General features: G+C 43.2%; 3 protein-coding genes across 3 annotated transcripts in view; 1 reads left to right on the plus strand and 2 right to left on the minus strand.

Moving 5' to 3' along the window:
* Nucleotides 1-10,130: 10,130 nt before the first annotated feature.
* Nucleotides 10,131-36,267, minus strand: ankmy1 (ankyrin repeat and MYND domain containing 1; the record flags this gene model as incomplete). The annotated part of the gene is made up of 20 exons (XM_083766860.1): nt 10,131-10,255; nt 11,028-11,117; nt 12,360-12,623; nt 13,428-13,579; nt 15,140-15,303; nt 16,458-16,571; nt 18,245-18,376; nt 20,065-20,172; nt 20,747-20,908; nt 21,008-21,148; nt 21,378-21,549; nt 21,808-21,965; nt 23,346-24,153; nt 24,328-24,443; nt 30,985-31,116; nt 31,900-32,122; nt 32,897-33,129; nt 34,206-34,406; nt 34,943-35,092; nt 36,049-36,267. 20 exons carry the CDS (start codon nt 36,265-36,267, stop codon nt 10,131-10,133), a joined length of 3,864 nt encoding a protein of 1,287 aa, XP_083622986.1.
* A 6,180-nt stretch (nt 36,268-42,447) lies between these two features.
* stxbp3 (syntaxin binding protein 3) lies at nt 42,448-65,994 on the minus strand. Its single transcript, XM_083768098.1, has 20 exons — nt 65,899-65,994; nt 63,519-63,568; nt 63,139-63,220; nt 62,546-62,622; nt 62,051-62,123; nt 59,812-59,912; nt 57,643-57,788; nt 56,053-56,140; nt 54,999-55,123; nt 54,172-54,270; nt 53,629-53,686; nt 53,326-53,391; nt 51,762-51,842; nt 50,658-50,793; nt 48,654-48,769; nt 47,598-47,699; nt 44,666-44,751; nt 43,062-43,207; nt 42,546-42,650; nt 42,448-42,489 (listed from the first exon to the last, which is right to left on the minus strand). The coding sequence occupies exons 1-19, from the start codon at nt 65,942-65,944 to the stop codon at nt 42,547-42,549; spliced, it is 1,782 nt and encodes a 593-aa protein (XP_083624224.1). The 5' UTR covers nt 65,945-65,994; the 3' UTR covers nt 42,448-42,489; nt 42,546.
* A 2,845-nt stretch (nt 65,995-68,839) lies between these two features.
* Nucleotides 68,840-72,089, plus strand: part of LOC310860095 (fibronectin type III domain-containing protein 7-like) — a gene marked incomplete at both ends in the record, with an annotated part of 9,920 nt that continues 6,670 nt past the window's right edge. The window contains 4 exons of the mRNA XM_083766861.1: nt 68,840-69,044; nt 70,546-70,803; nt 71,579-71,848; nt 72,026-72,089. The exon at nt 72,026-72,089 is cut by the window's right edge and continues 194 nt beyond it. Of these exons, the coding sequence (XP_083622987.1) occupies nt 68,840-69,044; nt 70,546-70,803; nt 71,579-71,848; nt 72,026-72,089 (797 nt within the window). The remainder of the gene's footprint in view (nt 69,045-70,545; nt 70,804-71,578; nt 71,849-72,025) is intronic.

The raw sequence follows: 72,089 nt of genomic DNA on the forward strand, positions 1-72,089 counted from the left end.
CACTATAGCGCGCCGCTCAATGACCTCTGAGACCATGGACCAATGAACCATGTAAATACAACACATTGAGCAGGGCACTGCAGGGAGTTGAACCCCATTCCGGTAAACCAGAAGTACGACACCAGTGCCTTAGTTTTTGTGTTGTCATTTACAGGTCCTTTCGTTGAAATGTAAATTTTACATTTCAACAGTAAAGTAATAAAGAAGAGAAACGCAAAAGCACAAAAATAACATTTTCGAATTATCGGTATTTGCTTTCTCTTGCCGACCTCCCACATTTCATTCGATGATTAACAAAAAACAGTGTTGAATCTGTAAGGATCCATTTGGTTACACGTGCGTGCGTGTGTGTGTGTGTGTGTGTGTGTGTGTGTGTGTGTGTGTGTGCACGCTTCGATAAACAGTGTTGGACCTGTAAGGGTCCATTTGGTTACATGTGTTAACAACTCAGACTTACAGACATGGACCAAATGGTCCATTTGGTTACACTAGACCTGTACGTGCCCGTCGGTCACCATATATACTCTCAGAGTTACAGACCTGTAAGTGTCCATTTGGTTACATGTGTTACACTCTCAGAGTTACATTTGGTTAGCGTGTGCATGCGCATGTGCGTCTGTGCGTGTGTAGGTGCATGTGTGGGTACGCTTCAATGGCCACTGTTGGACCCCATGGGGATCAGGGACCTCAGGGAGCCACCCATAATTCACAACGGTCACAGCAAACTCTGTTGCATCACAACTGGTGGCCAACAGTCGTAACCAACACCACCGCCGACCCACAGGAGAATACCATCGCACAGTGGTATCAGACCAATCACAATCAGCCAGCCCTCAAACCAAACCCTTCGACCTAGAAGAACTCAAAACTGCAATGGGAAGGTTGAAACCCGGAAAAGCAGCAGGGATTGATGACATACTGGCAGAAATTATACAGCACCTGGGACCTAAAGCAAAGATCTGGCTTGTGGGGATGCTGAATACATGCATGGCACAGAAAACCATCCCTTCTGTCTGGAGAAAGGCCAAAGTGGTTGCAATCCCCAAACCTGGCAAAGACCCATCATCCCCAAAGAGCTACCGACCCATTTCCCTCTGCATCACCTACAAGAGAGGCTGCTACTCCAACGCCTCATGCCACTCAGACACCAAGCTGACTAAAGGCCAAGCTGGTTTCCGTTCCGGCCGCTCCTGTGCTGGACAGAGCTCAACCTCACCCAACACATTGAGGATGGGTTTGAGGGAAAACAAATAACTGGAGCAGCTACTGGAGGGCGAAGCAAGCACGCAGGCAGCTTGTGCCTGCCTTCCTGCGGAAGCTGCATAGTTGAGTTTGTGTGCGTCCTTTTTCTGTCTCTTAGGACGGAGATCGTTGGAAGGCTCAACAAAAGCCGATGCCCCTAGAGATCCATCCCAAAGCTTCCCTCAGGGAGCCCAGCCAACCAGCAAGCCCGCCCAGCAAGCCCGGCATTTTCATTGATAGAAAATGACTGTTCTTAACCCATTCTGGGCGAGAACCCCTTTTGGTGTCTTACAACTGTGGTGGAAATTTAGAATGTCATAGGTGGAAAACAATTATACAATTAAAGAAACACATGATGTGGTTACTGTCTCATCATCTCAAGTGACCAGCAGCTGCCACCATGTCTAATTAGGCCACTGTAGCTATGCACCTACCCATTCATGAAGAAAGTCGAACCCTCACCTGTCAGTTGTCATGTTGTAGCTAGTGCCATTTGTTACCTTTCCTCCCGATCCAAGAAAGGACATGTTTATGATCACCTGTTACTGACTGTCACTGCTATTCTTGTGAGGGTGTGTGTGAGGGATAATAAAGGAGGAAGGTTTGGGAGAGGGGAGGGGAGAGAGAATGGAGGGAAGAGGAAATTGAGGAGAGAGGAGTGATGATGGAAGTATGTTGCTATGCTGTAAATTGACCGGAAATACAACAAATAAATCAGGCCGAGAACCCATATTTGGGTTCTGTACAGTATTAAAAAACATTGATGCTGCTATATAAATATTTGAAGTTTTTCAGAAAGCTTAGGTCAGGCTTTAGAAGGCGTTTTTAGAATCGGCCTTAGGCCTAAATGGTTTAATGATATTAAAAACAATGAACACAGTGACCACAGCCCCTTCTTTCTATACTGCAAATTGTTTTTCCTTTTTCTAACCCTGTATATTATCTGTACCAATTATACAAACGGTTAATACAACAATCAATGAATCAGGTACAACTGTTGAGCAGGTGTCAGAATGAGCAATTCTGAATTACATTCTGCAAGATGAAAAATAATTAGAATATATTTATTTCATCATAACCACAGCAATGTTATATTCTCCCAAAATAGCCGATCTACAGCTTATGGAAAGTGGTTTCCAAAGTGGGTTATGGGGACCCCCAGGGGTCCTTGAGAGTTCCAGGGGGTCCCCGGCTAAATGATAGTTTGTACACTCTGAGTTAATTAACATTGATGTTACAATATAAATTGGGGATCCCAGAGACAGAAATGCCATCAAATGGGAGTCCATGGACTAATGCATGTCACACTGGCGGTCCGTGACACTGCTAGATTCGTAAAAATCTATGGGGTCCCTGGCATAGCGAGCTAATTAGTGTCAATGTGGGGGTCCTTGACATGAAAAGGTTTGGGGACCACAGGCCTGTAGTGAGCTTGCAGATCAGCCATTTTCTGGTTTTCAGGTTGTATATCAATTTATTATATCACATGTCAATCTGCAAGGGACGTTCCAATTACTAGGAATTGGAAAAAGGGCCCAAGAGTCCCTTAGGGCTTGGTCCTTAAATAGACTTGTAACCCAACTGTAGGGAGTACAAACACAGTAAAGAACCTGGGGGTTATCATCTATGAAAAGGCAATGAGCAGAAAATGAACCATGTAAATACAACAAATTGAGGGCACCGCAGGGAGTTGAACCCCGTTCTGGTAAACCAGGAGTACCACACCAGTGCCTTAGTTTGTGTTATAATTTACAGGTCCAAAATCAGTCATTAGTTTCAATTTTGCTAAATATGTCTTAAACTTACCCTTGCCGACCTCCTGCGGCAAGATAATAAAAAGATAGCCTACACACTCAATTTGAATCATGACTATAAATGATAGCCATAATTGTCTTTATACAATTGAAAACCGGAAGACTCACACCACAAATACATTAAGGAAAACTCCTCAGACATAAACTAAGAAATTTATTTTGTCATGCTCATAAAGTGCTGCAAAGTGCTACAAGTGAAAAGTGCAGCAGAAAACGTTTGGGTCATAGGCCCATCGTCAATGCCTCGCCTACTGACCGGCATGGATGAAGTTTTAGCTGCAAATGGCAGCATAAATAAATCACATCAATACACACCACATAATGTGATGTTAACCGACGCGATGAAGCTTCACTCGCACATTATAAAAGACATACATCACATCAACCAACATCACATACCTAGCCCTACCCTAACCCCATGTTCATTATGTGATGTAGGAGGACATGATGAAGCCTTACTCACAAATGTGAAATGAGACAAGACAAACACGCATCACATACCGGGCCTGTGTTCATAGGTGACGTGGGCTTACGTAATGAAGCTTTACTCACAAATTAGATCTGATAATATAGCACCAACAATGGTCTTATGACCTAGATGTTTGCTGCTGCACTTTTCACTTTAAGCACTTTATGAACATGAACAAAATAGATTGTCTTGGTCTCTGCCCAAGCAGTTGGCCTTAGGTTTCCGTGGCGCAAGTAGTTTTCTATCTAGTTGTCCCATGTAGGAAACATGGGGCAAGACTGTACAATTTATGCCATTTGTGGACGATTGACAAATTATACGAGGTAGCAGCATTCTTTGCGCCCCAGTATGAGTATTTGTCAGCAATACTATGAATATTAGTACACAACATACAACAGCAATAAACACAATTCGTATGGCTTGAACAATGCCGACAGACGTGAATGACGAGCTAGCCGCAAGTGCTGTGAAATATAACCTTTTAAAAAAAACACAAATGCACATCACATACCAGGTCTGTGTTCATAACTGATGTGAACTGACGGGATGACGCTTTACTGCTAAATTACATGAAACAGCTCCAAATGAGAAACTGTATGCGAGACACAACCCGAATCACACATACACTAGTGAAAAACTAGTGTCATAGATAGGCAAGAAAGAAATAAGAAATTACTAAAATAATAAAGCAAAATGCGATTAAAAACTGAGACCACAAAAACAAATAACTTTATTAAAGCAAAGAATAGGAGAGAAAAGATGAAGGTTGGGTAGAAACCTTGTACGTCCAAAACGGTTACTTTTATGGACCAAAAGAAACAAATGCGATCCAAAATTATTAATATAATAATCTGTGTTCCAATGTTACTATTTTGTCACAAGCTCTTGCCGATACTTGGCATTTTGGCCATTTGCTACTTTAGTGTGTGACACTGTAGCATGACCAAGTAATGAAATTAATTTACAAAAGAAGGTTGAACTATGGAGATACAAGGCTTCTTCCCGACAGCCATGGATAATAAACTGCTCACTTACCTTCAATATCAGCCAGTAAACTCAAAACACACACACCAACCAAGGAAGCAAATGACACAGCGGCCATCATTTGCTTCCTGTTAGTTTGCACAGACCTACAGCATAGTAAGCTGTAAACACAGTGTTAAAGGGTAAGACTACTTTTTTTGAGGTTTGGGTTGTGTAGTTACTTTGCCATGATGCAACTCCAAATGTGGAGTAAAAAATAACTGCTCAAGTGATTAGAAATTGATAATTCAAAATATGCTCCTCATTGACTTACATTGTAGCTAAAACAGCTCTCAAAGTCACTCTTTTAGTACGTAAACAAACACAAACAATGTTGATTCAGACAATATAGAGCATCACCAAAACTCATGTGGTTTTATTTTTTCATAAAAATGTTATCTTCCTGTTGATTTGTCCATTTTATTGGGAAGAAAACCCGGACTGGATCCGTGGATCCGGATCCAGATCTTCAAATAGTAAAATCAACAGGAATCTAACATTTTTATGAAAAAATAAAACCACATGAGTTTTGGTGATGCTCTATATTGTCTGAATCAACATTGTTTGTGTTTGTTTACGTACTAAAAGAGTGACTTTGAGAGCTGTTTTAGCTACAATGTAAGTCAATGAGGAGCATATTTTGAATTCTAATCACTGGAGCAGTTATTTTTTATTTCTTGTCCACATTTGGAGTTGCATCATGGCAAAGTAACTACACAACCCAAACCTAAAAAAAAAAGTGGTCTTACCCTTTAAGGGGCTACATGCTACCATAATGACACCAGACATAAATCACCTCCACATCACATTTGTACACATAAAACACTAGTGAAGAACTAGGGCAATAGATAGGCAAGAAGAAAGCAATTACTTAAATAAAATAAAGCAAAATGCGATTAAAAACTAGAAAAAATAATTAAATCCAAAGAATAGAGAAGAGAAAGGAGACACAAGAGAACATACATATGTGATGTAGACAGACTTTACCCGTAAATTATGTTAAACGATAAATAAATCACATGCCTCCACAAACATCACATAACGGTGATGTGGACTGGCATTATACACACACAATTAAGTTAAACTATACATGGTGCAAAAGACAACCTACAGTATGGTAGCATGTAGCCCACTTAAACAAGCAGCAGGAATCAGACGGTTAACTAACCTTCACTGCCAACAGCACCCAGCAGTGGCAAGAGCATAGAGTTCACCCAGCAGTGGCAACAGCATAGAGTTCACCCAGCAGTGGCAACAGCATAGAGTTCACACCTCCAGTCAGCTTCACTTTCTGAAATGGCAGGGGAAAAGAAAATTAGTTGCCGGCCTACGGGATGACATTTTGGAAGTCATAACAGTCACTGACAGGGCTGTGTCACCATTATTAAACACTTTCCTGGGGTTTTATGTGTACTATGTTTTTTTCCATGCGTGTCCATGACACCCTGGACACTTTAAAATACCAAAATATCTAAACTCATATTGCCCACATAAAATCACTAGGAAAGTGTTTTTGATCTCCCAAACCTCATTAAAATAAGATCTGCTTGCAAAAGGGTGTCACTTTAATGTATTTTTTTTTATGTATTAATGCATATAATTAGTCTAGCCCTAGAATGTCTGATCATTCATATACTATCATAGATTCCTGTATACACAGATATAGAACACCCTGCATTGCTTCTGGTTGCGGCACAACATAAATGTGATAAATGCTCATTTTGTACTCTCCCATTAAATAATTCCAAAGACGTAGAGTGAGATATTGTCCTCTAGTTTCACATCCATGTGAAAGTTCCAGCACAAAACGTGTATTTAGTCAAATATCTCCACTTTTCCACAGCAGTCGCACGGACACCTTTCACTCCGGGCAAAGGGGTCCGGAATGACAGCTGGACTGAATTTACCAAAACTTCCTCTGATCACCACACACACACGTCATCACCAATTGACCAGGGAAGCACAAATGTTTGGGGCACACAATCGGCAGGTGCATTGCGATAGGTGCTGGGTAATTAATCACACCACCTGCCAATTGTGTCCCAAACTTGTGTTTCCCCTGATGACGTTTATGATGATCAAAGGAAGTTTTGATAAAGTCCAGCTGTCATTCCGAGCACCTTTGCCCGGAGAGAAAGCCGTCAGGGTGCAGCTCGTGAAAAAGGGGAGATATTTGACTAAACAAACATTTTATCTTAATGACTTTCACATGGATGTGAAACTATAGAGGACCATATCTGACTCCCAAGTCTTTGGAATTATTTATTGAGCGACTACACATGGAGTACTGACCACATTTATCCCACCGTTCTGCCACTGCAACCTCAAGCTACGGCAGTGATCTATGGCTCTGGTATGTGAAATACTGCAATGTATGGAACAGATATTCTAGGGCTATGATCTGCCTTGTGCAACCATTTTTTATGAAGCTATAAAGAAATTAAAACTTCGTATTCATATGTTCAACAGCAAACACAATTGTTAATCGCAATCCTTTGTATGACAATGAATGGTCAACTTAACATGTTGTAATGGTGACACAGCCCTAGTTTCTACTACAGCCACATGTAATCCAGGTACGTACCGTGGGGGGGCTTCCGTCGCTCGGTTGAAGATGGCCGGTATTAATAGAGCCACGTAGGTTGTACGCCTCGTAATCTCAGGAAGAGCGTTCGTTGACACCATTATTCGTTTCAGCCCAGCCGAGTAGACACTCTATTACCAATACCAGCCGTCTCCTGGTGACTGCATCCAAGGTCACCGCATGACACCAAGGTCACATGATCAACCTGTAAGACACAAACATACGCCAACATTACTCGTTATCCAGATTTTATACATTGTAGAAAATACATCTTTAGGAAATTCTTGCATTTTTCTTTTGCAACCAGATCTTATTGGAATGATGTTTGTGAGACAAAAAACACTTTCCTGGGGTTTTTATGTGTTTTTAGATATTTTAGTATTTCAAAGAGTCCATGGTGTCCATGATGTCATGGACACTGGGCTCACTTCCTTCCTGGACTACATGTTGTCTCAGTAAGACAGCCCTCTCCCTATGCACAAGGAGGAGCAGTGGACCAAAGCATTGTGGGAATTGTAGTTCAGGAAGGAAGTGAGCCCAGTGTCCATGATATCATGGAGTCCATGGACACCTTGAAATACTAAAATATCTAAAAACACATAAACACCAGGAAAGTGTTTCTCAAAAAGCATTCAAAATGATCTGGTTGTGTGGCCCTTTAAAGATGAAATGCTCTGTATGGTAGAAATGGCTTGTAGATCTGCTACTTTTGAATTCTGAGAAGTTTTCCATTCAGCAGAGAAACATTTAGTTTAATCTTATGAATGTGTCTGAGCCACAGTTACCATTATGTACTAAAGTAAAAGGGTATGGCATCAAAATGTACTTGGAAAAAAAAGACCAAATGTACTCATTACACAGAATGTCCCATTTCAAATGTTTGAAAGAAAATAAACCTGAAAATAGCAGATCTATAATCTCACAATGCATTGCATCACAATGCATTGTGAGATTGTAGATCAGCTACTTCCAAATGGCCAAAATGGGGTTGTACTGGTAGCCCAGTCGTAAATTGCAATGTAGCCAAAGGGATATATATTTTTAAATAATCCAAATCTACAAAACAACTAGTAAAGTGTCCAAATAATAGAATATAAAAGTACAATATATTGTCCACAGTAGATTAGTTTATTTGTTTGTGTCTCAAAAAGTACCAACACATTCCTCATAGTGTTGTCCTTTTAGTCACAATAAACAACCAACAGTCCTAACAACACTAATGTTTAAACAATAACAGAGTTAATGTTGGCTCAAAACCATGCGGTTCTCAAACAAACCTTAGCTTCCATCAGCTACGCCCCAAACACTGCTATGCACCGCGTGGCGTGCGGCTCCATTTTAAATCATAAGCCCCGCCTACTGTATCCTGGTAGTCATTATTGGTCCGTCAGAGTGAATGGAACACAGCTGTGTGGATTTACAAGCCGCACGCGCGCGCACACGCACGCACACGCCAGACAGACAGACAGACAGACAGACAGACAGACAGACAGTTATTGTATACACTATATAATTCGTGGGTCCTTGACAAAGATCCACAAAATATATACTATGAAAAGGTTTGTCAAGAGACTCAAGAACTGCTGCATCCATAATAATCTTCAGACACATAGATGGTGAACACTAGATGGTTTTCCAGTCTGTCCATCTAAACATGTAGTCACCTGCTCGCTCGCTCTGTCTCTCTCTCTCTCTGTCTCTAGAAGAAGTGTATATTTGTCTCTAAATGTTATGATGAATTGAACAAGGTAAACAAGTCTAGTGCTTTATTGGTCGTCCACTCACAGTTTGTATTGAGTTGTGCTTGAAATGTTCTGTAATTCTGCTGTAAAACTGTTAATAAATACTTCAATCAACCATCAATCACAGGCCACCAACACATACTATGAATGAGTACGAATGAGTTGTCGTTGGATAAGATGTTGTCTACAATTCCTGTGATGATGTCTCTAAATGGGTAAATTTCGCGTAAATTAAGTAATGCAGATGCTTAACAATAATGAATTATACCTCCTGAGAGCCTAAAATGAGACCAAATGTTTACCAGCTCTCCATCCTTTAAAGTTAGAGCGTACCAAATGGAACCAAATGGACCCGTTGGGGGGGACCACTTGGGACCGCCTCAAGGCCCACTGGTGGTCCCTGGACCACTGGTTGAACACCACTGAGCATACATACAGCAGCGGTGGTGGTCGAACGGTTTGCGGAGCGGTCTTGATATCGGAAGGTCGCTAGTTCGTATCCCCGGACCGGCACGTTAAAATTAGTACCACCGCTGAAGTGCCCTTGGGCAAGGCATTGAACCCCTACCATGAAATGTTCTATGAGCAGGGCCTGGCTGTAAACAAGTTCTTGAGCTTAGTCCAGTTACCCTGGGTAAACATAGTACCTTTCCTTTCCTTTAAAGCAGCCCACAGGTTAACCCATTTAGGCCTGACGTAGAAATTAAAAAAATGTCTTCAAGATCCTGACAGTTTTCTGAAAAACCTTATGTTTCTGTATCAGTGGTGCTCAATATTTCATGTCAAGGACCCCAAAAATTATATTTAATATGCCTCCGCCCCCCCATCTGAAAATATGTAGTTCCAGGGACCTCCCCAGAAGCAAAGATTTGAGTTAAAATGTTCACTCTGTAATAATATATATTTAAAGATTTGAGGCGCATTTTCACGATCTTTCAAAAATAGCAGACCTACAAGTTCATTGCGCGGCACTCTATGAACTGCTATTTTTTAATCTGCTATTTTGCCTGTAGATCAAACGCTGTACAGGCTATAGGAGGGGCTAACTCCCCTCAAAAAACACTGAGTGCGCTCTTATCATCATACATCAATCAGCCAATCAGATGAGCACATTGCGTGAGCAGGGAAAGAATAGGCCTACAACAAGTTAGATTCATGGTTTATTAAAACGGTGTTAAAACTTTTCTTTATACTTTAGAATTTGGTCAGAATTCCTTTTTATTGACACAATTTATTAATCTCAAATTGATGAAAGGTCATTCAAAGCTGTAGTTTTCCTTCAAGTTGCGCTGGCTCTCAGAGACCTTCTGAGCCATGCTCAAGGGTCGAGGGGTTCTGTCCATTTCCAACCCAGCGTGTTGTCGCGTTCCAGTCACCGGTACTGCAGAAGGAGGGAGAGATAACAAGTTAGACTTTCGGCTAGTTTAATCCAACACCAAGTCTTTCATTGACGCATAGATTACTTGTTTTGTACAGGTCTATTCTGGTCTTAAGTTGAGAGAAAGATAAACTGCAAAAGCATAAATCCTGCAATACTCCAAATTAGATGAATGGTCTTATAGTAGGTACAAGGCTCAAAGGTACAAACAGGAATGAAGGAATAGTCCATTTCACATGGTATATTTACCTCTGACGGACAACGGACGCGTTTTGGGCCTTCCTCAGTGTTGTCAATTACTACTCTACTCCGGTCTTAATCAATGAATGACAATTCACTCCACATTGGAGTCAGTCAAGAGTCAAGACCCAACAGAGGTCTATTTCAGGGCTGTTCTACTACCCCATAGTAATAGTAAATGTAAGTCTTTGACTTTTTGTGCAATCCGGACAATTCTGTACTGCTCTTTTTTAACTGTATCTTGAATATATCAAATAAATCAAATCAAATAATATGACCCATCGATGTTGTCCTATAAAGTCCAAAACGTTCCTTTTTTTGTAATTATACAAAAACATTATATTATAAAATAATAATAAAAAAATATTTGAAATAGGTAGCACATCTAAAAGCTCCCAACGTGTCGTTTTTAAGGTTAATTTAATGTAATGTATTTATTTTATCACCTGAAGTACTGTGATGTGAAAGTGTCCACTGAAAAGCCTACATTATATTGCCACTCCCATAAAACGTGACGATACATTATCAGCCTTACCAAGGCCTGGTTGTTGTGTCTTCTGACATCTCCTCTGTTTTGGGTCAGTCGCCATCTGTTCCACCACCTGGGCTACCTTAGCAGAACGGCCTACATGCACACGCACATGCACACGCACATGCACACGCACATGCACACGCACACGTGCACACACACACACACACACACACACACACACACACACACACACACACACACACACACACACACACACAAGAAGTGTGTAGAAGTGTGCTTCTTATAGCTGTAGCAGTCCAGAAAGTCAATGGAAACAACGCATAGAGGCTTTCTTGGGTTTAAAATCCTCTTAGCAGACCTTGTATCGAACTGTACTTTCCTAAGCTTTTATTATTATTATTATTCTTTTTGCAAACTGCTAATAAAGAATGAAATCAACCAATCAATAGGACACATTAAAATAATATGAATATCTATTGGCATTAACCCTTCATTAACAGATGACCAGTATTTGTTTCTAGTTTAAAAAACAAGAGGGTTGCGCACACCCAACAGACACCCCACCTGATGAAGGCCAGTCATGGCCGACACGCTGTATCACTAGTAGTATGTCAGTGTTTTAAATAAATAAAACACCGTGGAGCAGAGCTGTTGTTGACTTCCTTTCTTTTACACTGCATTTGTTTCTACCCTGATCTCTGGTGAGATTAGGGGCTGGTAATGTGTGTGTGTTTTGTTGTTTCCGTTACTAATGCTAAAAACCCTGAGTATATTCATTTAAATCTGAGAGGGTACAAAATGGACCTGGATGACGAACAAAAAAACTGTAGTACAATAAATAAATTTAAAAAAATTGTATAGATCAAAAATAGTGTACATTATAGAACTGATATGATGTTTTGTTTTCTCGTTTTGTGTTTAGTTTTGTTGTTTTTGTTGTTTTTTGTCTGTTGTTCCCGTTAACCCTTTCCGGGCACAGGGCGAGATCGGACGAGATTATTTTTTGATTTTATGCCGCCTAGGACGAGGTTGGACGAGATTTGTTTTTATATTTGCAGCGGCTATAAGACACTCCCCCCCACCCTGTGACAAAGTTTGGTAGCGCTGCGATAAAAGACAGGCCCTAAAGTATTCAATCACACCATGACAACACAGGCTGAGCCAAAAAATGTTCCCATGAGCCACAAAAAGGCAACAATACTCCACTCCAGTCTGACCCAGAGTCGTCGGGACACACTGACCCACAGCACATAGCAAGACAAAAGCAGATCAAAGACACCAGCGATCGATCAGGGCTAAAATGCCCCCCCAAAAAAAACCTGGCCGGACCCCCAAACGAGCCAGCGAGACGCTCATGCCAGGCTACGATCGAGCCAGCGGGCAGCCTGTTGGTCGCCGCCGTGGAGCCGTGGAAGTCCCCACTGAAGTGCGCGCTGGACCCAGCCGAGGACGAGGCAGAAACGGGCAGCGTGTCTACAGGGGCGAGCACAACAATATCTGCAGTACTGTGACTGCCTGTCCGATGATACACTGTCTGCATCGGAGGATGCAACAGTGTCCGCGCCGCGGTCACCGGATCAGCTGGGAGCGGGACATCCGGCGGGGGCGGGACATCCGGCGGGGGACGAAGGTGATTGGCTTCCCATGAGACCGAAACGAAAATGTGTTCAAAGGATAATGAGTAGGCTAGTAAGTGCAATTTTATTTAGTTTTATTTAGTTTCGGACGGGGGTGATCTCGTTGCGACCGGGCCGCCGGATGGAGTAAATGGAGTTACTGTTTGAGTCTCATTCATGGGGTGAAAATAACTGCTTGAAGACAAATACTGTACATATATCAGATAAGTCACTATAGAAAAAGAAAAAAGTTTCAAGTGAGTATTCTGCTTGAGAGAGTGTCTTTCACAAAAGTGCTGTTTTCTAAGACAAATTATTTCAGAGGGCTGATTTTGATGAAACCATGACCTATTCAACTGCCTATAACTAAAGAACGGAACATGCTACAAACATAATTCTTTTTTGGGGGGAAAGATGAGACTTATCACTTTCATATGAGTTATTTCATGACATTGGGACATATTCACATAATATTATATATGGGCTTTGACAGATTGGTCAAATGTCCACATTGCCTGGAGGAGAAGGGGAATATAATGAAAACAAACATGGCCTGGAAAGAGTTAACTGTATTGTCCTGTCTTGTTTTTGTTTTCTTTTTTTTCCCCTTCTGTTTTCTTTGTTGTATTATTTTACCTATGAAAGCCATTTATCTGTTAGAAGGGTAGGCACTATAAGCTTAGGCTTCAGCCTACACCTTTTTGGTCAATGTTTCTTTTGCAAAAAAAAAAAAGCAGGCACTGTATTGATTTGTTATAATGACCAAAATAAATAAATAAACTCTCTAAATAAAAAATCATAACGAACAGCTGGCCACCGCTCAGACCTGGAGTACGGACGCACTCATCCTTGTGTCCTTCATTCCAGGCCTTCAACTTGCAGGTCTTGGAGCAGTAGAATACGTCATGACAGCGACTACACGCCGTCAACAGCACAGACACAGAGCGGCCACATCGGTAGCAAAACTTAAACTGGTTCCTGGGAACAGAGAGAAAGACATCCGTCACCTGATCGGTTAGTTGTTTGGCTAAAGGTCATTATAGGGAAACGCTGTGTATGTGTGTGTCTACGGTGTGCGGCCGCCGGCCGGACGCAATTAGATGTGACCAGATGCGTTAACTAGATGTCAGTGGGCCCCGCCCCCGACGCAGGCTGATCAGTGAGTGCCCCCGACAGCACCCTACCCCCCCCCCCCCCCCCCCTGTTATAAGCAGTGCAGTGGGGCACTGTACAGCAGTTGTGACGGTACCTGTCGCGATTGTAATCAGAGCAACAGCTGCAGCCTGTAAAAACAAGCCCAAACTGTGTGTTGATTTATAAACAGCGGGGCACTGTACAGTTGTAGTTGTGATTTGTGAACGTACATGGCTGTCGGGACTCGAGATTGGGAAAGCCACAGACACTTCTGTGGCGACTGTGTTATTATTAATTATTTGGAGGCGGGGCACGTGTTGCCTATGATGTGTGTGACGCAGCCACACCACCAGGCTCCGCCAAACTTTGTTCAACTCAACTGTCGTTGCATCTCTGTAATGTGTTTATAATTTTACTTTACGGGCGACACGCGGGCGCACACGGCCGTGTGCCCCCCTTGCCTCTGGGCCCCCACGCAGTCCCGTTGTTTGCGTTGCGCTATAGTAACGCCCCTGGATGTGACGAGGCCTGGGAAACCTCTAGTGGATCTACAGTACCTGGATGTTTCAGTGAGGGAGGCTGGGGGAAACCTCTAGTACAGGGTTGGGCAACTTTGACGATGGAGAGGGCCACTATACAGTATTTCCATGCTCACTCCAGAGGGGCCACATTGCATGCATGCAGTCGTAGCAAAAATAGCAGATCTACAAGTTCAAACGCTATTTTTGAAATCCTGAATATTGTTTTGCTATTTTTAATTGGGATCCTGAAAAGTAATTTGAACTAAATACAAATATATTGGACATAAAAAAAAGACAATAACATTACTTGTAACACTACTCAGCAAGCTACTAATTTAGACTGTAAGTAATTAAAGCGGGTCATGTTTGAATGTTTGGAATGAAACCAATAACATATCGGTGTTCCGAAATTAATCTGAGGGCCACATTAGCTGAAGGTGGGGGCCGCATGTGGCCCCCGGGGCCGCCAGTTGCCCATGTATGCTCTAGTAGATCTAGTGGATCTACAGTACCTGGATGTTTCAGTGAGGGAGGCCGGGGGAAACCTCTAGTGGATCTACAGTACCTGGATGTTTCAGTGAGGGAGGCTGGGGGAAACCTCTAGTGGATCTACAGTACCTGGATGTTTCAGTGAGGGAGGCCGGGGGAAACCTCTAGTGGATCTACAGTACCTGGATGTTTCAGTGAGGGAGGCTGGGGGAAACCTCTAGTGGATCTACAGTACCTGGATGTTTCAGTGAGGGAGGCCGGGGGAAACCTCTAGTGGATCTACAGTACCTGGATGTTTCAGTGAGGGAGGCCGGGGGAAACCTCTAGTGGATCTACAGTACCTGGATGTTTCAGTGAGGGAGGCCGGGGGAAACCTCTAGTGGATCTACAGTACCTGGATGTTTCAGTGAGGGAGGCCGGGGATTCCGCTGCCCGGTGGACAGCAGCAGACTGCCTCAGCAGATCTCCCATCATGCTCAGCAGTTGCCGCCGTGCGTTGAACGTCTCTCTCTCCCGCCTGTTCAGAGTGTGGTAGGGGGTGCGAGCAATACGCACGTCCTGTGGGTGAATGGGGTAGACGGACAGATGGACACTTACTTTTTGAGTGGTGCAACCACTCCAAGGAACAGCAATGTCCCTTTGTCCCAACCTGTGTGACTATGTCCCGATGTTTAGAGTACCAGTAGGGGCAAAAGTGGCGCTGTTGTGCCAGAAACAGAGAGAAATAGTGTTGCACTGTTGCCTGCTAATGAGAGAGAGAGACACAGAGAGAGAGAGAGAGAGAGAGAGAGAGGGGGGAGGGGGAGTTGCACCACTCACCACTCAGTTCACATGGGTGTGATTTTCTTTTTAAGATTTTCTTTTGGCTAGTAGTAATTGAAGATGGACAGGAAAGAGGGAGAGAGAGAATGGGAGAGACACGCAGCAAAGGTCGTCATGAACGCGACTCGTACACGTGACGCGCTGTCAGGCCAAAGCCTATATCAGTGGCCTTGTGGTTAGAGTGTCCGCCCTGAGACCGGGAGGTCGGGGTTCGATCCCCGGCCGGGTCATACCAAAGACTCTAAATAATGGGACCCAGTGCCTCCCTGCTTGACACTCAGCATCAAGGGTTGGATTGGGGGTGGGAAGTGAGGACGCTGGCGTCGACTGTTCGCCGCTTCACCTCCCAATGTATGAATGAATGAACCATCGTAAGCGCTTTGAGTAGGCACGTATAGTGCATAGAAAAGCGCCATAAAAATGCAATTCATTATTATTGTTATTATTATATGTGGCATGCCACTTCATGGCCAGCGGGTGCCACAGATGAACTGGAACCGGAAATAGCAGATGCAAGCTCACAACGCGTTGCATCGCAACGGGTTGTGAGCTTTCTATTTAACATTTTCAAAATATTTAGAGGCTTAACCCATTCTGACCTGAGATCAGATTCTAAAAATGTCTTCTACATCCTGACAGTTTTCATTCTGACCTGAGATCAGACTCTAAAAACTGTCTTCTATGTCAGTCGCTCTTCGATTTTTCTAAAATAGCAGACCTACAAGCTCATAGCGCGCCACTCGGTGGCGCGCTATGAGCTTGTAGATCTGCTATTATAGTGTATATAGTGCTGTACATAAATCTATATGTAACTTTAACTGAAGCATTTATGATTGGTAAATTAGTACTGTGTGTACAGTATGTACTGTAACAGTATGAGCTCCTGTTACCTGGTTGAAGGTGTGGTGGGCATAGTCGACTGCTGTGCCCAGGGCAGATCTGCGCCCCTCGCCCACTGCGACGGGCATCAGGATGTTGGCACCAGCTTTGACTAACATGTTCAGCTGAACCATGCAGCGACACATGCAAAAAGAGTTGTTAGTGAGAATACCCCCCAAAACACAAAAAACATGAAAGAATGATCTGGAAGGAGCAACTCGGACAGTTGAAGCCTTTTTCTTTAACCCATTCTGACCTGAGATCAGATTCTAAAAAATCGTTCTTCGATTTTTCAAAAATAGCTAAAGCATAACGTAATGCTAACACCAAAAGGGTTTCCCGCCCAAAATGTTTAAAGGGCCACTTCACCACTTTTCAACCTATCTTCAGATAATAGGTCCTCACTAATCAATAATCATGATAAAATGGCACGATTTCTTTCTACTCCTAATCCAGCTCCTAATCCAGACAACAGTCTTGTCAAAACTCGACTATTGTAACTCCCTCCTTACTGGCCTACCAGCATGTGCACTTAAGCCTCTCCAGCTGATCCAAAATGCCGCAGCTCGCTTGGTCTTCAACCAGCCAAAATTCTCGCATGTCTCCCCCCTGCTCCGCTCCCTCCACTGGCTCCCGGTCACTGCCCGCACAGAATACAAAACTCTGATGCTGGCATTCAAGGCAACCAAAGGTATGGCTCCCCCATATCTTGCAAGTATGATTGAACCCTACAAACCCTCCCGCGCACTCAGATCAGCCAACGCAGGGAAGCTGGAAGTACCCTCACTAAAAGCGCCGGGACAACGCTCCACACGTCCCAAACTCTTCTCCCCTCTGGCTCCAAAACTGTGGAATGCACTTCCCATTGCAGTCAGAACTGCAGCATCACTCCCAATCTTCCGCCGTAGTCTGAAAACCCACCTTTTTAGACTCCATCATGGCCCATAGCACTTAACCTACCCCCTTAGATAGCATTTCTGTAGACTTAGATAGCATCTGATACAGACTTATAGCATGTTATGTAGACGGCACTATAATTGCATTGTATATAGTCATAGCACGCCATAGTACATATGTATAGCATAGTAGTATATATATATAGTTTATATGTATAGTCTCATAATATAGATATTCCACTGTTACTTTCTTAGCTTACGCATGTTTTATGATAAATGCTTTTGTGATGTATTCCCATGCTTTTGTTCTTGATTATTGTAAATCGCTCTGGATTAAGAGCGTCTGCTAAATGCCTAAATTGTAAATTGTAAATTGTAAATTGTACTCAGTCTGTGTTTCATAGGAGGGCTGTGGGCAGTTTAGAAACCGTCTTCCAGTGACATCATCATCAAGCAAATTTTTATTTTTAAACAAGAATATTTTTACAAAAATGTTTAGATTTTCATTATCGTGAGAACGATGGCTTCCATTTTCACATTGGAACTTTTCAGGACTAGAAAGCCTGCAGTTAACATTAGCTTGTATTCCCCATCGATGATGTCACTGGAAGACGGTTTCTGAACTGCCCACACAGCCCTCCTATGAGACACAGACCGAGTAGAAAAAAAATTGCGCAATTTTTCATGATTATTAGTGAGGACCTATTATATGAAGATAGGTTGAAAAGTGGTGAAGTGGTCCTTTAAGGCAGGAATGACAACATTTCGATGCCAATTACAACTTCGTCAGGTGTGTGTGTGTGTGTGTGTGTGCGTGCGTGTGTGCGTGCGTGCGTGCATGTGTGTGTGTGTGTGTGTGTGTGTGTGTGTGTGTGTGTGTGCGCGCGTGCGTGCTTGTGTACCAGCTTAGCTCTGTTGCGTGGGTGTCCTGCAGAGTCATAGTGTACGTTGGCGAGGGCACAGAGGGCACTGCCCACACCGCGGCCCAGCGGTAGGTTGGGGTCAGCACCTGCCTTAAGCAGCTCCTCCACCGCCTGCCAAGGAGAGTCAGTGAGATTCTGTACAGTATAATATACTGTACAGAATACACACCCTTACACATAATGGTCCTGATTCTTCAAAAACGAAATGCGCCAGAGTGTAACGGTGGCGGAAACAGATATCGTATTTATCCGTCCGATCAAGCTACGTTGAGATGACGTGTTATTCAGAGAGTGGTGTGTACCACAGGTGCGCTGGCGTATCGCAGGTGTATGTCATACTGAAAGCAGCGGGTGCAAAGTGATCGGAAAAGCAACCGACAACCTCATCTGCATTGATCCACGCCCCATATCGACCATAAAAGGCTTCAAGCATGACTCAGCAGACAGCAGTTTGTCTGAGATCACAGCCGCGGTCACTGCTATATCCAAGCTTACAACAGTGCGTGCTCCGCTGAAGCAATATAGGCTAATTATAATTTATTTAATTAAGTTCGGGACCAAGGCGGGTGCTCACTCACACCACACCTTTGCAGAGGTAAAACATGTCAATGCAAAAGTCGTCTTTTCAGAGAGAGAGAGAGAGAGAGAGACGAGAGAGGGAGGGGGGCTGCATGGGCCCTCGACACTGTTGCGCGATAAAGAACAGTAGCCCATACATTCATAAGTAAATATATTATAGGCCTGGGATCCTCTTGTCTGAAGAAATTATAATCCAGTGAGTTTATCCAGTGAGTTAAACTATTCTGTGTGTGGCATCCACGTGATCAATATCAATATACATTATTATAAATTCTGTCTGTCTGTCCGTCATGTTCACGAGTGGAGGTGAGCTGCATGGTTTAAAACTGATATGACTGGCCGACTTTCAAACACGCTGCATTCATTAGGCTATAAATGTGGTCTTCTATTTTTTATATAGGGCTAATTAGCCCTATTCATTTTCCAATGTGAATCGGATCGGCAGCACGCTGCTGTCTGCCCCCCGCCACACACACACACACACACACACACACACACACACACACACACACACACACACACACACACGCCTACTGCAGGCATTACTGTCTACACTAAACTATGTTGGATTCGTACAGTGCAGAATGCAGATAAGCCTATGTTCTTATTATAACTGTGAATTTGTTTTTTAACATGCAGTGCGAGTCCGCGAGATCCGATCTACAAGCTCACAACCGTTGCACTTCCGAGTAGAAGGCTGCCAGTGAGCTGCAGCCCCAATCGCGCATGATATAAATATCCTAATAAATAAATAGAAATGTGTCGTGCTTGCGGGGCAGTTTCTGTATGGGACTCTATCTATAGGCTAAACTTAATACAAGTGCACTCGGCTTTTATATATATATATATATATATATCGTTTTTTTATGTGCTGATCGACCAATATGTTGGGGACACATGCCTACATATTTTATCTGAGATTTGGGGACTATTTATTGATTCAGCATGAAGACTAAAGCCTTCTGAATAAATCTATATGCAAGTGTATGCTTCCGCAAATTTCTCCGCCACCTAAAGAGGTGGCGGAGGATTTAGCGGAGTTTCCGACGAACCAAAGACAGCGTCAAGTTCACGGCCATTTCCATGAATTCCAAATTAATGTGGGAAATCCACGTAAATGCCTTTCCGCTAGCGTCACGTCAATATATAAGCGGAAGCGCGTTGAAGAATCAGGCCCACTATGTGTATGTGGATGTGTATCTTTGTGTACTGAACGTTACCAGGTTGTTGCCGCTAGCAATAGCTATCGAGAGGGGGGAATGTCCACTCCAGAGTAGGTGCGTGCTGGCTCGGTGGGAGAGAAGGAGAGATACCACTTCCCTGGCGTGCTGCAAACACAACAACACACAGCTGTGACTGTTGAGATAAACACAACAACACACAGCTGTGACTGTTAAGATAAACACAACAACACACAGCTGTGACTGTTGAGAAAAAGACAACAACACACAGCTGTGACTGTTAAGATAAACACAACAACACACAGCTGTGACTGTTAAGATAAACACAACAACACACAGCTGTGACTGTTAAGATAAACACAACAACACACAGCTGTGACTGTTGAGATAAAGACAACAACACACAGCTGTGACTGTTGAGATAAAGACAACAACACACAGCTGTGACTGTTAAGATAAACACAACAACACACAGCTGTGACTGTTAAGATAAACACAACAACACACAGCTATTCTAAAATGATCAGAATTATATTCATTCTATTCATTTCACTTATTGTTTTTGTGTTTTTAAGGGACCAAGAAGTCACGAAGTGACTTTGGTCACATAAAAAGATAGACATAAGCCTACATATTAAAAAAGTAATTAAATAACAATATATGCGGATATCAATCCTCCTACAGTATGTGCGTGTGGATGAGTGTGTGGTGCACCACTGACGCTATAGTCACACCGTCTCTGACAGGCCACGTGCAAGGCAGTCCTGCCCCCCTCGACAGGAGACGCACTGACGAGGGAGCTGGACGCAGCACGGGGGTCCCAGGAGGAGGGGGCTTTTGGTGTACTGTTGCCCTGCGTTGCTTGGGCCTCCGCTGAAGGCTGCTGAAGGGAACAATTTAATTGCAATGCCATTGTGATTATCAATGTGACAAAAATAAAAGAAAATTGGACGCAACTGGTGAAGTACAGCAAAACACGCACCGTATCCAAGTGATAGATGTCACTCTGGTCGAGTGCCTGCGCGTCCACGTCAGCCACAGCATGCAACAGGAGCTCTGTGATGCTGGGTCCCTCTGGACCGGGCAGCGCTGCCGCCATGTGCAGAGGATACAGGCCTTTCCTCTAGCGAGCACGCGCACACACGCGCGCACACACACACACACACACACACACACACACACACACACACACACACACACAAAACATGCCAGGAGTGTATTTTACATTTAAGAAACAGTCACATGACTCACACACGAGGCTACGGAAACTAGGGATGTCCCGATCATGTCGTTTCCTCAGGCGGGAGAGGTACGTCGGTGCGTGCCCCACACAGCAGCAGTTTCATTTTTACCTCAGGCGGGAGGGGTACGTCGGTGCGTGCCCCACACAGCAGCAGTTTCCTCACTGCCTCGGTGTGAGCAGCCATGATGGGCAGAAAGAGGACGGGCACGGCCGTCCTGGACGCATCAGGGTCCGCCCCCCGGTCCAACAACAGCTGCAGAGTGCTCCAACGAACCCGGTGCCTGCACAGTAAAACCCTGAGTCTTCATTTAACCCATTCTGACCTGAGATCAGATTCATGCACAGTAAAACCCTGAGTCTTCATTTAACACACACGCGCACACGCACACGCACACGCACACGCACACGCACACACACACACACACACACACGCACACACACACACACACACACACACACACACACACACACACACACACACACACAGCAGACACAGCAGAACAGCAGCAGAACACAGCAGGACGGAGCAGAACACTCACTCAGCTTTCATGGCGGCCATCTTGCGGACGGTCTCCTGTGTGTCGGCACTTTGGGCGATCCCCGCACGACTCATGGCTTCTGCCGTGCACTGCAGGACCTGCAGGGGAAAGCTGTCCAGGGTGCGAGCCGAGTCAAAGGTGGCGTGAGTGTCACACTGCTGCGGACAGACGGACGTGTTCATTTTGACGCATATTTCACTGACAATGTATAGTTTTAGTCCAATTGTATCCATGCATACATCACCAATATTTGAGTCAAAATGGGACGGCACCTGTCAGCGGGGTGTTTTGGGACCTCAGTCTTAACCGGCCACGTACTGTAGGTCAGGTCGCTAACCCTAACCAGCCACGCCCCCAGTCTTAACCGGCCACATAGGTCGCTAACCCTAACCTCAGTCTTAACCGGCCACGTAGGTCGCTAACCCTAACCTCAGTCTTAACCGGCCACGTAGGTCACTAACCCTAACCTCAGTCTTAACCGGCCACACAGGTCGCTAACCCTAACCTCAGTCTTAACCGGCCACGTAGGTTGGACTAACGGGATGTCGGAATCATGGGCAGTCCCCGGGCAGGAGGATTAGGACGAAGGCTCTACGGTAGAGCATTCGTCCTAATCCTCCTGCCCAGGGACCTCTACGTCCTCCCGGTGGGCGCTCCTCACTGGCAGGTGAGTCAGTAGGATACGACAGCAGTGAGTCAGTAGGATAGGACAGCAGTGAGTCAGTAGGATAGGACAGCAGTGAGTCAGTAGGTGAGTCAGTAGGATACGACAGCAGTGAGTCAGTAGGATAGGACAGCAGTGAGTCAGTAGGTGAGTCAGTAGGATAGGACAGCAGTGAGTCAGTAGGATAGGACAGCAGTGAGTCAGTAGGTGAGTCAGTAGGATAGGACAGCAGTGAGTCAGTAGGATAGGACAGCAGTGAGTCAGTAGCATATGATAGCAGTGAGTCAGTAGGATAGGACAGCAGTGAGTCAGTAGCATATGATAGCAGTGAGTCAGTAGGATAGGACAGCAGTGAGTCAGTACCATATGATAGCAGTGAGTCAGTAGGATAGGACAGCAGTGAGTCAGTAGCATATGATAGCAGTGAGTCAGTAGGATAGGACAGCAGTGAGTCAGTACCATATGATAGCAGTGAGTCAGTAGGATAGGACAGCAGTGAGTCAGTAGCATATGATAGCAGTGAGTCAGTAGGATAGGACAGCAGTGAGTCAGTAGGTGAGTCAGTAGGATAGGACAGCAGTGAGTCAGTAGGATAGGACAGCAGTGAGTCAGTAGCATATGATAGCAGTGAGTCAGTAGGATAGGACAGCAGTGACGACACAGAAATGTGTGGGTGGGGAGGAATGAATTGGCATATTAATAACGACTAAATTGAGGAGTAAAAGGGGTGTAAAGAATAATTGGCTATTCTAAATTTAGGAAAAGGGGGAACATTTTTTAAACGTGTAAAGTTAAACTGGAATATATCTCTGACTGAAACACATGAATTGCATGTGATGATGTGCAGGTGTCATTGCTCCAGTCCACACTGTACCTGAACTATGTTTGATGAACCGGCTCCACCTATGGATCCACCCTCCAGCCATGACACACTGCCCAGTGAGATGTGACCATCCAGCACCAGCAGAAAGCCTTCTTTACCACGCTGCTCACATCCACCCCCAACCCCTCTCTCCTCTTCCTCCCTCTCGCCTGCATCTTCACCCTGCTGCCCAACAGCCCTCTCTCCCTCCCCTGCACCGTGCTCATCCCCTTCTCTTGCCTCCATCTCTCTCCTCTCACCAAGCAGGATATCTGTCTCCGCCATTTCCCTCTCCCTTTCCACCCCATCTATTATTCTCTTTTCCCCGTCTTCCCTCTCTCTTTCCTCCTCTCCCTGTCCTTCCTCCTTTCCTTCTATCTCGCTTCCCGTTTCTCTTTCCTCGCCCTCCGTGCTCCCCCGTCCTCTTTCTGTCACCTCCCCCCCGTTGACCTCGCCCTGTTTCCCAGCTGGCTTCTTCACCTGCCTCTCTGCACGTCCTGTGGTTGTCGCGGTGTCACCCGGCCAGCCGCTGTGGGTGTCAGTGAAAACGCCACGGTGATCGCTGTCATCATCACTGTGTGCATTGCTGCCGTGGCCTGGCAACTGCTCTGTGGGTTCCTCTGGCATCTGCTCTGTGGGTTCCTCTGGCATCTGCTCTGTGGGTTCCTCTGTCTTCTGCTCGGTGGGTTCCTCTGGCATCTGCTCTGTGGGTTCCTCTGTCTTCTGCTCGGTGGGTTCCTCTGGCATCTGCTCTGTGGGTTCCTCTGTCTTCTGCTCGGTGGGTTCCTCTGGCATCTGCTCTGTGGGTTCCTCTGTCATCCTGAGATGAGACCACAGATACACTATGTAAGTTACATCAGTGTAAGTTACATCAGCCAGCCTCAATCCACATTAGAGACTGACCTCCTCGCTGGTGGAGACAAATGTGATGTTCATGTGTTTGTTAACCATGAGAAATAAACTGTTGATACATTTTAACAAGTAGCTGTGTTACCGAGCAGAATGAGATGTGCGGCTGGTTGTATGGCCGCCCACCACGACAGTGTTGCTGATCTGAGGTCTGTTAAGGCAGGTGGTTTCCACTGGGCTGGTCTGGGAACTGTTCACTGTCTGGTGACACACATCACAAAGAAACATGGGCTGGTCTGGGAACTGTTCACTGTCTGGTGACACACATCACAAAGAAACATGGGAGCATTTGTTGCATTTGTGCAAAAATGTATTGGGAAAAAAAGACAATAAATCATCACAACAACCATTCCACTTCCACTGTTTAAAGAGATCAGTACAAATATGTTTTACAGTTTCCTGAATTTCACTTCCAATTAGTCAATGCAGCGATGTCAAAATAGAAAACTGGCAAACAGCTCCCAGGGTGTATTTAATATTATTATTTTGTGGTTGGTGTCAAACATGTCTTGTTGCACAGGCACAGCATATCATATAGTATTAGAGCTCTAGGTTTTCTAAAAAACATAAACTAAAACAGCTGTATAAAAATAAGTAATAGATGAATGTGATCTGTGCATGTGGCAGAAGGTTTTTTTTTAGGCTGTGAGAGAGCCACAAGGTGGCGCTCAAACGCAGCCGTTACCACCTTGTCCATGATTGGGCTGATAAGACTGCTGTTCCAATAAGCCCTCTATAGGCGCTCTACGTCTTCTTCTGCATCTCTGAAAGACTTCATATATTTAGATTTATGATGAAAACATGGATTTAATTTAATACAAACATACCCAGTAAATGTCTCTTTATCCATGTATTACTCTGAGATACCCAGGGGGCAAAGGGGGTTGACCTGCATTTGCCATGACCTCAAAGGTTGTCCACCAGAAATAGTATCTATGACCCCGTAGGATCACAACCTATATGGACAACCCGGTCAATTTTTTGCTGGAAGTCCAATATGGCCGCCGCAATATTGGCCCCTATTAGTTATAATGGGGGGTGAATAGGGCAAAAATTTAAACCAAAACCAAAATCCACGAAACTTCTCAGGTTGATCAATGATATAAATATGAACATGTTTTGTATTGAAAGTTTCCATGAATTTCAATATGGCCGCCACAATATGGCCGCCACAATATTGGCACCCAGAAAATAGGTTTGGCTCTAACTTCTGAACCAGATGAGCTAGAAACGCAAACTCGGTGTCTATTTCATGTTTTCTGACCATGAGAGACTCAATGGAATACCCATTTTCATTATTGGGTGTGTCTGGACCCTTATTGTGCATATTTACAAGATGGTGGCTACCCGAAATAGTGCTTTACCATGATTTCTACCATGATTGTTGACTGTTTTAGCAAACACAAGCAATATTAATCCATTGGCTAAGATTTATGACACAGAAGGGACATATATATTTGACCTTGCATATTGCCATTTCCCCTCAGATCCTATGTAGAGTTGTAGGAATGATTTCAGATAAAATCAGAGACCAAAACAATGTATCTTAGAGATTACTTTACTATGGGACTGATACTATGGGATTGAATGGGACTGAATGGGAGTGACAGTCCCATAGTAACAGTACCTCCCATTCACTCCCTCACTCCCATTCAGTCCCATTCACTCTGAATGGGAGTGAATGGGAGTGACAGTCCCATAGTAACAGTACCTACCATTCACTCCCTTTCACTCTGAATGGGAGTGAATGGGAGTGACAGTCCCATAGTAACAGTACCTCCCATTCACTCAGATTCAGTCCCATTCACTCCCCCATTCACTCCCATTCACTTTTATTCACTCCCATTCAGTCACATAATAACAGTACACCCCATTCACTCCCATTCAGTCCCATTCACTCCCATCGTGTCAGTCCCATAGTAACAGTACCTCCCATTCAGTTACATTCCCTCCCATTCACTCCCATAGTATCAGTCTCATAGTAACAATACCTCCCATTCACTCCCATGCACTCCCATAGTATCAGTCCCATAGTAACAGTACCTCCCATTCAGTCCCATTCAGTCCCATAGTATCAGTAACTCCCATTCACTCCCATAGTATCAGTCATATATTAACAGTACCTCCCTTTCACTCCCATTCAGTCCCATAGTATCAGTCCCATACAGTACCTCCCATTCACTCCCATTCAGTCCCATGCACTCCCATAGTATCAGTCCCATAACTAAAAAACGTTGCATGGATGCACCTGGGACATATCCTCAGTGATGTATCCTGAGGTCAACGGGGTTCCGGGTCTCTCAACATCATACCCCTCACTCAGGCGACCCAGCCGGGGTTGATCAAGTCCCGACTTACGTCCCAGTAGCTATACCCTCAATCAGTCCCACTAGGGAAAAACCAGCGGCACACAATCCGTTGGAACTACTCCAGAACTACTCTGCCAGAGCTGGGAGGTACACTTCTGGCACATGGAGGGACTAGGCTCTGTGGGTTGTCTCCTGGTCGGGCCCCTCCTACGTCTCACCAGGTCCACTCCTGCTCTCAGGAGTAGAGCGAGGACCTGTGCGTTGCACCAGAGTCCCAGCACCAGACAGTTCATTCAGGAGTGGTGGGCTTTGGGCAATGGTTCCGCAGGGTCATGGTGCTGCGGTTCCGCTTGCTGCTTGCATGGCCCTCCCAAAGGCCTCACAGAGGGTTGTTGGACTTCATCCTCACAGAGGACACAGGCTGGGGCACTAACCCATACTGCTCACCCGGGTGCCGTCTACATTCCGGCTGTCACCCGTCTCTCCGGTGTCACCAGACTATACCTGGTTGTCACATAGTCTATTCCTATGAGTCACTATATAAATAGAAGAACTATAACTAAAAAACATCGCATGGATGCACCTGGGACGTATCCTCAGTGATGTATCCTGAGGTCAACGGTGTTTCGGATCTCTCAACATCATACCCATCACTTAGGCGACCCAGCCGGGAGTGATCCTGACTTACGTCCCAGTAGCTACCCTCAATCAGTCCCACTAGGGAAAAACCAGGGGCACACAATCAGTTGGAACTACTCCAGAACTACTCTGCCAAGGCTGGGAGGTACACTTCTGGCACATGGAGGGACTAGGCTCTGTGGGTTGTCTCCTGGCCGGGTACTGTTACCCATAGTAACAGTACCTCCCTTTCACTCCCATTCACTCCCATAGTATCAGTCCCATAGTAACAGTACCTCCCATGCACTCCCATAGTATCAGTCCCATAGTAACAGTACCTCCCTTTCACTCCCATTCAGTCCCATTCACTCCCATTCTATCAGTCCCATAGTAACAGTACCTCCCATTCAGTCCCATTCACTCCCATTTTGAAAGGTGTGTTAAAATGGCCTAAGTCACATTTTATTATGACTTAGGCAAAATAATATGGCCTAAGTCTCCCTCTTGACATAGGCCATTGTTTTAATAGGGCGTAACAGGAAGGCCTTTTACATTAGGGCTCGGGTGATTTTACCAGAGGTGGCCAGCATCACCAGGTGGTGATTTAGGCCAAAAAAGCAATTTGGCAAAAAATGACTTAGGCAATTAGTTTAATAAGGTGACGATATTCAAAACAGTCAACAATCATGGTAGAAATCATGGTAAAGCACTATTTCGGGTAGTCACCATCTTGTAAATATGCACAATAAGGGTCCAGACACACCCAATAATAAAAATAGGTATTCCATTGAGTCTCTCATGGTCAGAAAACATGAAATAGACACTGATTTTGCGTTTCTAGCTCATCTGGTTCAGAAGTTAGAGCCAAACCTATTTTCTGGGTGCTAATATTGTGGCGGCCATATTGTGGCGGCCATATTGAATTTCATGGAAACCTTCAATACAAAATATGTTCATATTTATATCATTGATCAACCTGAGAAGTTTCGTGGATTTTGGTTTTGGTTTAAAATTTTGCCCTATTCACCCCCCATTATAACTAATAGGGGCCAATATTGCGGCGGCCATATTGGACTTCCAGCAAAAAATTTACCGGGTTGTCCATATAGGTTGTGATCCTACGGGGTCATAGATACTATTTCTGGTGGACAACCTTTGAGGTCATGGCAAATGCAGGTTTCCTAAAAAAAGGGTGGTTTGCCCCCTGGGTAAGAGTGTACAAATGTAACCAAATGGATACCAATACCATACTGCACTAGTTGCCAAACAATTTGATATATATATGCTATAGGCTATATATTGTTATATATAAAGAAAACAAATGTTTCAGAAGTAGTGAAATAGCTGATATACAACCTTTTAGATCTGCTATTTTCACTACTTTGGGTCGTGGGGAGAGTTTTCTCTTTTGGGTCACGGGGCTACAACGTTTGGGAACCACTTGTGTGTATATGTGTATATCCTCTCTGAGTTAAACTAAAACTTCATGTGCATTGTGTCTTGTACAAATGTACAGTGGTTTGTTTTTCTTTACCTCTCTGGCTTACAGAGTGCAGTGACTGGTCAGCGTAGTAAAGGACATGTCTTACAGAGTGCAGTGACTGGTCAGGGTAGTAAAGGACATGTCTTACAGAGTGCAGTGACTGGTCAGGGTAGTAAAGGACATGACTTACAGAGTGCAGTGACTGGTCAGGGTAGTAAAGGACATGACTTACAGAGTGCAGTGACTGGTCAGAGTAGTAAAGGACATGTCTTACAGAGTGCAGTGACTGGTCAGGGTAGTAAAGGACATGACTTACAGAGTGCAGTGACTGGTCAGGGTAGTAAAGGACATGACTTACAGAGTGCAGTGACTGATCAGAGTAGTAAAGGACATGACTTACAGAGTGCAGTGACTGGTCAGGGTAGTAAAGGACATGACTTACAGAGTGCAGTGACTGGTCAGGGTAGTAAAGGACATGTCTTACAGAGTGCAGTGACTGGTCAGGGTAGTAAAGGACATGACTTACAGAGTGCAGTGACTGGTCAGTGTAGTAAAGGACATGACTTACAGAGTGCAGTGACTGGTCAGAGTAGTAAAGGACATGACTTACAGAGTGCAGTGACTGGTCAGGGTAGTAAAGGACATGTCTTACAGAGTGCAGTGACTGGTCAGAGTAGTAAAGGACATGTCTTACAGAGTGCAGTGACTGGTCAGGGTAGTAAAGGACATGACTTACAGAGTGCAGTGACTGGTCAGGGTAGTAAAGGACATGACTTACAGAGTGCAGTGACTGGTCAGGGTAGTAAAGGACATGTCTTACAGAGTGCAGTGACTGGTCAGGGTAGTAAAGGACATGACTTACAGAGTGCAGTGACTGGTCAGGGTAGTAAAGGACATGACTTACAGAGTGCAGTGACTGGTCAGAGTAGTAAAGGACATGACTTACAGAGTGCAGTGACTGGTCAGGGTAGTAAAGGACATGTCTTACAGAGTGCAGTGACTGGTCAGGGTAGTAAAGGACATGACTTACAGAGTGCAGTGACTGGTCAGTGTAGTAAAGGACATGACTTACAGAGTGCAGTGACTGGTCAGAGTAGTAAAGGACATGACTTACAGAGTGCAGTGACTGGTCAGGGTAGTAAAGGACATGTCTTACAGAGTGCAGTGACTGGTCAGAGTAGTAAAGGACATGACTTACAGAGTGCAGTGACTGGTCAGGGTAGTAAAGGACATGACTTACAGAGTGCAGTGACTGGTCAGGGTAGTAAAGGACATGTCTTACAGAGTGCAGTGACTGGTCAGGGTAGTAAAGGACATGACTTACAGAGTGCAGTGACTGGTCAGAGTAGTAAAGGACATGACTTACAGAGTGCAGTGACTGGTCAGGGTAATAAAGGACATGTCTTACAGAGTGCAGTGACTGGTCAGGGTAGTAAAGGACATGACTTACAGAGTGCAGTGACTGGTCAGGGTAGTAAAGGACATGACTTACAGAGTGCAGTGACTGGTCAGAGTAGTAAAGGACATGACTTACAGAGTGCAGTGACTGGTCAGAGTAGTAAAGGACATGACTTACAGAGTGCAGTGACTGGTCAGGGTAGTAAAGGACATGTCTTACAGAGTGCAGTGACTGGTCAGGGTAGTAAAGGACATGACTTACAGAGTGCAGTGACTGGTCAGAGTAGTAAAGGACATGACTTACAGAGTGCAGTGACTGGTCAGGGTAGTAAAGGACATGACTTACAGAGTGCAGTGACTGGTCAGGGTAGTAAAGGACATGTCTTACAGAGTGCAGTGACTGGTCAGAGTAGTAAAGGACATGTCTTACAGAGTGCAGTGACTGGTCAGGGTAGTAAAGGACATGTCTTACAGAGTGCAGTGACTGGTCAGGGTAGTAAAGGACATGTCTTACAGAGTGCAGTGACTGGTCAGGGTAGTAAAGGACATGACTTACAGAGTGCAGTGACTGGTCAGGGTAGTAAAGGACATGTCTTACAGAGTGCAGTGACTGGTCAGGGTAGTAAAGGACATGTCTTACAGAGTGCAGTGACTGGTCAGAGTAGTAAAGGACATGACTTACAGAGTGCAGTGACTGGTCAGAGTAGTAAAGGACATGTCTTACAGAGTGCAGTGACTGGTCAGGGTAGTAAAGGACATGTCTTACAGAGTGCAGTGACTGGTCAGAGTAGTAAAGGACATGTCTTACAGAGTGCAGTGACTGGTCAGGGTAGTAAAGGACATGACTTACAGAGTGCAGTGACTGGTCAGGGTAGTAAAGGACATGACTTACAGAGTGCAGTGACTGGTCAGAGTAGTAAAGGACATGACTTACAGAGTGCAGTGACTGGTCAGGGTAATAAAGGACATGACACGCTGCCAAGGCGGACACGCCCTCGCCGTTTGACTTGTCGATATCGGCTCCCATATCCAGTAGCAGGTGGATCACGTCATTGTGGCACTTAACCTGACAGAAGGGCAGACAGGGGGACAGACAGACAGGTCATTATGACAGTAAACCTGATAGAAGGGCAGACAGGGGGACAGACAGACAGACAGGTCATCGTGTCAGTAAACCTGACAGAAGGGCAGACAGGGGGACAGACAGACAGACAGGTCGTGGGACAGACAGGAAAAGGCAGACACACCAGCAGACTGACAGATGTATCTATGGCAGTCCAAACATGCTGAAGTCGTCTAGATCGCCGGTGAGACGTTTTGATGTACTATACTTTACGTTGTGCACGCTCATCTCCCAATACAGATGTATACGTATGTATGTATGTATGTATGTATACTAAACCATATCATGGTAAATGGTGCATTTATACAGTGCTTTTATCACAAGCACTTTACATACTGTAGATTGCATGCCTGGGGGAGCCTGTCATCATATAATCTTACAACATACTCATATTAACCCATTCTGACCTGAGATCAGATTAAAAAAATGTCTTCTACATCCCGACAGTTTTCTGAAAAAGCCATGTTTCTACGTCAGTCGGTCTTCGATTTTTCAAACATAGCAGACCTACAAGCTCGCAGCGCGCCACTCGGTGGCGCGCTATGAGCTTGTAGATCTGCTATTTTTCAATAGCTATAAAGCATAACATGATGCTAACGCCAAAAGGGGTTCCCTCCCAAAATGGATTAATAGAAAACAAATGACAAAATGAATGAAGGAAGGAATGAATGAGTAACTGAGCAAGAACGGGGCATAAAAACAAATGGAAGAAACGACGGCGTATACCGTGGCAGCAATGAGTGGCGTGTTCCCCTGGGCGTCTCCGACGTCGGGGTGGACCGCGCCGGAGCGCAGCGTGCGGTAAACGGCCTCCCGGTCCCCCAGAGAGGCCTGCTGGATCAGCCGCTCCGAGCCCAGCTCCAACGGGCCTTTAGCACCACCAAAGCTGTCCCTCGTCAGAGACACGACCGCAGCCACGTCCCAGCCCTGCACGCTCACTGCCTCCAGTCTGGAGAGGGAGAAACACACACGCACGCACAACACACATACACAGCACACACACACACATGCAACACTCACGTGCGCACACACACACACGCACACACGCACATACAGGTGTTTGTTTTTGTTTTGTTTTCTTGTTTTTTCCCCCTTCTGTTTGCTTTGTTGTATTATTTTACCATTTATTTGTTAGAAGGGTATATAGGCACTATAAGCTTAGGCTTCAGCCTACACCTTTTTGGTCAATGTTTCTTTTCTTTTTTTTAGCAAAAAAGAATAGGCACTGTATTGATTTGTTATAATGACCAAAATAAATAAACTCTACTCTACTAACTATTCAGCGCGGCACGAAGCGACACGCTGCGAGCATTATCTGCTATTTTTGAAAAGCCATCGCCAGAAATGTACACTTTCCTGGGTTTTAACGTGTTAACTAACACGGGTGTGTGTGCATGTGTTTGGACCAACGTATACTAACAGTCCGACAGGCATGGGTCAGTTGTAACCGGCCACGCATGTCGGGACTGACGGTGTTGTCTGACTAATGCCTGTTGAACTGTTAGTATGTCTATAGCCTATATGTATGTTCACCCCAACTAACACAACTGTGTGTGTGTGTGTGTGTGTGTGTGTGTGTGTGTGTGTGTGTGTGTGTGTGTGTGTGTGTGTGTGTGTGTGTGTGTGTGTGTGTGTGTGTGTGTGTGTGTGTGTGCGTGCGTGCGTGCGTGCGTGCGTGCGTGCGTGCGTGCGTGCGTGCGTGCGTGCGTGCGTGCGCGCATACCTGTGTCTGTGTATATTAGCCTGCATGCGGAGCTGTAGAGGGGCGGTGGAGAGGGCCGTCGGGTCGTAGCGGTAGCCCGCCTCCCAGAGCTCGCCATAGAAGTGCAGATCCAGCTGTCTTCTCAGGCCAGCGGGCACAGGCAGGTGGTCGCCATCCGTGGAGTAAAGCTCCATGCCAGAGGGCAGGATGAAGCGCTCATCCCACAGTAGATCACTGCAGGGCTCAGCGCTCATCTGGATGACCAATGAATACAGTGCACTTGACTAGTAAAAGTAAGTAGCCTTGCCGAGCCATGAGGCCAGGAGCCTATCTCCTGTTTCTGTAGCGTGAGGCAGCTTGATGTACAAGTACACCCCCTGGACATGACGCTAGTATGTCGCAGGGACTTATACCCCCAATCCAACCCTTGATGCTGAGTGCCAAGCAGGGAGGCACTGGGTCCCATTTTTAGAGTCTTTGCTATGACGCGGCCGGGGATCGAACCCCGACCTCCCAGTCACAGGGCGGACACTCTAACCACAAGGCCACTGAGTTGGTAGAGCACTTGACTAGTACACACATACTAGCCAGAGTGGCGGAAGTACTATTCCACCACTGTGTGTAAAATCCTTATTGGCATCAAAATAGAAAGTATAGCCTACTTTTATAAAATATACCAAAAGCATATATATATTTTTTATAATTGTGGTGGAGTAAAAGTACAATATTTGTAAGTAAGTATTGGATACCGGTATTTATTGTAAAGCTGAATTTCCTATGTTGTACTTTATTATGCTGTTGTTGTTGTTGTTGTTAAGGTAATGACCATGAAATGAAAGCACAGGTCCATTAGAGCTGCTATTCATAACCAGACAGACATTTTCTGACGTCCACGCTACATATAAGAATATGACAACAAAGCTTGCTGCGCTGAAACATTGGCCTTTTCCATTGGAAGATGGAAAAATGCCAACTTGTTTCTGGATGACAGAAAGATGCCAACTTGATGGATCTGTACATTGGCCTGTTAATTGAATGCGGAAACTCAAGAAGGAAGTGTCGCCTACTGTAATTGTATACGACGGTGGAAGTTTATACGTAATTGTACACGACGATATAAGTTTATAGGTAATCGTATACGACGGTGGAAGTTTACCTCCGAAACTGTCCTGGTTTCTCTCTCTGGCCCACTGGGGAGCTTTAAGAAGGACAAAGGAACAGAAAAGAGCAAATAATACATTGTTTTAGGCTCTGTGACAGTACACTACTAGACAGTATAGACACTGACTACAGTATTATGTAAGTCTTTTAGACGGCGGTCACTGCGAACCTGAGTCACAGGATGTGTGGTGGTGGCAGCAGGGGACATGTTAAAGACGGCGTATTCCGGGAAGTCGTCCAGGGTGAAGCCACCCTCCAGGGAGGTGCAGAGCTGTAACAAACGCTCCCTGTGCCACAGTCCCACGTCCTGACGGCCGTCTGGGTAACTGAGAACGCCTGGACCCAACCTCTGGTCGGCGTGGTACAGGCCCTGGACAGAAAAGAGTTAATGCTTGATATTGATACAACATTTTGGACTACAAGCTGTTGTATGGCTTTCGGCTGTGTTTCGACTGCCCCCCCTCGATCCCCTCATACAACACAAATGTTGTGTCAAACCATGTGACTCCCATTGGAAATGCATTGGGGAAAGAAAGGAAAGGTACTATGTTTACCCAGGGTAACTGGACTAAGCTCAATAACTTGTTTACAGCCAGGCCCTGCTCATAGAACATTTCATGGTAGGGGTTAAATGCCTTGTCCAAGGGCACTTCAGCGGTGGTCATTTTAACGTGCCGGTCCGGGGATACGAACCATAGCGACCTTCCGATATCAAGACCGCTCCGCAAACCATTCGTCCACCGCTGCCCCTGTATCACGTACACCCTTTGTATACAACAAGCATAGTTACATCATGTCTGTTGCGAAGGTGTGAGTGAGGCCTTGGAGCTTTGGCTGTCAGATCAGATCAGATCAGATCAGACAGGATCAGATCCATCCATCATGCATGCAGTTTATATTTAATACCTGAAAGGTGGTTCCATCAGGGAACTGCTGCTGTCCATATCCCTCCTTCCTGTTGAGGTAAAACTTGCCAATGAACGAACAGCCTGCTGCAGGCCAGCAGTATATCCCTTCACCATGCCTGTAGTCATTGTAGAAGGAACCCTCATAATACTACACACACACACACACACACACACACACACACACACACACACACACAGAGGGGGGAGTGGCCAATGGCTTTATTTATTTAATATACCTGTATTAAATAAATTAATATATGGAATGAGTAGGCACTAGGCAGTCAAGTCAAGGCAGAACTATATCTAACACAACTATAGGGATTGCATTGGAGAGTGGGCTATAGCTACCAATCATGCAGAGATGAGTTTTTCTTTCTTTTTCTTTACCTCACAAAACAAATGTGCATTTCACTCTTTAGGGAATAACGGTCGTCTGCAATTTATTCTAATTGTAGCAGCTACCTCATGCTGGATGCCATTTCATTTGATTTAAACAGTCGTCGTTTCGTTTGGACAAACTTTTGATGCCTTTCACTTTCACACAGTCACCAGAGGGAGTGCAACAAACCATGTACAACCCAGATTCGGCACAAACAAGGGACTAAATTCTTTTCGCTCCTATGCCACCAAAATGTGGAACGCCCTACCAACAGTCATTAAGACATGTGAATCCCTTGACTCCTTCAAAACCGCTCTCAAAGGGCACCTACGGATGGCTGCAATTCGAAACTGGCCTCTGTAAAAATCTGAATCCCCCCCACCCCCCCCACCCCATTTTCCCTCACTGTATATTGTATCTTTTCCCTTTTTTGCTTCCCATATGATGAATTTAGCTACATAGAAATGTCTATTTGTATGTCTCTAAATGTTTGTATGTCTTTAAATGTTTTGATGAATTGAACAATGTGGACCCTGTTGTAAACAAGTGTAATGCTTAATTGGGTCGTCCACTCACAGTTGACAGTCTTTGTATTGAGTTTGTGCTTAAAATGTACTGTAAATTCTACAAACTGTTAATAAATATTTCAATCAATCAATCAAAAAAAAAGCGAGTTCAAGATCGAACCTCTAATTTCGGGATTTATATACTACAACATGGCCTACCTCTCCGTTTTTCCATGTGAATCTCCCAGTGCCATGTTTCAAACCGTTCACAAACTGTCCCTCGTATTTGGATCCGTCGGGCCACTCCTGAATGCCGTGCCCTTGTCTTTTTACTCCCCCGATATGACTTCCAATGTAGCCGGAGAACGGTCTCCCACCGCCTCGGCCCGGCGGGGACCGGCCGGTTGCATTGCTGCAGGTCGACAGCATTTTAACCATTGAGCACTTTCTTTTTTTACTGCTGCTGGCTGCGAGCCCAAATGTCAACACACTACCATTATAACTCTATAGTTCGGTCAAACACAACTAATATTCGCTGGTGGGAAAAGTGGTAGTGGAGTGGTGGAAGTTTCGACTAGTTTAGTTTCCCGTGCCTGTTGTCTTGACAACGGTAAAGACGACCCCCCCCCCCCCCCCCCAGAGAGCATTAACACGGGGAAAAGTAGCGATCACTGATGAGGACTTCAAAAACACGAGCGAGCTATTTTAGTATTGTAGAGAGGCTAATCAATACCTAATAATATGAGTGTTAGTTTTTACTTCCACAAACAGACCTACAAATCTCACTCTCACAATCACCAAGCTTAATCGCAGTGTATAGGCTGATTGATTGATAGATTTTGTAGAAAATAGCTATACACTATACAGTCAAGCCAAGGAAAGTATATAGGCTACAGCTGGTCAATACAAACTACAAAGTCTGTTCAGAGACAGAGGATAAAACCAGAAAAAGCACTTGTTTACTATCTCTCTCTCACACACACACACACACACACACACACACACACACACACGCACGCACGCACGCAGGCACACACACACACACACACACACACACACACACACACACACACACACATGATTGATTGATTGATTGATTGAAATTAACAGTTTGCAGAATTACAGTAGCCTGCATTTCAAGCACAAACTCAATATACAGAGACTGTTAACTGTGAGTGGACGACCCAATTAAGCATTACACTTAGGGTTGCCACCTTTGAGATCTTGAAATAAGGGACACTCTTTACACCTGCCGCGGCCTTGTGGCGCAGGTGTGTGCGGCAAGGCCGGCAATACGTTGAAGCAATACGTTGAAGCAATACGTTGAAGCAATAAGTTGAAGCAATACGTTGAAGCAATACGTTGAAGCAATACGTTGAAGCAATACGTTGAAGCAATACGTTGAAGTTTGTATGCTATCCACAGCTTTTGAAGTAGAATTTTGTTTTCCAAATGAGCATAACAACATCAGCAGCCCATTAGAAAATATATGCCAGCGACCCCCATAAGAGAAGATTTTTCAACCCATTTAATTTCAAGTACCAGTTTGACATGCATTAGTATACGGACCCCCATTTAATGGCATTTCTATCTCTGGGACCCCCAATTCATATTGTAAAATCAATGTTAATTTAACTCTGATGGTCCATTTGGGTCCATTTGTACACTCTCAGAGTTACAGACCCATAAGGGTCCATTTGGTTCCAAACTATCATTTAGCTGGGGACCGCCTGGAACTCCCTCAAGGACCCCTGGGGGTCCCCGGACCCCACTTTGGGAACCACTGGTACTTTAGGTAGTGTGTGCCTCCCGCTAGAACAATTGTGCTGACTTTAATATTTCCTGTGTTTTGTTTTGTTCATTATTGTTAAATTCAGTGTTGACTGGCTATTTAGGAAAATAAGGAACAAACTGCGTTCCTTATTGGTTCAATAAGGGACGCATCATTTAATTCTCAAATAAGGGACGATTCTGTATTTTAAGGGACGGGTGGCAACCCTAATTACACTTGTTTACAACAGGGTCCACATTGTTCAATTCATCACACAGACACACGTCACACACACACAGTAGCCTACCTACATAGCCTACATGCAGAGCCCACTGCAGCAGTTAATGGCGTGGTCTTTGTATTACAACAACAGCTTGAAGGCTTTGTTGAGTTTGTTCTAATTAAATATGCATGTCCTGCAGGGTTGGAACTTGCAGTATGACATTTTTCTAGAGAGGAGGATCATTGCGGAGTCTTTATTATGCATGTCCACTTATGCAAACCACTTGCATAATTATGTGCCCTCTGGCACTTTCACTGACTGGACAGTGGACACACACACACGCACACACACACACACGCACACACACACACACACACACACACACGCACGGGCGCACACCCTGTGTAAACATTTAATTGCACTGACTCAGTGTTTAATGTTGTTGCCATGCCAAAGGTAATGTTGAAATGGTCAAATCATTGGACGTTTGCTATAGTGCTGTAATTCTTTAATATTGCCACCAGATGTCACACATTGTCTTTGAATTGCATACAGTATGTTGGTGGTCAGTGACATTCCTACTACAGTGCAGTTACATATTATCAGCACATCATTATTGTTGTATGAAATGAATCTCATTCTCCGTGCACATGTCACTCCTTAGATCAGTTCCCTTTTTCTCTGTGCCTCCCTCGGGGAGCAGATCTGATCTCCTGACGACAGACAAGCAGACAGTGATCCACGATACATCTAACCTCTACTCCAGTCACTCAGTGGCTCATATGTGCAGTCAGAACTGCAGCATCACTCCCAATGTTCCGCCGTATAGTCTGAAACCCCACCTTTTCAGACTCCATCATGGCCCATAGCACTTACCCTATACCCCCTTAGATAGAATTTCTGTAGACTTAGATAGCATTTGATACAGACTTATAGCATGTTATGTAGACAGCACTATAATTGCATTGTATGTAGTCATAGCACGTCATAGTACATATGTATAGCATAGTAGTATAGATGTATAGTTATATGTATAGCTTCATTATATAGATATTCCACTGTTACTTTCTTAGCTTACGCATGTTTCTTGATAAATGTTTTAATGTGAAGTATTCCCATGCTTTTTTGTTCTTGCTTAATGTAAGTCGCTCTGGATTAAGAGCGTCTGCTAAATGCCTAAATTGTAAATTGTAAATTGTAGTATCTCGCCCTTAAACTTTATCCAGCCTTCATATTGTCACGGTGAAAACCAGTTGGATCCACGAGTTTCACCCATGGATTGCGTTTTACACAACTCGGTTTGTACGTTTTGCCCTTCCCCACACCGGACAGGTCTTCTCTGGTGTGAGATGACCTGAGGGCATAAAGAAACTAGAACAACCAAGCCCATGAATATAATACATGTATTATGATATCAGACGGCATTTGCAACAACTGCACCGGGGTGTAGTTTCAAACTATAGGTTTGCTGAGCAAATTTAGGTTCTTGGTATGACGGTGCATAAATGCTGCAAATGCATGACCCGACTAGTTTAAACATTCCTTAACAATAATTGAGTTTCCATAGAGAAAACGTTTGCTACCGTGTACGGTTGCTAGTGTAACTGTTAACCCTAACACAGTGAACAATCTGATTGGCCACCGCAAATACCCACGTCTTCGCGTGTCCATCATCTCAAATGCCCTCCAGTGGTTCATATGCCAACATATGGGGTACAGCTTGCATAGTTTTGCAAAATACAATATTTTGACTGAAAAATAATGTCATTATGTTTAGGTATTACCATTCTAAACCCATGTTGCTGCTGTTCTACATACAGCCAACAAGTGGAAGAAATCACAGGATTGAACCTTTCCTTGCTTTTATGACATTTCTGACACCACTTATATTTATGGAAGATGCTTCTGAACATGTGCACCACTGCAACTTAACGTTAACCTCAAAATAACTATTTTCGGTGCATCTCATGCCTTCATAGAAGACATGCTGGCCTCTTAATTCAAAGGACTGAAATCAGTCATGGCGACTGATAACTTTAATCCATGAATATTATGGAGTTGGAGGAGGTGGTGGAGGAGCAGGAGAAATCTGTATTGAAATAAACTGTAAGCAAACACCGTTTGTTTTTCTGTTCTCATACAACTGACTGCATCATTAATCAGTGTTGCACAATTTGGAAGCAATATGAGGAGCTCCAAATGATGCCAGAAAGGGAACCAGAAACATTTAATCTCCAGTCCTTTTATTAGTCATCACCTTTATTGAACAAAAGTAGTTCAGTTATAGTGCAAAACAAAGAGTGGTTTTTCTTTCACCATCCCTCGCTTCTTGCTCTTGCCGAGCGGGCATTGGCATTTCTTGTAAAGACAAATTACACAAAAATGAAAACATGTTTACTTGTTAAATGTTCACAGCCCTGGGGCGTCGGCTACTATTACAACACAATCCTTGACAAACACAATTCAATATATTGCAGTTGTTCCACTACCCTAGATATACAGTACCGCCCTAGCACTTGGCGAGAACATAACTCCCCTCTCATATTTTTGCCTTGTAAAATACACATGTTAGAGAGTATACATCCCCATGTTCGAGTATACATCTCCATGTTGTGTAGTCTTCTGAATGCCCCCTGTAAGATTCCACCGTCCAGAACACGCTGCGGCACCATTATGACGAGGACAAAAACTAGGCCAGATTTGATATATTACATTACAGAACGCTCATAATGTGGGAGGATCGGGCCCATTGTCTGTCGGGTATGAGTGCACGGCGTTCATTGGACACCTCTGTTCCACCGAGCCTTCATAATATCCGCTGTCCCGCACACTGCTTGCTACTGTAGCTTTAGACAAAGGTACTCTGCAGCTTCTATTGCCTGGTCTATTGAGTTCTCGGCCTCTGCCTCCATTCACCGCGGCCCGATGGAGAAGCTCGGTGGACTTTGGACGCTTGGGGGATATCGGATTACTGTCGTTTCCGATGGACCCATCTGATTTGAAGTGTTTGTTTTTATCACAGCATTAGCTAAAGTATTCCACCAAAACAAAAGCACACGTACGCGTTGCATACACCTGCCTACGCCATGCAATCGTCAAAGTTGAACATTTTGCAGTATATTCCACATCAGCATAGTATGGTGTTATGTCGGAACCATCTGCTTTAACTAGATTAAGACATGTTAACCCATTCTGACCTGAGATCAGATTCATACGAGGTTTCCACTGGACAACACACTGGTCTGATTAACCCATTCTGACCTGAGATCAGATTCTAAAAATGTCAGTCGTTCTTCAATTTTTTTCAAAAATAGCAGACCTACAAGCTCGTATCGCGCCACTCGGTGGCGCGATATGAGCTTGTAGATCTGCTATTTTTCAATAGCTAAAGCATAACATGATGCTGACACCAAAATGGGTGCCCGTTCAGAATGGGTTAAGACATGTTAAAGAGTTGTCACTTTAAAGCTAAGACTCAGACAATTATTATTGAATCACTTCATCCATTTATTCGTCAGTAACTCAATTCAAGAAAAAGGAAAAGTAAATACTCTGTTAAAACACTCTGTATATAATCATAATCATGTGAACAAACAAAAGGAGGGGCTGGTGTATAGGAAGGTTCCAGTGCTTACATACAGTATGTACATATTTAATCCATTCTGCCTAAGCATTTCTCAGAGATCTCTCAAAACGTTAAGAAGGTCTGTGAGGATGAAGACAAACAAAGATAACATCAGACAGACTATACACACACACACAATAACTGACGCGGGGGAAAAGTGTTAAACGCCAGGTGTCAATTCAATCAATATGAAAATATAAATAGTCCACTTCCTAAATTACATTATGTTATGATTTAGCTATTGAAAAATAGCAGATCTACCAGCTCATAGCGCGCCACCGAGTGGTGCGCTACGATGCTTGTAGGTCTGCTATTTTTGAAAGATTGTGAAAATATGTATTTCAGAAAACTGGAGGATTTAGAAATTATTTAAATTTCAATTCGATGTCAGGCCAAAAATGGGTTAAATGAGTTGAAAGGACACTGGCCCTGGGCCAGTTAGTTACAAATACAAATGAGAGCTGGCATTGCGAATAAAGTATTACGTCGACTACAGATGACTATAAAAAGGTGAATTCCCTTAGGTTTTTCCAGAGAGGAAGGTCGAGTCCACTGTGCTGAGTAAGGGGTGCGAGTGGAGGCGTTGGGGGGGAAGTATATTACTTGGGTTTTTCCAGAGAGGAAAGGTCGAGTGCACTGTGCTGAGTGAGGGGTGCGAATGGAGGCATTGGGGGGAAGTATATAACTTGGGTTTTCCAGAGAGGAAAGGTCGAGTGCACTGTGCTGAGTGAGGGGTGCGAATGGAGGCATTGGGGGGAAGTATATAACTTGGGTTTTCCAGAGAGGAAAGGTCGAGTGCACTGTGCTGAGTAAGGGGTGCGAGTGGAGGCGTTGGGGGAAGTATATTACTTGGGTTTTTCCAGAGAGGAAAGGTCGAGTGCACTGTGCTGAGTAAGGGGTGCGAGTGGAGGCGTTGGGGGGGAAGTATATTACTTGGGTTTTTCCAGAGAGGAAAGGTCGAGTGCACTGTGCTGAGTGAGGGGTGCGAGTGGAGGCGTTGGGGGGGGGGAGTATATTACTTGGGGAAAAAGCAGAGGCTCCGTCCTCAGGCGTTGCTCCTCTCGTCTATAGTAAAAGTCTCCACGGGGCAGAGGCTTCTCAGGCGTTGCTCCTCTCGTCTATAGTAAAAGTCTCCACGGGGCCTTTGCTCAGGGCCTGGATGTCCTCCAGGAGACTGCTGGGAGTGACGATGTGGGTTGACCCTATAGAGTCGAAGAGAAATTATGTTTATTTATTTACTAGGCATACATTCATTCTATGACATCATATATGTGTGTGTGTGTGTGTGTGTGTGTGTAATATGTCCTACAGTACGTGTCGTTGCCGTGCTTATTAGTTATAACCAAGTACTAATGGTTCACCAGTTCACACATTACCCTACACTACTGATTATAGCCAGCAGGGGGTGTGATGCACCAGTAAAGGAGTTTGGTCAGACACTTACATTATTTAACAGAAAAGAAAGCTTGTGTGTGTGTGTGTGTGTGTGTGTGTGTGTGTGTGTGTGTGTGTTTATAGTTTATATACGCAGGAAAAGAAAAAAAAACAGCAGTGTATATTTTGTATAATTTATCCATCTAGCCTCTCTAGTATGCTATACCACTTGCGCTCACCTATGATGACCTCACAGGACTTGACCGACTGGGTGACCTGGTAGGCACAGCGCATCTCGGAATAGCACATCCCTCCAACGATGAAGATGATGAGACGCGCGCCCCCGCGCCGGTCGTCCTGCGCGCCCTTATGCTTCTGTCTGGCACTACAGCACAGAAGATAGCAGGACATCATTACAGACACTGTTCCTTAAATGCTTCTGTCTGACACTACAGCACATAAGACAGCAGGACATCATTACAGACACTGTTCCTCAAATGCTTCTGTCTGACACTACAGCACAGAAGACAGCAGGACATCATTACAGACACTGTTCCTCAAATGCTTCTGTCTGACACTACAGCACATAAGACAGCAGAACATCATTACAGACACTGTTCCTCAAATGCTTCTGTCTGACACTACAGCACAGAGACAACAGAACATCATTACAGACACTGTTCCTCAAATGCTTCTGTCTGGCACTACAGCACATAAGACAGCAGAACATCATTACAGACACTGTTCCTTAAATGCTTCTGTCTGACACTACAGCAGAACATCATTACAGACACTGTTCCTTAAATGCTTCTGTCTGACACTACAGCACAGAGACAACAGAACATCATTACAGACACTGTTCCTTAAATGCTTCTGTCTGGCACTACAGTATTGTAGAGCAGTGGTTCTCAAGCTTTTCAAGGCGTGATCCCACAAAATATCACATTTGAACTGAGGATCGCCCCAAAAAGCATCACATTTGAACTGTGGACCCCCCAAAAAATAATCATAGTTGAACTGAGGACCTCCCCAAAATAATCATATTTGAACTGAGGACCTCCCCAAAATAATCATAGTTGAACTGAGGACCTCCCCAAAATAATCATATTTCAACTGAGGACCCATCCAAAATAATCATATTTGAACTGAGGACCTCCCCAAAATAATCATATTTGAACTGAGGACCTCCCCAAAATAATCATAGTTGAACTGAGGACCTCCCCAAAATAATCATAGTTGAACTGAGGACCTCCCCAAAATAATCATATTTGAACTGAGCCCACCCCACACACACACCCTGACTAGCACTTGGAATTGTAGTAGTTAAGTACTTTATTTGAACTATTTAAAAATGTTTTTCAAAATAGAAAAAAAAGGCAAAGTAATTTAGGGATAAGCGGTTTAACATGGATGAAAATAGAGCCGTACGTGTGCAGCCATTGCAGCTGGTCTTTAAAAACCTTTAATGCAGTTATATATATTTTGACTGGCACCTTTCCTGACACTTATCAAGTGTATTTATATATATTTTGACTGGCACCTTTCCTGACACTTATCAAGTGCATTTATATATATTTTGACTGGCACCTTTCCTGACACTTATCAAGTGCATTTATATATATTTTGACTGGCACCTTTCCTGACACTTATCAAGTGTATTTATATATATATATTTTGACTGGCACCTTTCCTGACACTTATCAAGTGTATTTATATATATTTTGACTGGCACCTTTCCTGACACTGACACAGTGTAAGTACGGTAGCCATACATGGGATTTCAAATGAAAACAAAACATTAGATTTACCGGCAATTATAAAAATGTGAGCTTCAAACTCCTACCTGACCGCACCGGACCCGTTCCAGGCTGCAGGACATTCGGACTGGTGTGGCCATTCCTTGATGTCCAGCTTGTTCTCCACAGCATCCTGGATATGACACATCACACAATTAATTAATGCATAATATTATCCTGGCATTTCCCGTGTTTCATTCACATTCCATCTAGCTTCGCCACTACTCATTGGCCGATGAATGTAAGCCATGACACGAAGAAGAGACACTGTCCTGTATTACTCATCACAGTAACACAATCTCATCACAGTAACACAATCTCATCACAGTAACGTGCAAAATGATGCACAAAAGGAGCTTTTTTGAGGAACATATTTTGTAGAATAATAAACAATCTCTCATTCACAGTGTCCGTAAGGTCAGTCTCCTGTGAACAGGTCAGGAAACAATGTTGCAAATCATCCAGATGTTTTGGGGTTTTCTTTTTTAAATAATTTATAACTTTCTCCTTATCTTACCTGACTCCATGGAAAAACAGTGTTGCCATCTCCATTTATTCTAAGCAAATTTGTGCTTGTTTTTCTGTAAAGTCGCTTGTAAATGCATGCATTAGTGCTGCTGGGGTTGTGCAATAACAAGAAGTCATGTGTGTTTTGTTTTAGCTTGTACAGTATGTTGTTTTGTGATATGATGCACTGATTGGTTGGCACTTTTAATTTCGTTGTACACGACACGTTGCAATGACAAATAAAGATCTATCTATCTAAATATTGGCAGCTGCAGTTTACGGTTTTTTGGGCTCGTTTCTAAATGTATATAGTTTCCTATTTGGGCTTACTTTCTAAATGTTGTTTAAACCAGTGTCTCAAATATGTTCACGTCAAGGACCCCCCCAAATGAATATGAATTTGGCCACAGACCACCATATGAAAACATTTTGTGCCAAGGACCCCCATACAAGTATTTCAACATTTATGAGATTATCTTTGAAAATAGCAGATCTACAAGCTTGTGGTGAGCCGTGTGTGAGCTTGTAGATCAGCTATTTCCAAGTGCTCATGTGGCCATAGTTGCTTATTTTGGGGCTGGTTTTCATAGACCTGGTTGTTGCGACCGTAGGTCTCAGATTACTATGAAAACCTGCAAAACCTGTCCGCAGTCCGAAGTCACCATATATGGAGGCGTGACCTGTCTTGTCAGTCAGTTCACGCCTCTATGTATGGTGACATCACGCCTCGTGACATGCTCCACATATGGCCACCTCCATATATGAAGACATGGAGAAGACTGGATCATCACCTAGATCTGCACATCTGGGTCCAGCCAGCAACTCTACATCCGACCTCAAACCTCAAACCCTTAGATCTCAATATATGGAGCTGACCTGGTCTGACATTATGTTGATCATTCCCCACCCGTCCTTCCTCTTCGATGTCTCCCTTTTGTGATACCTGTCCATTCAAAGTTATTAGTGCAGCCGCGCCCGGCAGCCTGCGAAAACTAGCGTTCTCAACAGGCCCGGCCGGCCCTACCTGGGCCCTGTTCTGACATTCCATATGTTGATCTGACCTCATCAAACCCTGTACACTCAAGAAACGCTCCATATATGGCAAGTACAGAATTGTAGGTCTGCTATTTTTGAAAAATCAAATCTGATCTCAGGTCAGAATGGGTTAATCAGACGAGTGTGTGTCCAGTGGAAACCTCGTATGAATCTGATCTCAGGTCAGAATGGGTTAAATTCCATTAACAATGAACAGAGTACATTTTCAGCTGAATGATGATTCAGCGATCGGGTTGACATTGACACTGCCACGTAGAAGACTCCTGCTCTTAGGGCTGACAGCTGCAGAAAGACTGCTCGTCCTAAGATGGAAACCTGCCCATGAACTGGGGAAAGTTGTCCTGACTTCCCGCACAATGCTCTGGGCGAAGCTCCGCTGTGCTGAACCAATGCTCTGACTTCCACATGGATTGGACTCATATTCACCGAGCAATATGAGCTCACATTACAAACTCAGTCAGCGTGGTTTTCCTGCGACGTCACCAGCACGTCACGGCTGTTTGTTAGCACCGTTCTTAAAGATACAGAACCCTATATAAAACTAGTTAATTTATTGTCAGGCGCACCCCAGTGAAAACAATGAAAATGTTTAGTCACACTTGACGGCTTTTGCGTCAAACTCTGGTCGTCGCACAACACCTTTTCGCAGCAGCATACATTTAGTTTTAATCCCTCAGTGCCAGAGGGTTATACAACTTCCATGCGGTGTACAGCATCATGCTATTACAGGGCCTTCACCGTGGGACAGCACAGTAAAGAAAAGGATAATACATACATACTCTTGATACTAGCTATCAGATGACCTAAATCTGATAACCCTTCTTTTGTGTCATTCCTCGGTTTTCACATGGATGTCTTTCAGTTTCAGGGAGAACCGAGCATAGCACAGTGACCTATATTGGGTCTCTGAATGACAGACCCTTCCCTGTCCCATATCCTGTCATAAACCCACGTAGCGGTAGCACCACCCTTTCCTTGCTCCACCCAGGCCAGAAGGTTGCTTCCTTGCTCCACTCGGGGGCCTTTTATATCTGCTGTTATGTGACTCGGCTCAGACGGATCTAAATAGTATCAGGTCATGCGCTTCCTGTTGGAATATTCCGTAAGTGGATTTTTTTATTTATTTTTTAATCAAATAAAATCCATTGAACTGACAATATTATCAACTAATGCCAACAGTTTCCTCCAAGTAAGCATACATAGGCTTTAACTCAGCCAACAACTAGTGCGAATGGATTAAAACGTTACACAACTATCACACCTTAACATCCTAAAACAAAGACATAACCTGGATCACAGGTTTTGTTGAGTGAACGTCTTATTTCTTTTTTTACAAGGTTCAATTAGTTTACTGCTCCTACATACCATTTCAGCTCCCATTGTGGCCTTAGTTCAGGTTACTTAACACCCACTGACCTCCATCACATCTTTGATGACTGGCGTCCATCTGGAGAGGTTGTACGTCTCCTCCTGGGAACGGTCCCTCCGGCTCGGCTTGCGTGAGAATAAACTTGTTGGCTGCAAAAAGAAAGAAAAAAAAGGATCCAGCCAGTTCGTCGACTAAAACTAAGACGAAAAATGTTCGTCGACTACCTTTTTTCACTGACTAAAACTAAATAAAAACTAAATAAAAACGAATCTATGATGATTTTAGTCATCATAGATTCATTTTTATTTAGTTAGTTAGTTTAGACTAACTGACAATTTCGTCAACAAATAAAAACTAGACTAAAATGTTAGGAAGGGACTAGTGGACAAGAGATCCAGTTTTATGCTGGGTTGCATGCTGAAAATAGCAGATATACAATCTCACAAGAGATTGTATATCTGCTATTTTCAGCATGCAACCAAAGTGTAAAAATATGTCATTACAACGACATCAAGGCCGGTCAAAACACATTTTAGTCGACTAAATCTACAGTTGATTTAAATCATATGACATTTAGTCGACTAAAACTAGACTAAACACTAGAACATTCCAGGTGACTAAAATGTGACTAAAACTAAGTGAAAACTATTCAAGAGACTAGGACTAAAACTAAAATAGAAATTTGCTGCCAAAAACAACACTGGATCCAGCTGACATGGAGAACTAAGGGTCTTGGCTAGGGTCAGGGTACAATTAATTAAAGACATCGGGATGCAAAATGATAGGACCGCATTTGAAAGTGGTTACTTCTTTTTTTTTTTTTTAAGATATTTTTTTCGGCTTACGCCTTTTATTGATTTTTTAAGGGACAGATAGTAGGCTGACAGGAAACGGGAGAGAGATGGGGGGATGACAAGCGGTAAAGGCCGTGTCGGGTTCGGGAGTCGAACCCGCGGCACACCGCGACTGGATCACCAGTCCGGTGCCCAGACCGTTACGCTACGGCCTGGGCCGAAAGTGGTTACTTCTAATGGCTCACATGCTTGGTCATTGGAAATTGATGATCATCACTAATTAAAAAAAGAAGAAATTGTCACCCATACCATTACCGGCGCTGAGATGATGGGAACACCCAGTTCTTTCCAGTTCATGATAAACTCTCTGTCGGCCTCGATCTTTACATGCTGGATGAGTTTGTTTAGGTTTTCCTCAGTAGTTCCTAGTTCGTAGCGTACACAAAAAAAAGACAGATATCTTTCTTCAGGCAGGAAAAGTATAGAACAAGTCGTCCAAACCGATTATGAATTTAAATCTATATTTTAGGATGATGGGGATTCATTTTGTTAAGACATCAGTTCCTTAATTTTGAGTGCATGTTAGAACCAAAAGGTCTGTACTTTGGGGGTCCCAAAGCACAATTAGTTAATATACGGTAGATGGAATCAAAATCAGTTTTTATCACTTTAACCCTATAATTAGGTATGTCCCGATAACTCAAACTGTGCGTTAGCCGATACCGAATACCGATACCAGTGTTCGTGATCTCATGTTGTGTTTATAGCTATCTAGCTATATATCTCGTGTTGTGTTTATAGCTATCTAGCTATATATCTCGTGTTGTGTTTATAGCTATCTAGCTATATATCTCGTGTTGTGTTTATAGCTATCTATCTATATATCTCGTGTTGTGTTTATAGCTATCTAGCTATATATCTCGTGTTGTGTTTATAGCAGACTCCTCACTCAAATGTGCAAACTCCACATGTCCCAACATTATATTTACCTGCCATAGTGCCAACCCCTTCCTTACCCCCGTGTCGGATCGGTGGTTAGACTGGCATATTCACCGATACCGATATGGCCCGATGTGACAAATAAGGGCCGATCCGATACAGTATCGGAGATTCGGGACATCTCTACCTAGAATATACGGTACATCAGCTATTTGAAAATAGCCAATCTACAAGCTCTTTTTTTTTTTTTTTTTTACATCACAAATATACACCTGGCACAACATACTTTCAGATGGGGGTCTGCGTGTCACATATACATATTCATTTTGGGGACCAGTGCTCTAGAACAGTGGGTCCCAAAAACCTTTAGGTCGAGACCCAAAAGAGAGATTAGACGTTTGCCCGGGACCCAAACTGGTGAAAATAGCAGATATATACATATTAGTAGAGCAGCTGTTTTCAATACTTCATGATTATTATATTTTTTTTATTCATGGAATGTCTTAGATTTGTTTGTTTGTAAATGCATGAAATGATTTTATATTTTATATAGATCTATATTGTTTTTTTTGTATTAATGTAAGGGGGGGGGGGGGGGATTTGTGTGGAGTCTGTGTGGAGTTTGCATGTTCTCCCCGTGTCCTCTAGGGTAGGTACCCTCACATGTTCTCCCCGTGTCCCCTAGGGTAGGTACTAGGTACCCTCACATGTTCTCCCTGTGTCCCCTAGGGTAGGTACCCTCACATGTTCTCCCCGTGTACCCTAGGGTAGGTACCCTCACATGTTCTCCCTGTGTCCCCTAGGGCAGGTACCCTCACATGTTCTCCCTGTGTCCTCTAGGGTAGGTACCCTCACATGTTCTCCCCGTGTCCCCTAGGGTAGGTACCCTCACAACAAACATGAGTAATCCTGGTCTCTAAACTGCCTCCCCCTGGCCAGCCGGGGCGCCTGATGGGGGGGAAAGGAACTGGTTGGAATAACGTGTTCCTTCCACGCGCTACGTCCAACCAGGGAAAATCCCCACAGCTGGGATCTTACCGTTGAGGCTGAAGATGTAGAGCAGCACAGCTGGGATCTTACCGTTGAGGCTGAAGATGTAGAGCAGCACAGCGCGGATCTTACCGTTGAGGCTGAAGATGTAGAGCAGCACAGCGCGGATCTTACCGTTGAGGCTGAAGATGTAGAGCAGCACAGCTGGGATCTTACCGTTGAGGCTGAAGATGTAGAGCAGCACAGCTGGGATCTTACCGTTGTGGCTGAAGATGTAGAGCAGCACAGCGCGGATCTTACCGTTGAGGCTGAAGATGTAGAGCAGCACAGCTGGGATCTTACCGTTGAGGCTGAAGATGTAGAGCAGCACAGCTGGGATCTTACCGTTGAGGCTGAAGATGTAGAGCAGCACAGCTCGGATCTTGTCGTAGGTGCTGTACGGGTGGAGGAGCACCGGGAGCAGCGTCCGCATGGCGTCCTTCACCTTCACGCCATCCACGTCTGAGCCCACGGCCAGGTCCTAACGAATGAATGAATTGCATTTTTATAGCGCTTTTCCAAGTGCTGAAAGAGCTTTACAACGGTTCATTCATTCATACATTGGGAGGTGAAGCGGCGAACAGTCGACGCCAGCGTCCTCACTTCCCCACATTCACACACCGACGGTGGCGAGCTCACACCGACCGACTCATTGGAGGCGATGTAGGGTTCAGTGTCTTGCCCAAGGACACTTCCACATGTGGACAGGAGGAGGAGCCGGGATTCGAACCGCCGACCCAGGGATCATTGGATGACCTGCTCTACCTCCTGAGCCACAGCCACCCACAGTCCTACACAGTAACACGCACACAAAGGATCTGTCTGTCTTCATATGGTACCAGATTAAAACCCATTTTGACCTGGTGGGAACGATTCTACAAAATGTCTTCTAAATCCTGAAAGTTTTCTGAAAAAGCCCATGCCTCTATGTCAGTCGTTTTGTCAGACATTTTCATGTCAAGGACACCCAAAAATATATGTAATTGGCCGCCGACCCCCATCTGAAAATATGTTGTTCCAGGGACCTCCCCAGAAACAAAGATTTGAGTTAAAAACGTTCACTCTGAAATAATATTATGGTGATTTGCACATTTTCACGATTTTTCAAAAATAGCAGACCTACAAGCTCATAGCGCGCCACTCGGTTGCGCGCTATGAGCTTGTAGATCTGCTATTTTTCAACAGCTAAAGCATTACATAATGCTTTAAAACACCAACAGGGGTTCCCGCCCAAAATGGGTTAAAGTGTCTAGTTGCCTCTTTTGAGTACATTTTGCCCAATTTGACTATGTTTACACAATCATTTCATTGTAGATTTCTTAAGAACAAAGTGAACACATACTGCTCCGGATACTAGAACGTTTCCGGGAGAATCCATGGTGTTAGGTGGACAGGTTGTGTTTACAGTAAAAGTTAAATGTACCTTAAATAGTTTTTAAACCAACAAACCTGTTCAGCTTTGCAGAGCTTCTCGACTTTGTCCGTGAATATCTTCATGCAGTCCTCAGCCAGGTGCAGATGAACTGCTTTCTATGGTTCAGACAAATGCCAGAGGACATACCACATAGAATTTACAATTTAGGCATTTAGCAGACGCTCTTGATCCAGAGCAACTTACATTAAGCAAAACACTAAAGCATGGCATACATGACATCATAAAAAGTAGTTATCATGAATCATGTATAAACTAAGAACGTAACAGTGGAGTATCTATGTCAACTATACATACTATACTATATTATATATTATATACTACTGTACGTAACGAGCTATGTGTCTGTCTAAAATACTATCTAAGTCTACATAAAGTGCTATCTAAGGGGCTAGGCTAGGGCAAGTGCTATGGGCCATGGTGGAGTCTGAAGAAGTGGGTTTTCAGACTACGCCGGAGGATTGGGAGTGAGGCTGCAGTTCTGACTGTGATGGGAAGTGCATTCCAAAGTTTTGGAGCCAGAAGGGAGAAGAGTTTGGGACGTGTGGAGCGTTGTCCCGGCGTTTTTAGTGAAGGTACCTTCCCGGCGTTGGCTGAATGTTAATAACCTCCTCTGGAAGGAATCGCCTCTAATCGTGAGGGAATTTGGCTCTATTAGACAACTACCAGTATTCAAATTATGGACAATTAGTTTGTAATAATGTTTGCTTTTCAGGCACTTCTAAAAGCACAATTTGCAACAGTAGTAAAAATGAAAAGTAAAAAGATAGGTTAGATTATATCTTCAATAGAAATACGTACTTTGTTTTCTTCTTCTTTTTTCTTCACATTTAAACTAGGCTTGTTTAATTGCTGAACTATGTTTAAAAACGTACTGTCATGAGTAAAACGATGTATTTGCTGATGGGATTAACCCATTTTGACCTGGGAACGATTCTACAAATGTCATCTAAATTATGTTTTCTGAAAGAAATGTTTCTACATGTCATTGGCGCTCAACAATTTCAACGACCCCCAGAATTATCTGTATTTGACCGCCAACGCCCATCTGAAAATATGTTGTTCCAGGGACTCCCCCAGAAGCAAAGATATGAGTTAAAAACGTATATTAAAACGTATGTTAAAAATATATATTCCAAATTTGTGCCACATTTTCACGATTTTTCAAAAATAGCAGAACTACAAGCTCGTAGCGCGCCACTCGGTGGCGCGCTATGAGCTTGCAGATCTGCTATTTTTCAATAGATAAATTATAACATAATGTTTAAAACACCAAAAGTGGTTCACGCACCCAAAATGGGTTAAACTAAACTATGTCACCGAAAAGCTAATGGTAACTAACACACACAGTATATCAGTTCCCGAAACTAACCCCTTACAGTTACAGCAGTTACATCTGGTGATTTTCCATTCACTCAGATTTCAGGGGAGTCAACAGCACCACCACCAGACATTAAGCCTTAGAGGCACTGTACACATCCACATCTTGATGCACATGAGATCACTTCTTAGAAAAAGGCCTTGAATGATACACACCCAGGCAGATTCTAGCCGTCACATGACACCGCCACCACCACCTACCTGGGTCTTCTGTTTCCGGAAGGCAGGCATTTTCTTCATCAGCTGATTTAGGCCACTTATTGTAGTCTGTAAAAAAAAAAAGAAATATGTTGGCAAGGGAGGAAAAAAGAAATCAAGAGATTTGAAAACGTTTTTTTTGTGCTGCTGCTGTTATGATGAATAATAAAGGCAATGAAAATAAATGAAAAACATCAGTGATCTTCAACATGTATTTCTCATGGCATTGTCAAGGATTAATTAAATACATGGAAAATCGTAAATCTTACAGAATCTGTAAATACTGAAAAGGGCTCTGTGCGATACCTTTGAATCCGGCTGTTTCGTCTTCGCAGACATTTCCTTCACGAGTTTGCGAATTTGTCTGTTGTAAATAAAGAGAAAAAAACGGAAAAAAGTTATTTCACATGATTGCAACTGCCAAACATAGCCAACATGTTTTTCACAAACACTAATGCTCTATGGAAAGTACTAACATATAATTTCGTATAATATAATAATAATAATAATAATAAAACTTTATTTGTATAGCACCTTTCATGACATGAAATGCAGCTCAAAGTGCTTTACAGAACAATGGAGAATAAAAGAAAAAGCAAGGCAACGACAGTAATGCAATACAGTGAGGACATGAATAACAAAAACTAAAATAAAAACAACTAAAAGATCAATTAAAAGCAATGTTGTATAGGACAGTAGCCAGTAGTAATGTCATTTTATTGAACAGATGAACTACAAGAGAGCAAACGTGCTTATGTAAGTCGAGTTGAATACGCTCTACATACGTTATACAGCTGCCTCGAGCCAACAGAATTAAACACCCGATGACGTCAGATTACTGAAACTCACACGGAGACCTCGGCGATGTGCATGTGTCTCAGTTGAACCCAGAGCACATCTTCCTCGTTCAGCACGGCCTCTTTCTCAGAGCCATCCTTTTCCTTGTACCTGAACACACACAGGGAAACGTTTGCTTTAAAAGGGATAGTTCAGATTTTTTTAACTTAAAGCTGAATGAAATACTTGCCAATAATCTAGTGTTTGCAACTGTATTCATTGATTGCCCCGAGTCCCGTGGTGGGAGTTCTGCTCTGGTTTTGGTGAAATATCAAGTAGTTCCGGTCATTTTGTGGGGGGGGGCAGTGGGGGCCACGCATTAAAAGTAAAAGAATCCACAAAACTAACGTAGTTTGTATTGTTGACCTATTTCTAAAATATGAGTGCAACTTTCGTTCATTTTTGACCCCTCTATCACATGGAACTATGTTTTTTGTGTCCATATCACTACGCCCAAAAAACTTGTTCCATGTGATAGAGGGGTCAAAGTTGAACAAAAGTTGCACTAATATTTTAGGTCAACAATACAAATGACGTTAGTTTTGTGAAATAATTAACTTTTACTGCACCCCAGTGCCCCCCCACAAAATGACTGGAACTACTTAATATTGGCCAAAACCAGAGCAGAACTCCCACCACGGGACTCGGGCAATCAATTCATACAGTTGCAACCACTATATTAATGGCAAGTATTTCATACAGCTTAAGTTAAAAAAATCTGAACTATCCCTTTAATTTAAAACCTAATATCTCATCTAATGTGTGAGGCTGTGAGCATAGATGAAGTGCAGTCAGTCATCTTGGTATAACTACATAGAAACACAAGCAAGCATGTATACTTGTAGGTGTTGTTCTGGATAGGGATGAGGTCGTAGGTCATGGCCTGGTAGGTCAGTTCATGTAGGATGGGGCTCACGGGGTCGAAACCTCTCTCGACTATCAGCAGCTGAGCTTGGGTCTTTGCCTGATGGGACGGCGAAAACACAAAAAAGAGAAGAGAAAAGACAGCTATGAAGCCAACTACAATGTCACAAAGCCACTCCTAAAACCAGTGTCTAACTTCTCTACATGGCACAACGTGCCAGGTCAGCTGAAGTGCAGTGTTGTTTTTGGCAGCAAATTTCCATTTTAGTTTTATTCATAGTCTCTTGAACAGTTTTCACTTCGTTTTAGTCACATTTTAGTCACCTGGAATGTATTAGTGTTAGTCTAGTTTTAGTCGACTAAATGTCATAAGATTTTAGTCGACTAAATCTACAGGTGATTTAGTCAACTAAAATGTGTTTTGGCGGGCCTTGATGCCATCGTAATGGCAGATTTTATACTTGCTGAAAATAGCCAATTTACAAGCTTGTAGATCGGCTATTTTCAGCATGCGACCATGTGTAAAATGACTTATACTGGATCTCTTGTCCACTAGTCCCTTTATAACATTTTAGTCTCGTTTTTATTTCATGACGAAATTGTCGATATATTTAGTCTTACTTTTAGTCATCATAGCTTAGTTTTAATGTAGTTTCCATTTAGTTTGTCAGTGAAAAAAAGGTAGTTGACGAACATTTTTCGTCTTAGTTTTAGTCGACAAAAACAACACTGCTGAAGTGCAGGAACAAATGAAACCACTCACTAGTGATACCTGGCTAATTAGACTGTGTACAAACAATATCTCCGTATGATGGGAATATCATGACTATTTAAACAAAGTATACAGTGGAAGAGCCTAGAATTCATGAAGTGTGTTTGTTGTCAAGTTATATAATTTGCCCACTAATAAAGACTGTCATTGTCAGGTCAGTTAACCTTTGGTATTACAATGTATTGTTTTAAACAATGCGGTTCAATTACTAAAGGCCTTGTTTATTTTGTCGATATTATCTCAGAGAGGTGCCTCACCTTCTTCTTGCCACTGTCATCCAACTCGTAGTGTCTAGCCAGCTTGTTGTCCACCAGTTCTGCCAGTATTTTAGAATTTTCCATGTTGCTGTGGATAGTAATAACAAGTGATTAAACACAAGTCATCATATTATTAGGACAATATAGTACTGTAGAGACGCGCTGGTCACAATTCTACTAATGGCTCGTACACACTGCACGACATTTGCTCCGGTTATGCTGTCGGGAGCATTTTTGGCGCCCGCGCTCGGCGCGCTGACAAAACTCCCGGTCTGACGCAAAAGATCGGCCTTTGATCGCCAAGGTTTTGCTGGCTGTGTGTGTGAAAGGAGCTGCGAGGAGATCCAGCGCCGATAAAAGCGCTCCAGGGCGTTTCTGAATATCTATCAGGTTTGATATTTCACTCTCTCGCCATCATACAGTATGAACTGGGTTTGATATTTGGCTCTCTCGCCATCATACAGTATGAACTGGGTTTCTCTCGCCATCATACAGTATGAACTGGGTTTCTCTCGCCATCATACAGTATGAACTGGGTTTCTCTCGCCATCATACAGTATGAACTGGGTTTCTCTCGCCATCATACAGTATGAACTGGGTTTCTCTCGCCATCATACAGTATGAACTGGGTTTCTCTCGCCATCATACAGTATGAACTGGGTTTCTCTCGCCATCATACAGTATGAACTGGGTTTCTCTCGCCATCATACAGTATGAACTGGGTTTGCGAGTTGCGACCCGAGAAGGCCTGTATTACAGCCAATGAGAGCACAGGACAGCTGTGCTCACAGACTCGGCCTGTCGACTGTATCGATAGATGATCAGATAAATCAGATGTATGAGAAATATTACGCATTATGCCAGCTAGATATGGGCCAATATAAAGTTAACTAAGAATGTACAATCTTCTCAAGTTACCGAAACATGTGTAGTGTACAGTAAGTGTGTCAAAAATATATTTCAAGTTGTAAAATATAAATCCCATTCATGTATTAACCCTGCACTACTTCTTAATTTACTGTATATATATATATAGTACATTTGTTGGATCATTTGACATTTCATCTACCGGTAATGCGGAGAAAAAGGGACCTGTAAGCAAAAAGTCTTAATTTGGCAAGATAGAAGATACTATAAGGGCGGCTGTGGCTCAGGAGGTAGAGCAGGTCGTCCAATGATCCCTGGGTCGGTGGTTCGAATCCCGGCTCCTCCTCCTGTCCACATGTCGAAGTGTCCTTGGGCAAGACGCTGAACCCTACATTGCCTCCAATGAGTCGGTCGGTGTGAGCTCGCCACCGTCAGTGTGTGAATGTGGGTGAGGTGAATGTGCAAGTGAGGACGCTGGCGTCGACTGTTCGCCGCTTCACCTCCCAATGTATGAATGAATGAGTAAGGCGCTTTGAGCACTCGGAAAAGTGCTATGAAAATGTAATTCATTCGAAAAAATGTAATTCATTATACTGAGCCTTTACTTCGTCAATATTTATATAATCCATTCTTTAATGTCTCCGTGAACGTAGGTTCTCTGAAAAGGTCTCAATCTGCTTGGGGGGGGGGGGGGTGAACTGTAAACCTGATACGGTGTCTTACTTCTTGTATCTGACCCCTGGGTATTCGTCCAGCGTAGCACAGAGTGTCACGATCTGGTCTGCGATGGTCTCCAGTGTCTTCCCTTTGTCCTCACTCTGGCTCCGGTATATGCTCCGGAACGCCCCGGGATTATCACACGTGAACACCTGAAATGGAAATGGATTTTATTTTAACCCATTCTGACCTGAGATCAGATTCATACGAGGTTTCCACTGGACACACACTGGTCTGATGAACCCATTCTGACCTGAGATCAGATTCTAAAAATGTCAGTCGTTCTTCGATTTTTCAAAAAAATTGCAGACCTACAAGCTCGTATCGATATGAGCTTGTAGATCTGCTATTTTTCAATAGCTAAAGCATAACATGATGCCGACACCAAAATGGGTGCACGGTCAGAATGGGTTAAAAATGACTTTTGATTAAATGAACAATTCATACATTGTATTTTATACTGAACAATTGACAATTGACACTAGGCTAAATCCCTTTATTGTAAATAGATTTAGCCTAGTAGTCAGTGTTGTTTTTGGCAGCAAATTTCTATTTTAGTTTAGTCATAGTCTTTGGACTGAAACTTCATTTCGTTTTAGTCACATGATTTTAGTCACCTGGAATGTCTTAGTGTTAGTCTAGTTTTAGTCGACTAAATGTCATAAGATTTTAGTTGACTAAATCTACAGTTGATTTAGTCGACTAAAATGTATTTTGGCGGGTCTTGATGCCGTCGTAATGAGTGTTTTTACACTTAAAAAAATAGCCGATCTACAAGCTCACAACGCAGCTTGTAGATCAGCTATTTTCAGCATGCAACCAAGTGTAAAATGACTTATACTGGATCTCTTGTCCACTAGTCCCTTCCTAACATTTTAGTCTAGTTTTTATTTGTCAACAAAATTGTCAGTATATTTAGTCTTAGTTTTAGTCATCGTAGCTTAGTTCTCATTTAGTTTCCATTTGTTTTCGTCAGTGAAAATAGGTAGTCGACGAACATTTTTCGTCTTAGTTTTAGTCGACGAAAACAACACTGCTAGTAGTGCTCAGATGTGGAGCACACTATGGAAGAAAATAACTGTTATGAATGACGGTGACTGCATGTGGTTATGTAATGATGATACGGAATGTGGGAGACACAACAATAAGAACAAGTTAAGTCAAGCTAGAGGGACAGTTTTCATTTCCCTTGGAAGAATCCCAGATAGATCAGTTCGTTGTTGTCACGGATTCCAGTGGTATCATCAGACAGTGATACACTGATGTCGTCATGCTCAGTGAAAGAATTATGCAAGACGTTTTACCCCATTCCTGATTTTGCATTTTTTTCCAAAAGACAATGTGATATCCAAGCTACCAAATGTGTGAGGACTCACTTCCATTTTCTATTGCACACTCATACAAGTCAATGTATTTAACAGCTTTCATGAATTATCTTATTCCATTATGACTAATGCAGAAAATGTAATTTACTGCTTCCAGTTTTTTGGTTTCTGCAGTTTCCAGCGGGGCTGTCACTATGACGACATCATTACATGTAGTAGTTTAGGAGCAGCCAACACCCTTCCCAGTTCCCAGCACTTGTCACAACACCATACAGTGAAAGAATATGACCAAAATCAGGTCTTACACCATTTCGCCGTTAACCCATTCTGGGGGCGGGAACCCTCTTTTGGACCCCACGTCGAAATAAAATAAAAATAAGTCTTCTATACCTGACAGTTGTCAGAAAAACCCATGTTTCTATGTCAGTGGTTTTCATGTCAACGACCACCGAAAATTATATGTAATTGACCGACGACCCCCCCCACCCCCCCCCCCCCATCTGAAAATGTGTTATTCCAGGAAGCAAATATTTGAGTTAAAAATGTTCGCTCTGAAAGAATATATATTCAAAGATTTGCGACACATTTTCAAGACTTTTCAAAAAATAGCAGACCTACTGTAGAAAGCTTGTAGCGTGGCACTCACGTGGCACGCACTATGAGCTTGTAGATCTGCTATTTTTCAATAGCTAAAGTATAACGTAATGCTTAAAACACCAGAAGGGGTTCCCGCCCAGAATGGGTTAAGTATATTATTAAGTTACATAAACACATGTTCAATTAAAGAAAATTACATTATTTGGTACAAGAATTTGGCCGAAAGTAAGCATGAAGAAAGAACCAGTCTTACTTGTGCCTCCTGTGGCAGAAAGGAAATGTTTATTTCCTTACAGACGCGTATGTACTTTGCGCAGTGCTGCTTCATGTTGTTGAACAGCTCATCTGGGCAGTCTGGTGGAAAAAACAAAGTCTGCATGTTCAATTATATCAATCACAGCATCACTGCCCATCACAGCAGTTTCTTTTTTTTTTAATCTTTATAATTTTTCACAACTGTGTCAATTATCTAATGTGATCCTGTGCTCTACACACCCTCCGCCAACCTAGTCCATGGGGAGAGCAACGGACTTGAACTCATGCAGCTGTGCTGCTCTACATCTTCAGCCTCAACGGTAGGCCTACCTTCTTTTTGTTGTCTCCACCAGGCCGAAGGCATGTGGGGAGAGTATGTTTTGCACTCCGTCCGTCCGCGTGTCCGTCCGTCCGTCCGTCCGTCCGTCCGTCCGTTTGTGTGTCCGTCCGTGTGTCCGTGAACAGCTAATCTCGGCCACCGTTAACCCGGTCGATGCCATATTTTGCACACACACTCCCTGGATGCCAACCATGAACCTCTGCCCCAAACTTTCCAGAACGGCCTGTTATAGCGCCACCAGGAGGCCGCTTTGTGCAAAACAAGTTTTTGCACAGTACACCTACAGATTTTGTCCAAACATCACGCAAATTGGTACACAGTCTCTCTAGAGCCATTCAACGAAACGGGTCTTTCAGATTTATCAGACTCCATCCTGATTGGTTAAGATTGGCTTCCAAAGTTCACAGGAGTGCTCAGTTTCAAACAAAATGCTGCAAATCATGAACACATCGCGTGATTTCCGTGAAATTGTGCACCCACATTCCCACTAGGCCGAGGACGAAATGCCACATGAACAATTTCAACTCAGCCTCAAGGTGGCGCTATAACTGGCCGAAAAGTGTTTTTACCTCTAACTGCACGGATCTGTGGATAACCTGGTGGAGACCTGTGCCCGGAAGGGCACTTTTTCTAGTTTTATATTTTTTTATCCCACGATTTTGTAACCCATTTTTCACCCCTTGTGTAAATTATCTAATGTGATCCTGGGCTCTACACACCCTCCACCAACCTAGTCCCCATATATGGGGGACAAGGGGAGAGCAACGGACTTGAACTCATGCTTCCTTCATGCCTGAGTGTCCAAGTTGCTCCTTTACACCTGACATGGGGGAGTTTCCCTGGTTGGACGTAGCGCGTGGAAAGGAGCACGTTATTCCTAAATCATAGTATATATGTATAGCATAATATAGTATATATGTATAGTTTATATGTATAGTTTCATTATATAGATATTCCACTGTTACGTTCTTAGCTTACGCATGTTTCATGATAAATGCTTTTTATATAATGTATTCCCATGCTTTTTTGTTCTTGCTTAATGTAAATCGCTCTGGATTAAGAGCGTCTGCTAAATGCCTAAGTTGTAATTCCAAACAGTTCCTTTCCCCTCCATCAGGCGCCCCGGCTGGTCAGGGGGAGGCAGTTTAGAGACCAGGTTTACAGCAGTTTTTTGTGAGGGTACCTACCCTAGGGGACACGGGGAGAACATGTGAGGGTACCTACCCTAGGGGACACGGGGAGAACATGTGAGGGTACCTACCCTAGGGGACACGGGGAGAACATGTGAGGGTACCTACCCTAGGGGACACGGGGGAGAACATGCAAACTCCACACAGAAAAGGCCCTTTCGCCAACCCCGCCTCGGGTATGGGCACCGATGACGCGGAGGAGGAAACACGCCGCCAGCACTACCAACTGTGCCACCGTGCCCCCACAATCACAGCAGTTTCCCTTGTGTTTGACCAAGAGAAAACGTACCTTCCCTCTTGAAATTGTTTTGTATAGTAAATAGTCTTGATAATATAGGCGAGTAAATAGTTTTGAGAAAGAATGCTGCTATTTGTCCCAATGTGACTGCAAACACGTTGCTGCAATTTGTTTAAAAAAAGCTTTATACCCTGTATAACAACTATAATGATACAATGCGACATAGCTGTTTACAAAAATGCTGTACCCCCTCCAACTGTATATATACTTTCCCCATTTTCAACTGTATTTATTATATTTAGACACTTGTTTTGGCAATGTAAACGTATGTTCATTGTTTTCTCATGACAATATAAAGCTCCTTTGAATTGAATTGAATAGTAGATCCAGCTAGCCATCATTTACTTACAGTCAGTAAACTTGAATTGAATAGTTTAATAGTAGATCCAGCTAGCCATCATGTACTTACAGTCAGTGAAATAAACGTAGGCCGCTTTATACTTGGGTTTGATCTTGAAGTCATCAATAAAGGCGTTCACACACTATGGAAAAATATGAAGAGATTAAGAGACATCAAAGCAGTAATTGCAATACAACAATTCAATTAACCCATTCTGACCCGAGATCAGATTATAAAAATGTCTTCTACATCCTGACAGTTTTCTGAAAAACCTATGTTTCAATGTCAGTCGTGAGTAATCTTTCAAAAATAGCAGACCTACAAGCTCATAGCGTGCCACAGAGTGGCGCGCTATGAGCTTGTAGATCTGCTATTTTTCAATAGCTAAAGCATAACATAATGCTAACAGCAAAAGGGGTTCCCCTGCCCAAAATGGGTTAAGAGATATCAAAGCAGCAATTGCAATACAACAATTCAATTCAAATTCAACACAGGACAAGTGCAGAAGAAAACTAGTTTTGCAATCATATGGAACATGGTTGTAAATGAGACATAACATAAAACCTTGATAGTTGGTGACATGAAGTAAATAGCCTTCATTTCTGGAACAGGTTCTCTGCTTTTGTACAGGTCCTCCACAACTTACAGAGAGAGAAAAGAAATGTACAAGAAAAGGCATTCCATGATCAAGTAATATACAGTATGCAAAGAATTACATATTTAAGCCAATATCAAGATACAGTAGTCGTGTTCATCCCCCATATAAAGTGTCTTTGTGTACTCTAGAAAAGCACTATACGTTTGAGATATTATTAGTAGTAGTATTTCCATGACATGTGACATCTCTCAATAATTCAGTTTATCATATCATGTCCCAAAGTGTATTGCTGCGCTATGATTCACAACTCCATTCACCCAAACATGTATGTCTCTCTCCCTCCAATTCTGAATCTCAGACATACCACAGCCTAAAGTAAAGTGTGTTGTGGTAAACATTTTGGTTTCACATTTGCATATTACCAGCCATTAAGTCTGTTTGATAAAAGTTTAAAATAAACATATTGCAGTTGATCCTGTGTTATAAGCATGGTGCATAGCCTTGCTGTGTAAGAATGTCTCATGTAATGACACTATATAAAGAAATGTTTAATGCTTACTTGTGATTCCCTCTGACATGAGATCTGACATTTTGCAACATGATGAGAGGAGCTTGGTGGTGAAGGGGTCCAGAATTAATATCTATGGAGAAGATGAAAGTAGATGAGCCATAACTTAAAACTTACATTTGCTAGAGCTCACTTTTGGTACTCAAACACATTGTAACAGAGTATTTAAATTACTCACTTTTCATTCAGGTGCCTGGCTGAAAATATCTATTCTGTAACACGTTATAACAGTTTCCTTGTGTTGCTGTATAATTGCGTTGGTGCTGTGAAGATGATCAAACCTAACCTAGACTAAACTTGTAAATGTGTATATTTGTGTATGTACATTAATTACAAAATTAAAGATGAATTGTGTGACATCCCGGGCCTACCTTCCATACTTCCGATTTTTTACAATCTGCAATGATTGTCTCCTTTAATCCTAAAATAAAATAAAATAAATACTGTAATTAACACAAATAAAACAATCTGAATTGGATGCACTTGGCCATTCATACCGTATCCTATACACAGTAGTTTCTTACTACTGTGTGGTTTGCATTAAATAGTCATGACTCAGAAAACATTCTGTTTTACACTAGTATAATAATACGACCACACTCACAAATGAATTATAACTTTGCAGCAATAGCTGGTAGTTGTAAATGGTGCATTTGTATAGCGTCCTTAACCAGCTGTACAGAACTGGACTGTTCACGGCAGAGCGCTCGCCTTTGAACAGACTCTGAAACTACTTTAATTACTTACTTTATCCAAAGTGCTTTACAATGTGCATTACACACACACACACACACACACACACACACACGAAACTATGTCAAGGTACTGTACCTGTACCAACCAGCCTGCTCATTGGGAGCAGTTAGGGCATACATGGGCAACTGGCGGCCCGGGGGCCACATGCGGCCCCCATCATCACTTAATGTGGCCCTCAGGTTAATATCAGAATACTGATATAGTATTGATTGTTACAATTCCAAACATGACCCGGTTTTGTATGTCCAAGCATGTCCAAGTATGTCCTAGCAGCGGGGGGGGGGGGCTCTAGGCTACAGAAAGTGACTGCACCAGCCAAAAGGTATCCTCAGGTTATAAGAATATATAAAGTGGATAAATAGGGCACTTATAGAAACACAGTTACATTAAGAATAAAGCATGCAAAAAAGAGGTGCAGGGTGTAATGAAAAGATTAAGAGAATCAATAAACAATAGAATTTCAACATAATTAATATCATGTTATCCATTTCCATCTTTCCACCTTTCCATCCATTAATATTATGGATGGAAAGGTCCTTCCACAAACACAGCTAATCATTTTTAATGGATTTTTTGTTTTTTTGTTTACACTGTTTAGTGTTTACACATCTGCAGAGGTTCGAGAGGGGGTGCATACTTAGTTTAGAGTTAGACCTAGTGATTGGTTAGACATAAGGTTGATGAGGGGTGCGTTAAAACGTAGATTCATACTTAGTTTAGACCTAGTGATTGGTTAGACATAAGGTTGGTGAGGGGTGCGTTAAAACGTAGACCTGGGGGGTTCATACTTAGTTTAGACTAGTCATTGGTTAGACATAAGGTTGATGAGGGGTGCGTTAAAATGTAGACCTGGGGGGTTCATACTTAGTTTAGACTAGTCATTGGTTAGACATGAGGTTGATGAGGGGTGCGTTAAAACGTAGACCTGGGGGGGTGCATACTTAGTTTAGACCTAGTCATTGGTTAGACATAAGGTTGGTGAAGGGCGCTTCCTTTATGATGAATTCCTGTTCTGTTCTTTAACTATATAGAAGTGTCTATTTGTACGTCTCTAAATGTTTTGATGAATTGAACAAGGTGGACCCTGTTGTAAACAAACAAGTGTAATGCTTAATTGGGTCGTCCACTCACAGTTAACAGTCTTTGTATTGAGTTTGTGCTTGAAATGTACTGTAATTCTGCAAACTGTTAATATTTAAATCAATCAATCAATCAATCAATCAATCAAAGACCTGGGGGGGTGCATACTTAGTTTAGACTAGTCATTAGCTCTGGTCCATAGCCAATGCTTCTATGATTCTGCCCTCATAGAAGCATTGGCTATGGAGTCTGGACCAGAGCTAGTCATTGGTTAGACAGCTATAGGTTTAGGTGTGTGTCGGTCGGGTAGGACAACTAGGACAACTGGTTGATTTCCTGAAGCTCGATCATTATCGCAATATAATTGCCTCTTGATGAGCGAGAAGAAATGTCAACATACTCCTAGGAGACCCGAGGTTCAACTGTCCGCCACCCGGTCAGGACTCGCTCGGACATTTACGGAAACCACTGAACAGACACGACACCAGCTGACCCAACTGTGTCACCAACAAACAACACTCACCGTCTCTGTCTCTGTCCAGTATAGGATGTGAAACTAGATTCCCAGGGGATTTGGGGGGAAACACTCTCACAAGTCACCACCGACCAGCGACCAGACACTAGTTTTAGCACTTCACGGCACTTTAGCCGTTAATATTTTGTATAATTAATTAAAGTATCCACAACACCTATGGATTTATCTTAGCCGTAAAGAATAGTGAATCAAACCTATGATATGACTGACATTCCAACATCCGAAGTCACGAAACACAAACACACTTACACACGTAAACAACAACAGTTCCGATTCTGGATTACCAAAGACACAAAATACAAGAGATAGTGAGGCCTATACGTTAACTGTTACGTCTATTATTATTATTATGAATGACGGCATCGATCAGTAAAACTTACTTTGCCAAACAACTTTTTTAAGCCCATGATCGGCACCAGTTGCCATCTTGACTTATATTTTTCCACTGGCTGGCTGGCTGGCTGCGCCTCTCTTCCTGCGTCCTGTGCTTTCTACGTCATCATCAACGTCAACGTCGACAAGTGTGCGACAGAGGTCAGTTGTAGTTTTTTTTTTTTTTATAAGATTTTCAGTTTTTTGTAGACAAACAACCCCACATATACCCCTCAGTTGTAGTTTTTTAGACTTGTATTCCCTTTTTCTTTAGAATAATATATAACTTTCATCATGCCAACAATGCTGATCCTATTCTGTTGTTATGTTCTTATTTATATTCACCTGTTTGTGTTTGCGTATGAGAGCAATGTTATTCTTTATTGTTGAAATATTTAATATCTAGTATAGACTACTGTGGTTAATCTTTTTTCACTGTTCACAACAGCGATAGTTATTTAATACTATTAATATTGTATTTGACATAATATGTTGTATTAGTTTGTTTATTCGCTTGTGGAACGCCCTACCAACAGTCATTAAGACATGCGAATCCCTTGACTCCTTCAAAACCGTTCTCAAAGGGCCACCCCTTACCCCCCTCACTGTATATGTTTCTTTTCCCTTTTTACCTCCTTTATGATGAATTCCTGTTCTGTTCTTTGACTACCGTATATAGAAGTATCTATTTGTACGTCTCTAAATGTTTTGATGAATTGAACAAGGTGGACTCTCTTGTAAACAAGTGTAATGCTTAATTGGGTCGTCCACTCACAGTTAACAGTCTTTGTATTGAGTTTGTGCTTGAAATGTACTGTAATCATTCTGCAAACTGTTAATAAATATTTCAATCAATCAATTGTTTTGTTTGAGGATTTCAGGGCTGAATAAACCATATGGCCTATAGCCTAAGATTTAGACTCTTTTGTAGATTTAAAATGTCGATAAAATAAAATCTACGACAGTCTAAACCTTATATGCTACATAAACCAATCACACTCGTTTTCCCATTCAGATCTTTGTTTTCCTGCCCTCTCCATAAGCATTATGCCCAGAACATTATACATGTCACACCTATTACCTTACACATCCTCCCCTAAGGTGCACTTCTCTGTGTAGATGATTGGTCGTTTGCCAGGGGGAGGGGGCAGGTGAAAGTATTTCAACCACCACGCCACAACAGAGTCGCTGAAGAAAAGAAGTAACATAAGAAGAAGTAACATATATTAAGTGTAAGAACCAGCACAATTCAAACAGGAGAGACAGACACAGAGAACATGGGTGTCATGAAGGTCCTCGTGGTTTTTGCACTACTGGGCCTAGGCTCACAGGTAGAGTAATAACTTTATTTATATCATAATTTATTTGAAAGAAAATGTATGAATGATTTAATGACGTACAAGGAAATACAATTTCACTCTTGGTGTGGTCATAACAATACTGGGTGGTGTGTTTGTTACTATCGTGTATCACATCATGTAATAGATGTTCAGATCTAATATGTTATCAATTTGTTTAATCATATATTGTTTTTTTTATGTGTTTACATTCTCAGACAGCAGCTCAAGGTATGTTACTTTTTGCATAAATTCCACTGTATCATTGTCAAATAATAGGGTAAATACCGAGACACATAGTTATGGTATCATAGATTGTTTTTGTGTTCTCAATATTACGTGCTACTTGTTTAATTGTTGAAGGCTAATGAAGAAATATATTTGTATGTTCAACTACACTACAATGTATAACCTGACATGACAATGTTCCTGACACCAGGTGTCAGGAACATTGTCATGTCAGGTTATACATTTGTGTTTAGAATCAATGCAGCATAAAATCAAGATTTATGTCTCATACATTGCTTTACATAATCATGAAACAAAAAAAGGAATGCAGGAGTTGCTTCAAATGAACAGAATGAAAACGAACAAATTGTTTATTTTTGTCTAAATTGCTCAGTGTCACTCTTCTTTTCTGTATATATATATACGTACTTCAAACTAACCATAAATGAATGATGTCATTTCACAGATATCACAGCAACATTGTTTGAAGCAGCAACGGAAAACATGATTGTGTTGTGGACAAGGTACTCCGGAGCCAGCTCATACAAGGTCTCCGTTGCACCGAGCAACACGCCAAGCAGCCCTACTACCTATGCAATCTTTGGTCCCAACGTTGTGATGGGCGCTGTGCACTCTCTCTCCGCCAACGTCATCTATGTCGTTACGGTCGAAGCTCTGAATGGCAATTCTCAACCTATAGCCACTTCCAATACCATTGAGTCTTCAACAGGTGAGTTACAGTATAGTGGCATTGTTGTCTATAACAAACAGGGTCATTAGAGACTTGGATAACTAACTACTGTAGATTTACAATTTAGAGTTGCAGAGTTTTTGGGGCAGAAAACAGGAATAGCAGAGAGAACAGAAACACTTCAGTTCAGTAGCATAAAGGCAGAGCAGTTGTAGGTTATGTACTGTAGGTTGGGATTGGCTGTGCATTTCTAATACAGTTGTATACTGTAGGTACTCTACCTACTGTAAATGTATGTGGACAGTTCCGTCTCACTGTGTGCCACATAGCTGGAATCCTCATATCGATTGCTGTACATTTAGAAGGGAGGCACTTGTACAGTTGTACTGTAGGTCTTTAAAATGGATTCAAGTTATCTTCAGCTTTCAGGCAAACTATCTAGACTCTGGAGTCTCTAGACAGGAACATTTTACTGTTCATAGAGAGATTTGTCCAAATTCAGCCAGAGGTATATAGGCCTAATGCGTATATTATGCAATATTGCTACCCTTATTTTCTTTATACAGAATGTTTTTCTTGATTTTCATCTGAAATAATTGTGTACATCAACTGTCTTTTTTTTTTCTTTTTTTTTAAGCTCCCCAGGTTATGAATCCTATTGACGTGGTGAAGGCAAAAGACAGCACAACCTTGATGGCGGAGTTCACCGAGGTCACCGGGGCCACTGGCTACATCATACGCATTGAGAACAACGCTGGCTTCTTCCGTGAAGACGAAGTGACCTCCTCGCCGGCACAGCTGGGATCCCTGGCGCCGTACACCGCGTACACCCTCAGCATCATGTCTAAGAATAGTGGCGGTCGCAGCCAGCCGTCCACCTCTGTGGACGGAAAGACACGTGAGTTATGCCTCATGCATATATATTATATTGTATGTGTTATTTTAGATGAATTGGTTTCGGTCAGCTAATAGTAGTAGCCTAAAATATTTTCAAATAAACAACTTTTATGGACAGGGGAGACATAGGAATGACTGGAGGAAATAGTTTTCTGAGGGCTTGTTTCAAGCAGAAATTTACTAGTTCACTGGGGGGAAAAAAGGATTGCCACCTAGCCTTCCACCTCCCTTGTTATCTGATCTTCCTTATTGTCTGAAATGAGTACAAAAGAATATAGGTCCCAACATGCCCTAAGGTCAAAATTGGTTTGATCCACTCATGATAGTACACCCAACATACCCTAAAGACCTCTTCTGTATTAGCTGTAACTCTATCTGACCTCTGTGTATGCAAAACACAAAAAGCTGACCTCAACCTGACAATGTACGCGTCTACCCTGAGGAATAGGGCTGCTGTTTACAACAGGACTTGATATCTCCACTTGTCACAAACATGCCACAAGCAGTTTCACTGTTTTGTATTCATTGTTTGCCTTTGCCATCATTCATCTCCAGAGAGATGGTTCTTCATATAGCTCCTGATTATTAGGTCCTGGTTGTCTTTCTCAATTCATTTCAGGGACAAAATAATACATTTCAGAGGCTACCTTTTTTTATACATGCAGTGACAGTAAATAGGATGACATTTGGTTTCAGGCCCTATCTGTGACTGCAGTGTAAAAACCCAAGTGTTAACTAACTGTGAATCTGTGAATGCAGCACTGCCTTGTCTGCCCTCTACTACCCAACCCGTGCAGCTTAAAAGATCTCACAGAGTTCAATAATAAAGCACTGTGTAAATAAACTGGAAACTGTGTAATCTAAGCACATGATTCAAAGACAACGAAAAGAAGAATTGGCCTCTGGTACCCATGCGTTATATATATTTTTTCTTTTTTTTACTAAAATGTAAAACAATTAACTGATCATCATGCATCCATCCCATTGTGTCTTAGGGATGTTTGGATTCAGTCCAGGACACAATAAATACTACTTCCACTCAGTGGCGTGCACAGACATTTAGAGGGGCAGGTGCTCAAGTGAAAAAAAGGGCACCTTGTGCAGCGCATTTTGGTGCGGAAAACCCATTTTGGTGCTTTAGCTATTGAAAAATAGCAGATCTACAAGCTCAAGCCGAGTGGCGCGCTACGAGCTTGTAGGTCTGCTAAAAAAATAAATAATCGAAGAACCACTGACATAGAAACATATAGCTTTAGATTGTGGGGGCCTATAAATAATATAGTAGAAGCGTTTTTTTATCAAGATTTGATCAATGTCACCGCATGGTCCACACACTACAAATTAAGAAATTTAAGAGCAAAATTGCCAAAAGGGCAGGGGGTCCTCTAGCACCCCCTAGTGTCTATCTGTGCACGCCACTGATAAATACTACTTCCACTTTGACAACAGAATGTGTAAATTCAGTTTGTCCATTGCTTCATTCTTCTCCACCCCACCCACAGTGTTGCCTCCTCCTGCGCTGACCACCTCCTCTCCCAGCAACGACTCCGTCGACGCGTCGTGGAGCGCCGTGGCGCACGCCGTGAGCTACTCCGTCGCCGCCCACAAGTTCGGCATCAACAACACCGTGATCGTGAACACCACGAGTCTGTCGCAGACCCTCGACGGCCTGGACGCCGGCTCGCTCTACATCGTCTACGCCTTCGCCTGGGACGCGGAGGGCAGGAAGGGAGAGGCTGCGGTGACCAATCAGACCACACGTAAGATATTAAGACGGGATATAGGGACATAAGTACTGTACATGGCTGTGAACATTGGTTGTATTGTTGTGGAGAAGGAATGATGTCAAGCTGTCCATAATTCCTCACACTAGTGGTTCTCAAAGGGGGGACCCTTTAGTTAGCAGGGTACACTTAACAGGGTACAAAGGGAACTAAATGGACCCTTCCGGGTCCATTTAGTTCCCTTTGTACACTCTCAGGCGGGGGGTACGTCCTTCCTTGTTGAGAACCATCACTTCACACGTACAGTATACATGTGATGATCATACAGGTCAGGGGTGGGCAACTTTGACGATGGAGAGGGCCACTATATTTCCACACTCACTCCCTAGGGCCATATTACTGTCGTAGCAAAAATAGCCGATCTACAAGCTCAAAACACGTCGCGCTGAGACGTGTTTTGAGCTTGTAGATCGGCTATTTTTGCTATATTCGAATTGGAATCCTGAAAATTTACATTTTTATGTAATTTCAAATGCCTTTAATTATACGTGTGTTGAGCATTGAGCTACTAATTTAGACTGAAGTAATTAAAGCAGGTTTATGTTTGCATGTTTTGCATGGAATTGTAAACAGCTGGAACCAATATTATATCAGTATTCTGGTATTAACCTGAGGGCCACATTAAGTGAAGGTGGGGGCCGCGAATGTGGCCCCCGGGCCGCCAGTTGCCCACCCCTGATACAGGTGTTTCATTTGTCAGACCAAACTATAATAATAACTTTAATATATATCTTTGGATTGCCACATACAGGACCTCCCGCTCCGGATTCCGTCGGTGCGACCGTGGTGTGGTTGATGGATGACGTCGCGGCACTCAACGTGTCCTGGAGCATGGGGCAGCCCGTCCACGGCCCCGTGGGCTACCACGTCGCGGTGGCTGGCTCCGGCCTGCAGTGTAACTCCACGTCCAGCCACTGCACCATAGCGCCGGTGGTCTGTGGAGAGACCTACGTCATCCAGGTCACTGCAGCCAACGACGCCGGGCCCAGCGTCCCGTCCCTTCCTCTGGTGTTCGTGTCTTGTGAGTAACAGTGGCTATAGCCTCGCGTTATACCAGAACTGTTTCCAAATGCTTCATCACGCATCTGAAAACATCCTGAATGACTTTGATTCACGATACAAGGATGACGTATATCTGCATTCATTTTTTTAGACGATAGGACACTAAACATTCAACTTTATCATGTTCCCGCTATAGTCCCTTGCCCACCAGAGAATCTGGAAGTGGAGGAGAACGAGGCAGGAGGAAACTGCACGCTGTC

This window comes from Protomyctophum parallelum (genome assembly GCF_964188405.1).
Source record: "Protomyctophum parallelum genome assembly, chromosome: 6".
Lineage (NCBI taxonomy): Eukaryota > Metazoa > Chordata > Actinopteri > Myctophiformes > Myctophidae > Protomyctophum > Protomyctophum parallelum.

Coding starts and splice junctions, on each gene's coding strand:
- stxbp3 (XM_083768098.1), bottom strand. CDS start 65,944: ATGGCAACTGGTGCCGATCATGGGCTTAAAAAAGTTGTTTGGCAAA. Junction 59,913..62,050: donor CTACGTTTATTTCACTGACT/GTAAGTACATGA, acceptor TTTTTCCACCAG/ACTGCCCAGATGAGCTGTTC. Junction 55,124..56,052: donor ATGACAGTGGCAAGAAGAAG/GTGAGGCACCTC, acceptor CCGTCCCATCAG/GCAAAGACCCAAGCTCAGCT.